This window comes from Vicugna pacos, chromosome 28, assembly GCF_048564905.1.
Source record: "Vicugna pacos chromosome 28, VicPac4, whole genome shotgun sequence".
Lineage (NCBI taxonomy): Eukaryota > Metazoa > Chordata > Mammalia > Artiodactyla > Camelidae > Vicugna > Vicugna pacos.
Genome location: NC_133014.1, coordinates 3267008 through 3327955, shown reverse-complemented (window position 1 = coordinate 3327955; position 60948 = coordinate 3267008). Strand labels below are relative to the sequence as shown.

The 60948-nt window shown below is 53.4% G+C and overlaps 2 protein-coding genes across 3 annotated transcripts; one reads left to right on the top strand and one right to left on the bottom strand.

The window, feature by feature from the left end:
• Positions 1-546: 546 nt before the first annotated feature.
• On the top strand, positions 547-9158 carry ECRG4 (ECRG4 augurin precursor). Its single transcript, XM_006215439.4, has 4 exons — positions 547-1105; positions 3565-3612; positions 6009-6166; positions 8814-9158. Exons 1-4 carry the CDS (start codon positions 1027-1029, stop codon positions 8970-8972), a joined length of 444 nt encoding a protein of 147 aa, XP_006215501.2. The 5' UTR covers positions 547-1026; the 3' UTR covers positions 8973-9158.
• Positions 9159-11862: 2704 nt separating this feature from the next.
• Positions 11863-43979, bottom strand: UXS1 (UDP-glucuronate decarboxylase 1). 2 transcript variants are annotated; one of them, XM_072951219.1, is made up of 15 exons: positions 43783-43979; positions 35687-35714; positions 34361-34409; positions 33495-33538; positions 30643-30703; positions 27689-27869; positions 24539-24643; positions 21854-21913; positions 19994-20115; positions 19333-19452; positions 18986-19029; positions 16156-16216; positions 14731-14788; positions 12956-13059; positions 11863-12695 (listed from the first exon to the last, which is right to left on the bottom strand). In XM_072951219.1, exons 1-15 carry the CDS (start codon positions 43874-43876, stop codon positions 12564-12566), a joined length of 1263 nt encoding a protein of 420 aa, XP_072807320.1. In that variant the 5' UTR covers positions 43877-43979; the 3' UTR covers positions 11863-12563. The 2 variants fall into 2 exon arrangements, with proteins under 2 accessions (XP_072807320.1, XP_072807321.1); XM_072951220.1 differs by lacking the exon at positions 43783-43979 and adding an exon at positions 43089-43602.
• Between the last annotated feature and the right edge of the window lie 16969 nt (positions 43980-60948).

Here is a 60948-nt window from a genome sequence, read left to right as displayed (position 1 = left end):
AGGATCCAGAGGAAGAGAGAGATGCTCAGCTGAGCTCGGACAGATCTCAGGGGGGAGTGGGGGGGGGCTGATTGTAATGCACGCGGCTTCCCGAGTGTAGACGGGGCCCAGTCAGTTCGGTGACCCTCTCAAGGTCTGTCTTCCTTCAGCGCACCGCCCTGTCTGTGATGGGCCGGTCCTGTGGGTCTGAACTCGCCCGGGGCTGGGAAGGCACGCTTGGTTCTCCCCGGGCCTCACGCGGGTACCGCTGCAGGGGGGCGCACGGTGGGGACGTTTGTCCTGCGAACACCCACGGGGCTCACCCACTCCCTGTTTCTCAAAGGCTTTTCTATCGGAGTAGTTTGGGGTGAGAGATTTTCCTGGAATGCAGTTCCGAACCCAGACTGTGAAGACTTTCAAAAGCAGCGCGGAACACTGTACTGCCAGAGGCATCGCTAAGTGCAGCGTCGGGGATCGAGGAAATTCCGAAGGCCTGCGCGGGAGGGAGCGGGCCGGGGAGGCTGGGGAGGCGGGGGGCGGAGAAAGTGCAGCGAAAACTGCGGAGGAGACCGGAGGCCTGAGCGGGGGTCGGGCAGAGCATCCCCAGCCCTTCCCGCGCCGAGGCCTCCCCTCTCTGGATGCCGCCCCTCTCCGGATGCCGCGGCCCATTCCGAGGCGGCCGGACCCCGCCTGCCCTTCCCCGGCGGTCCTTGGCGGCCCCAGCCCCCCGAGTCACGTGGCTTTGGAGGAGCCGCGGCCGCAGAGAGGGGGCGCGGTGGCTCCGAGACGACGCTTGGCCCGCAGCCCGTGGGCACAGCGCCCGCCTAGTGAGTCCCGCCCCGGCGGGGACGCAGGGACCGCCCGCCCGCCCAGTACCCCGTGGGCAGTCCTCCCGCGGCAGTTCCCCCGCGCCTCGTCCTCCCGCGCCTGGTCCTTCGACGCCCGATCCTCCCGCGCGCGGTCCTATTGCGCCCGATCCTGCCGCGCCTGTTTCTCTCGGCTCAGCGGCTGCCGCGCGCGCCTCCTTCCTGCCCACCCGGTGCAGCCATGTCCGCCTCCTCCGCGCCGCCCGCCGTCCTGGTCATGACCGCGCTGGCTCTACTCCTGCTGCTGTGCCTGGGGCCAGGTAAGGGAGAGATGCCAGGGCGCCCTGGGGAGGGGGTCTGTGAGGACGTGGAGGCCTAGGCACCCATCCTGAGCCCGGGCAAAGGCCAAGGGGTAAAAGGGGTCTTGCGATCTGCCCTTGCACCGTGAGAAGTGGCGTGCTGGGGCAGAGTCCAGAGTCCAGGGCAGGGTCTCAGATGTGTGCGGTAACCTTGTGAAAGGAGGCGGAACGCGAGGTGCAGGGCGCTGCGGGAGCTGGAGGCGGGTGGTGCGCCCAGGACTGAGCTCAGCCAAAGGACCACCCCTAGGGTCCCGTCCAGGCAATCTGTTCCTCTGGCTTCCACTCGGTCAAGTTCCAGGTCTGCAAAGCTGCTAGCAGGCCTTACCTCCCAGTTGGGGAAAAGTTCTTAAAGGAGAAAGGCTGAACCTTCTCTACTTCTCGGAGCCCTCTATGAATGGGTTGAAAAATCCCGGTTTTGTTCTTTACAAAATGGGCACATTCACACACAGGCTGCAAACGAAGTGGGTGGGTATGCAGGCTTTCGAACCCTGAGAGCCCACAGACCCCACCTGAGGACCACCCTTCATGGCTCACGGGTGGCCTCCTGCAGGCAAGAGCTCCTCTGATGCTCAGGATGAGAGGCCGTGTGGTGTGGTGACCCCAGATCTGCTGCGGAGGCGCCAGGGCTGGAAGGAGGGGGGTGACTTCCCAAGACCCCAGGCTGGTGCACTTCCCAGCTCAGAGCAGCCGCTGCCACACGGTGGTGGAAATGCTAGACTCCCTTGGCTGTTGGCTTCAGTACTTTGGGTCTTTGGCACAGGTAGGGGATGCCAAACAGCTGACAGGGAGGCGCAGTAGGAGGCCCCAGGCAGGTCGGCCCTGGGGGCGCAGGAACAGTAGGGAGGGGTGGAGTGGGGAGGGTGAGGCTGGTCTGATCTGGGACCGCAGGGGAGGCCAGGGGATCATTTCGCATCAGTGATTTAGCACCTCCCCCTTTGCTCTTCCCGGGTTTTGTTTTGTTTTGCTTTTTTTAAGAAGCACATCTGAATAAAGTGAGTATCGGCTATGAGCCACCCCTTTTCAGGAATTTTATTTCATTTCTACCAAGCATGTAATGATGGGAGTCAGTTAAAATACTATCATCATTGAGCAGACACGTGAGAGTTCTTAGGACCCAAAGTGAAGAATTTTTATCTCTGTGTAGAGTCCCCAAGGGGGCTGTCTCTGATGCCCAGAAGCATTTAATGGAAAAAGATCAATTTGTTAAGAACTTCAGAGGGGCATCCTGCCACTCTGATCCCACTCTGAGAGCTGGCACCAGGTAACTGTATTTGATCAACTCAGGAGTGCCTTTTATCACAGCCTAGAAATAGTGACTGGGGCTGTTGGGGTCAAAAAATCCACAGTACTACTGGGGGAAAAAATCACAGCTCTTCTTTTGTTGTTTATTCCTTTCTTCAGATACACGGGGCATGCTGTCCAATTCGATGCATTAATATTTACAACTCCATGTGTAGTAACTGGCACGGTGGCATCACCAATCCATAATTTAGGGCTTAGCCACGCTTTTCAGTTGTATGGCTGAATTTGGTGAGACGTTTATCTCTGGGGCCGTAGTGACACACATTTGCTGTGAGAAATGGCAGCTTCATCACAAATGCCTAAACCTAACGTCTGTCTCAGCATCAGGCCACGTTTCCTCTGTCAGCTGTAACGCGCTCTGATGGCAGGCAGACAGACCTGCCTACCTAACACTGCAGGTGCGATCAGATGCCCCCACAGGTCCTCAAACCAGCTCCCCGGGCGGAGGGGCTATCAGGTCAGACTCGTCATTTCCCATGAAATGATTGGGCAGGTTGGAAACACTTTCAGATCTGAATGAAAACAGCAGCAAACAGTATTAAGTGATGCCCGATTATAAGCCAATCAGGATAAGCTACAAAATGGGACTGAACTTTTAGAGCACTGAGGCGTTTTCCGGTCCCTGGATTTAGAGCCCACCCTGAATTCGGTGTCTTAGCCCCTCCAGATCCTTAACTCATTACATCTGCAAAGACCCTGCTTCCAAATAAGTTAACGTTAAGAGGTTCTGGATGGATATGCATTTGGGGGGACACAATTCAATCAGCTGGACCATGAAGTCATCTACAGGCAGGTATGTGTGACAGGTGGCTGCCCAAATATTGTGACCGAAGGGCTGAAAGGTCAGTGTCACTCTTTCTAGGGAAGAGCTCAGATTGGCTCAAGAGGCTCAGATGGCCCCGGTCAGCCGTGGTCCTGGTCAGCAGTTTGAGCCACGGGCAGCCCGAATTGCTTTTCCCACACAACAGGAAATGCCAACAAGCATTAACCATTGTAACACTACCAAGTCGCCAAAGCAAGCTCTTTTTTGTGATTTTTTTTGCACTTCTGAGTTTTGCATTTGAGAAATTTAAGGGCTCAGTGCAACCCAGAAACGGTTTCTATTTCCATCCCTTCAGGTGGCGTAAGTGGAAATAAGCTACAACTGATGCTTCAGAAACGGGAAGGTAAATATATAGCCCAAACGGGTAAGGGTTGCAGCCTTAACTGGGTTGCAGTGAAAATGGCGGTGTTGCGTGTGCTCTCTGGAGTCTTGGGTTTGGAAAATCCAAAGTGTGTACTCCTTAAAAGGCGAGCCGATCTGAAGGGCTCGTTCTGTGGGTCTGCGGTGTGGGGTTTCATCAGGTAAATATTATTGCCTGTGGATGGTTGCTTTTCTGAAAGCTGGCAGTGTGGACTCAGAAATCAAAGGAACAGAGCTGCAGTGTTAGCTGGGTGCTGTGGATTTTAGAGCACGTGCCTGAACTTGGAGCACTCACGAGTTCAGTTGCTGGGACAGCGCAGGGCAGTATTGGGGTGGTCCTTCAGATCCAGTTAGCTCTCAGGGGAGGACTGAACAGAAAGATCGTATTGTTACTGACACCTGTTGGGAAAGGCTCCCCAGATAAATGTGGAAGTTCAGCAAAATGTCATGGAAACCGTCTGGGAGCCACGCGGGCGGTTCTGGGCCAGCTGTAAGTGGCTCCATCAGTCGGACCCATTGTGGACTTGTGAACACTTTCTCCTCAGAACTTTCATCTTCACTTGTAAATTTAGAAGTAATTGATCTGCCCCTTAGATTGAAGACATGCGACTACATTTTTTAAGTGAACATTTAAGCACTTATTCTTTCCCCCAAGTTAACGGGGGGTTCCAGGAGGCTGAAGTCGGCTCCCTTTTTGGGGGTGAGGCCAGGCCCTCATGCACCTATTTCCCAGTTAGCCCCTGCAGGGACCCCCCCCCCCAACACGTGCTAAGCCCACATGGCCCCTCTGGGGGAAGGGGCTCCAAGCATCGTTCCCAGCACTTCCAGCCTCTCCCGAGGCCCTGGTCCATCCCCGGTCTGATCTAGGTGCCTCCCTGGGCTGGGCGGCGCCTCCCCTAGGACGAGGATGACACCGGGGGTGATGGAAGCTCTCACAGGGCCAGCCATTTGAAAACAGCCAAGATAATCACCACGCCTCTGTGTACATCCTCAGCTTTTTTTCATTCAAATCAAGCCAAGCAACACATATTGAGCACCTACTGCATACAGAACAGTGTCACAGGTCCCGAGGGAGATACATGGATGAGCAAGAGGTGAAAAAACAAATGCTCTGATACTTACCCATGTGACCCACGGACACTCAGGGCATTTGACTTCCTTTTCCTGCACAGCTTCCATAGCAACCCTGAGATGGGGACTGTCGGTCCAGGGTCGTAGATGAGGGGACAGAGGCTCACAGCTGGACAGCAGGACCAGCCCAGGGCACAGCAGCTTCCCCGAGCACGTCTGCACAAGTGGGGCCTTTTAGGCAGCTGAGCCTGGGATGGAAAGATGTGCAGGGAAGTCAGTCCCACCTTCAAGAGAAACCTAAATCGTCTGTGATCACAGTGAGGCCCAGAGACAGTGGCTCAAGGTGACACTTTGTGTCCCTGCAGCTCGATGCGAGGACTTGCTGTGCAAGGCTGACCTGGCCTGGCCCTCTCAGGGCCCTGGTTCCACCTCTTCCTCCCGCTGGTCTCCTAAGCAAGCACAGTACACTCTTGTTTGCACAGACAATGAACGCACCCCAGTGTGGCCCTGGATGCCCAACTGTTTCCCAAACGCCCCAGGGGAAGCACCAACCAGCTCCTATATGGGTCCTGGGGCCTTGGGACTGGGTGCTGTGGACTGAGGTCTGAGATCTGAGGTCTGGGGCCTGGGACCTAGGGGCTGGGGTCTGAGGTCTGGGGCCTGAGGCCTGAGGCCTGGGGTCTGGGGGCTGGGGTCTGAGGTCTGGGGCCTGGAACCTGGGGCTGGGGGCTGGGGCTTGGGGGCTGGGGCTTGGGTGCTGGGGTCTGAGGTCTGGGGCCTGGAGTCTGAGGTCTGGGGCCTGGGACCTGGGACTGGGGGCTGGGGCTTGGGGGCTGGGGTCTGGAGTCTGAGGGCTGGGGTCTGGGGGCTGGGGGCTGAGGTCTGGGACCTGGGGCCTAGGGGCTAGGGCCTAGGGTCTGGGGCCTGGGGTCTGGGGCCTGGAGGCTGGGGGCTGGGGTCATGGTTCTGGGGTCTGGGGTCTGGGGGCTAGGCCCTGGGGTCTGAGGTCTGGGGCCTGGAGCCTGAGGACTGGGGGCTGGGACCTGGGTGTGGTGAGGAACTGCAGACCAGGAGCTGAATTCTGTTCCTACCCGGCTCTCTGGCTGTGCCCAGAAGGGAGAGCTCACTGACGGAGCCTGGGGGCTGATGGCGTGAGCTGCGCTGTATCCCGCATCCTGTAGGAAGGAAGGTGCCAGTTACAGCATTGCCTGCGGGGTGGGGCTGGGGGAGGGAGAGAGAAAAGAGCGACACAGCCCTTAAGGAAAGAAATCATCTTTCCACTTCGGGGTGTGGGGAACGGTCTTCCAGCGCCCTCTCCCATGAAGACCCCGGTGACCGTGCCCGAGAGCAAAGCCAAGGAATTCCTGAGCAGCCTGAGGCGCCAGCGGCGGCAGCTGTGGGACCGCTCGCGGCCCGAGGTGCAGCAGTGGTACCAGCAGTTCCTGTACATGGGCTTCGACGAAGCGGTGGGTGTTCTGGGCGCCGCGGGGCTGGCTTCCAGCAGGGCAGTCAGGGGTGGGGGAGGCCTGGCTTGGAGAATCAGGCACAGAGAATTAAGTTTTATTATTTGCTCTGAAATCGGAGCCTCGTTCTGTGCCGCGTGCTGGCCAGGCATTGGATCACATGACCGTCAGTCCATCGCGTGAAGGCATCCCCTGGAATTTTCCATCCCAGGATGCCCAAGCGGGAATCTCTCCCATCAGGTTCTGGAAGCAGAATTCCAGAGAAGTCACCGTCCTTGGCTGGGACTTAAATTCATCAAGCATCTTATTTTCTTAGGAACATTTTGAGCATCTCTGTACAGTTTTGCCTCAGTGTCCTTAAAATAACTCACTGCCTCCCCCTTTTCAACTTCACCTCAAAAAAAAAAGTCAGAAACAAGATCAAAGCAAAGAAAGACCCATGAAGATAGTAGAAACAGATGGAAAAAAAAAGTGCCTTTTAAAAAGACAGGCCTTTGCAAATGTTTTGGGGAAAATTTGTCAATACATTTGCAGGAAACTATGGTTCAGTTCATGTGTCCAGGTAGCGTGAGTGGACATATTAACTAAATTAAGGGAAAAGAATACTTTTTCCTTTTAAGGAAAAAAATGAAAATGAGGATTGAGGAAAGATTACAGTAACTCAATGTGCACAGAAGAGACTAGAAGCAAACTCAGCAAAACATCAGTAGTGGTTACCTTTGGCAATGGAAATCGCTCCCTTCTTTGTCTCCCTCTCACATATACATTTTAAAATGTTATTTCTGTATTCATAAAATATTTTAAAAATTTACTGAAAAAATATTTTAAGCCCAAACCTCAAAAAGATTCTAAAATGAGAAAAACCAAGGAACAAGCCTACTTCACTCTGAGAAAAAAAAACTGCAGCATTGTGCAGAAAGCAAGCTGTCTCCTTTTCAAGGCCAAGGCTGGGGAGGCTCAAAAAATGCGGAGTCCCCGGCTGAGCTGACGGAGATGAAGGTAATATTGTTCTTGGCACAGCTCTCTCCAGCCCGCTGCTCACCCAGAGTGGAGGCCTGGGAGGAAGAAGGCCGTGGCAGGGAGGCTGGGGGCTTCCAGCCTTACCAAGGTGTCTGAGACAGTGTTCACCGGCAATCTTACTAAAATAAAAGTAGATTCCTGAGACCCAACCACCAGAAAATTTGATCCAGGACGAGTGGGTGGTGCCTGCCTGAGAATCTGCATTCCACAGCCTCCTGAGAGATTTGGCCGCACGTTGAGAAAAACTGGTCCTGAAGCCCAGACTTCCAGACACGCTCCAACCTCCCCAGGCAGTCTGCCTCTGCTCACCCATCTCTGCCCTCTTGCTAAATCTCCCCAAGTCCCGAGCGTGGACATGAGCGAGTCCCCATCTAGACCCATCTCCTGCCCTCTCCCCACAACCGTGCAAATTAGTCTGTTTGAATATACGGATTCATAGTTGGGATGGAGAGGGGCACCAAATGGTCCAGGGGGACAAAAGTACAAACTTCCAGTTATAAAATCCACAAGTCCCTGTATGCAGGGCACAGTAAGGTGACTAGAGCTAATAAACCTGTATTGCATGAAAGTTAAGAGAGTAAATCTTAAAAGCTCTCATCATAAGGAAAAAAAGTGTTGTAACTACCCGAGGTGATGGATGTTAAGTATACTTCTTGTGGTGATGGTTTCTAAACGGACACAAATACCGATTATGTTATATGTCGGTTCCACCCCAATAAAGACCTGGAGGAACGGTGGAGACCAGCTGCCCCAGCTGTAAACCTGAGGGCGCTCTGTGCTCCCCCATCCTCAGCCCCACTTCCCTCTGCAGTCCTGTGTGAAGGCAGCTGTTTCCCTGTGATCTTGCAGGAGCCGTGGACTCCGGGAAGGCAGGGATTCGGTCTGTTGTGGGCGGCCCTCCAGTGCCCGGCACAGGGCTGGACAGGCTGTGTTCTCGTGAGAAGTGTTGGTGGCATGAATCAGTGCCCCCAGGCCTGTCTGGGCAACACTACAGGTGTGAGAGCCACAAGCAGACGCGGCCACATCCCTGTGCCAAGGCTGCACTGATTCCATCCAGCAGCGAAGCCTCAGCCTGTGCCCTGGCCCCGGCAGGACACACAGGTCAGCGCCTGCCTCGTCCGATGTGCAGCGCTGGGGGTCAGGCCCAGGCATGACTGTACTGGGGAGATGTCTCTTTTATTTACCAAAAAGAGAAAAACGCCTGCATCTGGGGCGTCGGACGTGTTCAGGGGTGTGGATGCGCACCCCTCTCGGGGAAGGGCTCTCCAGTTGCTCGCGCTGACCTCTGGCCCAGGGATGCTGTAGCCAGGAGCTCCTCTTCTTTATTCAATTATTATTGATTATGTTTTAAATGGAAAGATGGTTGATTTACAACGTTGTGCTAGTTTCAGGTGTGCAAGGTGATTCAGTCACACGTATGTGTCTAATCGTTCAGATTCTTGTCCATGATAGGCTATTACCAGACACTGAGTAAGTCCCCCGAGCGGCTCAGCAGGACCTTGCTGCAGGAGTTGTTCTCAGCAGTAGGGTCATTCGTCTTTGACGGAAACCCACCCCAGAGCAACGCCGTGGGTAAGACGAGCTCCAGGGGACGGTGCCTTAAACCCCTCCTCCTTCTCGCTTCCTACAGAAGTTTGAGGACGACATCACCTACTGGCTTGACAGAGACCGGAACCGGCATGACTACGACGACTACTACCAGCGTCACCACGATGAGGACGCGGCCCTGGGTCCCCGGGCGCCCCAGAGCTTCAGGCACGGGGCCAGCGTCAACTATGACGACTACTGAGGTCCCGCCCGCGGCCGTGGCCACACCCCGCCGTCCACTGAGCCTTGTCCCGGCCGATCCCATCCACCCATGTCTGTGACCAGAGAGGAAGCATTAAATTGAAAAAGATCAACGCCTTTGGAGATTTCGTGCGAATACTTAACCATGTGTTTCATTTAAAGATAGAAATAAAAGCATTCTGTTAAAAAGAAAAGTCTCAGAATTCATTTCGACGAAAATTAAGTGGGTGACAGTCTTCCTGGAGGTTTCTGGACAGGAAGCAGCATCTCAGGGGCACCTGTCCTCGGCCATCCCACGCCCTCCCGAGAGTCCTCACCTCCGCCCCAGGCAGGCCGTGGCGTCCAGCAGGTGTCTTCAGTGTGTCGAGATCCATTCCATGCCAAATGCCAAGTAAACAAAAAACAGGCGAGAAAATTTAGTTGGAAATCACTGAAGGTTACAGAACAGGGTGGGAGGGTTCTGATCGCCCACAGGGATGTGCAGGTTTGCTGTTCCCCACCTGCCCTGAGCCGGGGCTGGACCATTAGTGATAGCAGGCAGGAAATAAAGGGTAATTAACAGAGAAAACACAGAAGTCTGGTTGATTTCAAAGCCTCACTTATCTCAAAAAAATTAAACCTTGTCCAATGAATTCAAGAAGGATCTAAGAATATACTTTGCATCATATTTAAACAACCTAAGTGGATAAAAGAGAAAAGTGCTGTGGGGGCGGTGGGGGAGGGGAGGAAGATGGGGTGGTGGGGGAAGGGCAGGGAGGTGGGCGGGATGGGGAGGTGAGCGGAGATTCTGGGCTGGTTCTGACAGGAGGTCTGTCGCAAGCCTGTGACACCTGCCGAGGGGAGGGGCCTTGTACTTTTGTGGGTCACAGACCCCTGGACAGCCTGATGGAAGCGTCTGTGTTCAGGATTTTTGCATCCTATGTCCATGAGGAAGATCGGTTTTCCTTGTGGTTTCATTTGTTTGGTGTCAAGCTTATGCTGGCCTCTTAAAATGAACTTTATTTTTTTCCAGTTTGTTCTTTTAAAAATACATATATATTTTTAAAAATTGAAGTATAGTTGATTTACAATGTTGTGTTAATTTCTGGTGTACAGCATAGTTATTCAGTTATATGTAAAATATATTCCTTCTCATATTTTTTCATTATAGGCCATTATAAGGTATCGAATATAGTTCCCTGTGCTGTACAGTCGGACCTTGCTCTTTCTCTAACATGAACTGTTTTCTGTTTCTCTGTGCAAAAATGTATCTTTTTGCTTTGTTGATCTGTTTTAGGCTTCTCTATTGTATAAATATCTCTTTTCTTAATTTCTTTCCTTCCATATCTGTGGGTCTTTGATTTATGTTAGATCTTAGCTCAATTTTTGAGCCTTTAAAAAAAAAAAAAGTCAAGCACTTAATGTTCTAAGTTTCCTTTCAAGGATTGTCTCCCATGAGTTTGATGTGAAAAGTGAGATGAAACCTTCTATTTTCAATTATAATTTCTCCTTTGACCCATGAGTTGATTACAAGTGTTATTAAATTTCCAAGTGAATGGATTTTTCTAATTATCTTATTGGCTTTGTTTTCTAACTTAATTGCGTGTGGTTTTAAAAAAATGTAGTCAGATTCCAGATCTCTTAAGTTTGCCAAGGCCAGCTTTACGTCTGAGCGCGAGTGTGCACGTGTCCCTGGAAGAAACATGTCTTTCCAGACATCACACGCCCATGAGCTCAAGCCCCACAGTTACGCTGTTCGCATTTTCTATTTTCTTACTAATTTTTTTGTCTGTTTGATCTACTGGCTACTGGTAAATGTGTTAAAATCTACTATGATGGATTTGACACATTTTTCCTTTAATTCTGTCAATCTGGCTTCATCGGAGGCTGCAGGCGAACTCCCGTGGGACACACACACTTAGAGTCGATACACGTCCCCACGGGGACGCTTGGGGTTCCTGTCCTCTGGGGCTCCCACCCAACTGGAAATTTCAAAGGAAGCATCCTCCCTGCTCATTCCGGGGAATGCGTTCATCTGTCCCTGGTCCCACATCAGGGTGGAGCCTTCTGGGTTCTAAGAAGTGTCACTGTCTTGTGACCTGTGAACCAGGTCACCGTTTCTAGTCCCCAAAGCGCTTCTGTTCACCCCTGCTCAGTAAGTGGGGTGGCACTTAGTTTAGGCCAAAATAATGACAACTAAAAATACGACACCATCCTGAGTCCTCTCCTTCTCACACCCGACCTGCCCAGCACTGACTCTCGGTTCCAGGATCTTCTGGGGAATTCAGCACAACAGATGAAACAAAACCACAGGGATTCTGTCCAGATCACAGGGATTCTCCCTGGAGAAACACATCCAATGAAGAACCGCCCCCCCCCCAGGTGACTGTGTAGGACAGGACATCCAGCTCACCCTGGCTCGTCAGAGACCAGCACGGCGCCCCTTCTCGGTGTCCCGGCGGGATCGGCCACGGCCACACGGAGCCAACTGACTCGAAAATGTGTTGCTCTAACTTGCTGTGTGTTACTTCCATTTGTGTAAAAGGAATAAAAGCCTCCTAACACCAAACCTTGGAAGAACTCTTACTGAAATGAAAGTCCTCTGAGCTCCGGGTCGACGAGCCTGGTTCACAGGTCACGAGACCAGTGACACTTCTTTTCTCCACCTGGTCCGTGCCTCCGGAGGAGGACACCGTGGTTCTGACCCTGTAAGACCTCACACTGCAGTGAGCACTGTGCATGGGTCCAGCCCAAGCAGCACAGAAATGTTCCCAACATCCACTCAGCAAGGCACGGGTAGCACCAACCTGGATGTTCACAGAGTTTTCCTTTAAGTGAAATTCTCCAATATTCTTCTAACCAACCCAACCATGCACCGTGCAAAGCAGGAAGTCAACCTTTAAAACTGCAAATGAGTTTCAATATTTTATTAAAATAGCATTTTTAACCACTGTTAACCAAGAATATGTTAACTTTGCCCTCCCACCCCCCCGATATGCAGCACAACACAGTAGTGATTTCAAATATCCTGGATCGACCGTGATAACCAACAGAAATATTTCAAAGTCAAGTTTGCAACTAAAAACTAGACCTTGGAAAAATTCTGAATTAGAAGAAACAAAGCTCTCAAACAGAATTCTTTAATCTGCCTGAGAATAAACTTGGTAATTACCACCTACCGGCCAACACTGCGGGGTCTGCTTGCCCCCCTTTATGCATAGTATAACGTCTCATTTGTAAGTACCCACTTCATAAATAAATCGGCATTTTTCACCCCATTTAATGTTCTTTTCTTCAGCTTCACAAAGAAACCAGTAAATAAAACTGTCGGCGACAGTCCCGACATGGGCTCTCACAGCGAGATAAAAACCTGGAAAACACGCACAGGTGCACTGACGCTATTTTACGTAAAAAGACAGATTTAAAAAGTGCAAGGCAGAATCTGCAGTTCTTGACGGGAGTCTTTAGGCACATCCATTTCGTAAAAAGCAAGCTTCAGGATGAATTCCAGTTTGTTCTTCACGACACCTGTTTAAGTCTTTCTTTAAAGAGAAAAAAGAAAAAAAAATTACACCCACTCAGGTGCGGCCCAGGCGCCCGTCCTGAGGGGCCCTCAGCTGTGGCGCATCCGCCCCTTCTTGATCCGCGCGGGCTTCGGCTTGGGGATGTACTGGTTGTTCGCCTGGTACTCCAGCTCCTTCCGGAAGTAGTGAATCGCCTTGTTGAGCCCCTCTTCCAGTGGGACCTGCGTGCAGAGGGCGAGGGTGGGGCGGGGCCGCCTCCGCGCTGTGGGCCCCACAGACCCCACCCCCACCAGTGCGCTCCGATCCCACGCCCCACGCTCCCTCCGGCCCGCCGGCTGAGGGTCTGCTCCGGGCTGAAGCCGGCACACAAAGGGCACTTCTGAAATACCGCCCGGGGCCACATGGGCCCCTCCCTGGAATGTCGCGAGGAGGAGGACACTCGGTGGGGCCACGTACCACGAGGCAGCGGGACCCCACTTACCACCGGCTCCCACCCCAGCATCAGCTTCGCTTTCTTGATGTCTGGTTTCCTTTTCTGGGGGTCATCCTGGGCTTCAGAGAGAAACTGAATTTCACTCCCGCTGCCTGAGTTGTTGGGAAAAGAGGGAAGAGCACCACGGATGTGACTTTTACCGTGCACATCAAAGTGAGGCCCCACCTGCGCAGGGGACACAGTGCTGAGGGCACAGCGCGCCTCCACGCCCCCTGCCCCGGGGGCTGTGCTCCCGGCCCCGCGGTGCTCAGTGAGGGCAGGCCTGTGGCCCCCACAGGTCTGGGCCACCCCGCGGGGGGGGATGAGGGGGCGGGCCCCACGCAGATCCCCACCCTCGGCCAATACAGCCCATGAAGTGGTCTGTGGTCCTGATGCCCTGATGGCCACTCCGGCACTCACACCCTGAGGGCATCAAGGCCGGCAGCCAGGCCATCCGCACCCTGTCTACCCGGCAGAGTGCAGGGGGGTGAGTGGGCTGGCTGCGGGCGGACGCCTTACAGAGGCCCGGCCACCCATGCCCTGCAGGAGCCACCCAGCGAGGTTCAGCCACCCTGCTGCACAGACCCCGCACAGAAGGCTGGCTTGTCCAGCATCCTAGCTGGGCCCACACCCCGCTGACCAGCAGAGCAAGGCAAGCGATCCTGGCCAGTCTTGCAGAGGAACCCCCAGCCCCGGTCACAGAATGTGGAGCAGACAGAACATCTGCTGTTTGAAGCCAGTGGTCTGGGGTGAGGTGTCACAGCCGCCCACGGGGTCACACCGCAGCTCCCCTGGGTTTCAGGCCACTAGTTCTCAAACGTCAGGACCACCTGAGGACCTGGTCAAAGTGCAGATTCTGATCTGGGAGATGCAGGTGGGGTGTGGGATCGCGCGTCTCTTAAGACCCGGCCTCCTGGGGTGGAGGGCTTTAGCTGGGACCCCAGACAGGCTTCCCCATTTAGAGGGGTGCAGATGGACCCTGCAGGAGATGCTAGGGAAGCGGGCCTGCACGGGGGCAGCTGTCACCAGTGTCTCAGGAAGGCCATCCACTGTCCCGTCCAACCGTCCAGGCTGGTGGCTGACAGCTCCGTGCTGGCAGGTGCACCCCGCAGAGCCGGCCAGCCAAGCGTGCGGTCCGGACAGGTGCTTGGGGATGCCCCACCCTACGAGGTCCAGCCAGCCACAGTCCAACCTGGCTGTGTCTGGACTCAAATGTCTGACACGCCCTGGGAAGCAGGTCTCCTGGTGCACTCTTCCACAGGGCCAGGGGCAAAGGTCACGGCCAGCGAGCACCCGCAGCCCAAGGCTGGTGGAAAATGCCTAGATGCCCGCGGCTCAGAGCATGCTGTCTCTCTGGGGCGATCCTGTGTCCACACCACCTCCAACACCCAATGGCCAGGCTGGTGAGAACTGCAAACAGAGCTTAAAACCCGTCCTGGATTCTGTCAGAAACACCCTCTCCTGCTCTGAGGGTCCACACGCACCGCGGCCAGTGTGTGGAATCTACCAGTGGTAGCTGTGGACCACGTGTCAGGCCCCGGGGACAGTGGGCCCTCCCGCTCCACTCAGACCTGCAGGGTGCCAACTGTGAACGGAGCCAGCCCCTCCCCATTGTCTTTCTGTCCCTTAATTAAAGAATCCCAAACAGTGACGTGCTCCGGTCAAGCTCTGCGCTTCCCCCAGTTCGCTGGCAGGTACTAATCACACGCTCTCCGGGTGAGGTGGTGTCCCTCAACAGGGTGAGCGCGGGCAGTGTCACTCAGGAAGGCATCTGTCCTACTTACCAACAAGGTTTTTAATTAACTGAGCGAATTCTAGGATTGTGTGTTCCTCGGGGTTCCCCTAAGGAAGAAGAGATCTCTGGTGAGACGCGCACTGGGGGCAGCTCCACCCCGCAGGCTGAGAGGCCCCGGACTCCGGCCTCGTCCGTTTCCCCGGGGCCTCGGCCGTGAAGGCAGCGGTGGCTCAGCCGGGTGGGGGCTCCCTCCGCCTTGTCCTCCAGGCTGCCTGCTGTCCGATGCCCTTGGGCCAGGTCAGGAGCATCCACTGGACACACATCCCCAGGCCCGGACACAGGACAACTTCCAGATGCAAGGTTATGGTAACTGTGGTGTCACTCTGGTGACAGTCTGGTTCTGCATGACCAGCTCTCCCAGGACTCTCTCCTGCGGACACCGAGCCACCATCTCAGTGACAAAGATGGTGAGCTGGGACGCTCCCCGACAGAAACAAAGTACACTCAGATGTGGCTCCGGGTGGCTGGAGGGAAAGACAGGGTGTGGTTACGAGGGAGCTGATGGGGGGCACGGGGGGGCTTTAATAAAACCGCCTTCCCCCTCACGCTCCTCCCCACCACACGCAGCAGCAGCCTCCGCCCTCCCTCCCCAATCCTGCTTCTCCCTGCGTGAGGCCACCGTGAAGTCTGGCAACTACACGTCCTCAGTACCCGCCTTCCCAGCTCCCAGTCTCGTCTGAAGCCGGGGGGGGGGGGGGAACGGGGCAGGAAGGGACTCGGGGCCCGACTGGGAGCACCGAGAAGGGGCGGACTGGCTGCGGTCTGAGGGGCTGGGAGGAGCGCCCTCTTTGCTGGGGTTACTGGCAGACACCCTCAGACTTTAGGGAAGACAGGTTCCTACAGGAGATGGAGGCTCCCACGTGTCCCTGTGCAAAAGCCCCCCACAAGGAGGCAAGAAGGACACAGCTTTCACAGCAGAGAGTGGTCAGGAGGCTGCTGACGAGACGCCCACTTGCAGGAGGGTGAAGAGGAAACACGGTTCAGGGTGGCCCGGCCCCCCAGGTGTCAGGAGGTGGGCGCTCGGGATGGGCGGAGGCTCACAAAACACGTCTTATGCTGTTTTACTTCCAGTTGCCCATTTCTTGCATGAAAACGGTGCTGGCTGGGTGCTTGCGGCCACCAACACCCACAGCTGGTCGCAGCCCCACCAGGAGTGGCCTCTCCGGGGCCCTCCCTTTGCCTTCGGCAGGGTCTCCTCCCAACCCAGTGGGAGGAGAATGTGTCTAAAGTGACCGGTTACGAAAAAAAGGACAAGGAAAGGTTTCCGAGGGAAGTGGGTTAAAGAAATGAGCCAAGGGTAGGGGGCACCCCCGTGAAGCGGAGCCCCTTGCAGTGGGGGTTGGTGGCTGAGGAGAGGACCCGGAACAGACCCCAGGGCTCCAGCAAGGACGGGGCCGGCTGGGGGCGGACTCACCAGGTTGACCGGGCTGCTGACATTGCTGTTCATGAGGGCCACCAGGCCGTTCACCAGGTCACTGGAAGAGAAGGGGCCGGGTCAGGCGCGTCCGACACGGGCCACCTCCCAGAAGGAAACCAAAGCCCACATGGGAGCCTGGGCGTCAAAAGAAAGTCCTGCAAACAAGAGGGTGGCGTGGAGGGTGCTCAGGGCTCGTGGGGGGACGGCGCGGCGTCTGCCCTTTGCCTTCCGTGGTGGGTGCAGTTACCGCGCCGGACGGCAGCTGGGTGGCGGGGCGGAGGTCCCACTTTGTGTGTTTCTGAAATCCTTCAGCAACTAAACAGTAAAAGTAAATTAAAGCAGACACCCCCCCCCCAAAGGTGGCATTTCTGCAAGTTTCTGATGAATGTCCATGTTGAATGTGAACCCAGAAGTTGGCCTGTAAGGAAGAGCAAACGATTTTTTTTTTCATGTAAGACTCCTCCCCTGAACTGAAGGAACTCCAGTATGGAATCCCCACACTGGTAAGTCACAGACAAAGCCAAGCGATCCTGAGAGAAACTCCCTGGACCCTCGGCTCACCAACCCCCAGACCCCGCCCCGCACCCTAGGGGACAGTCGGGGGCATCTGGATGTGGCGTGCACATCGTGAGAGCCCGGGCCATGACGGTGGCGGTGCGGAAGCAAACTTGCGCTTGCCAAGGTCTGGTTCTTATTCTCAGAAGCTTTAGAGTGTGGTTCTGTCAAGAAAAAGGTACTTCGTAAAAATGACACCTCCCCGCTGGGCCAGCGCCGTCTGCCTTCCCTGCCTGGGCTTCTGACGAGACTGAGGCCCCGCTCCCAGCGCAGTCGGCCCGGCACGCCTCCCTCCGCCTCCGCCGTCTCCAGCCAGGAGCGGGTTCCTAGGCTAACCCTCCAAAAGAAAACCTCGGTTTGGGCTTTCCTTGTCATTGAAAAAGAGAACTTTCTTGGTGGGCTGTTTAGCAAACAAACGAGCTTCTGGGATTTTGTTTACAACACGTGTGTTTTATATGAAGGCGCCTACGTTAATTCCGTCCTCACGGACCAAGCACAGATGCAAATAACCGCTGGCTCTGGATGACTCCTCTCTTCTAGAAACCAGCAAAAAGTCACTTCACACTAAGGCAGCAAGGCCCCCACAGTGGACGTCTCTGTGGATCTGGAAGAGACTTTAAAAGCTGCCGCTCAGTAGCATCCGTGTGGGTTTTAATCCTGAAATGGGGGGAGGGGTCTACCTTAAGCTGGAGGATGATGGACTCTCAGGCCACTGTCCTCGGGGGAGATTCATCATTGCCTCTTATGCAATAAACTGGCCACTTTTAAGGTCCAAACTGCACAAGTGGCTTTTTAAGACAACACGGCATGCCATCATTACAAGGGTGAGGGTGTAACCTGAGCACGGACACACCGAACACCGTCAGGCCATGTGTCGTGTGACGTGTCACCCAGGACCATGGCTGAGTCCCCCGGAGACCGTGAGATGCTGTTTCAGGGCAATTGTGGGTTTTGGAAGCAGGTCATTTAGTTCAGTAACTACAGACATTGTGCATTTTAACTGTGAAGTAAGAGTCTCAGTTTCTATAAAATGGCTTATTTAAAATAGCCAAACTCTGGTAAGTTAACTCTCTCAGCCAAGCCCCGAGTGACTGGAGTGGAGGCCGGGAAAGCTCTCTCCCCGAGCTGGGTGAAGTCAGGGGAGCCTGAGCTCACAACAGACATGAGGCCATCGGCCGGTGCAGCTTCGTGAAGGGAGGGTCATTGGCCACATTTCTAGTGACCCGACTGCGGTCCTTCCAGGTTGGACGCTGGCGTCTGCATTGGTGACAACGTGTGAACCGCATGGGCCAGGCAACAGGGCACATCCTGGCATCCAAGCTTAAAAGATTTTAATGACTAGCAAAAAAGTGGTTGTGGGTTTTTTGTTTTGTTTTGTTTTCTGAACCAGTAGCCCCACATCTCAAGGAGACGTCTTCCCGGGACCCTCCCCATGACCAGAAGCAGTCACTCGGGCCAAGGGGGCTGGGGGCCACCCTGACCTGCCACCACTTCACCCGACAGCCCCCCTGGGGTGGCTGCCAGGTGCCAGGAACAGTATTTTCTGAGTGACGGGGGTTCCAGGGCAGTTGCAGTGAAAAGTGAAAACCACTGGAGGCAAAACACAATTAGATTTTACAGAGATTCAGGAAACCACGAGCGTACCCAGAAGTCACACTAACCACGCCACGTGGGGAAGTGAGCTCGGCAGGTGTGCCTGCTTGTATAATAGCTCTTCCCCCAGAACCCAAACTGCACTTTACAACCAGCCGCCAACTGAACTGGCCGACCAAAAGCCAGGCTTACGAGGGCGACCAAGAGAACTGTAAGTGTCAGCACGTGACGCTGTTCAACTAAGTCCTTAAATCCACTTTTTTGTCTGCATCTGGTTTCAACACAAAACCCGACATTAGGACATTCGATCTCATCCCCCCTTTATGAGGACAACCTCATCACCCCAGAAAGCCGTGCAGGTGTAGGTGTGTTGCAGGTGGGGCCGTAGGTGTGCTGGGAGCCTGAGGCCTGGACTGAAGCCACCGGTGGCCTTCCGGCTGGCCAGTTTACCTGTGAGACGCCAGGTGGCAGCAGGGCCCAGCACATCTGACCTCCAACCACAAAGTCCAATGCAAAGTAACAGACGAGCCGGTCAAGTGTAACTTTTAAACAGAGAACTGAGGGGCTTCCTGTGTGACGACCTGCGTTAACCTTCAACCCAGCGGGGCGGCAAGCTCGGAGCTGGGAGGATAAGGAACAGGTGACCCACGTGGGGTCCATGCCGCCCTGAGCATCTTACCTGACGTATTGGAAGGCCCGCGTCTGCGACCCGGATCCGTATACCTGAGGGGAAACCGACAGTCAGGTCCCGAAACTGAGGATAGAGGCCTTTAAACCCTGGGGATGGGGGTGCCTGGCTACAGCCACGGGCCAGGAACATGTGCAGGTCTGTGCGGGCAGATTCTGATCCCCAGTGCCAGGGGAGTCTGTGGCCCAGGGAGCCAGGTGACCATCCATGGTCCCTGCCCTGTGTGCTCCCTCCACGTGCTGTCCCCTAGCTGGGCAGCGGGGAGGCAAGAGTTCAGGATTGACACCCCATCAGACACCCGCCCCTCCCTCGTCCCCGAGCAGAGTCCCAGCACCGACCGTGAGTGGCTCCCCCTGCAGTGCCTGCAGGATGAAGTTGCTGACGACCCGCCCGTCGTTCATGTGCATGCGGGGCCCGAAGGTGTTGAAGATCCGGGCCACGCGCACCTCCACGCCCTCCTGCAACAGAGATGGGGGTGACCCTGTGCCTCTGGGGCCGCGGCCCCCGGCTCGCACAGGTGCAGGTAGGAAAACTCTGCTCCTTGGTCCAAATGACAGAGCTCTTCTGTCCTGAGTGGAAAACTCCCAGGGAAGCCCCAGTGCGGCAAGGACTTAGGAAGCTGAGAACCAGAGCAGGTGGATACAGATAATCCCTGCAGAGGCCTGTGTTAAAGCAGAAGTGAACTCATTCTTATGCCCGTTAGGTAACTGAAAGGAAAGTAAAAGAAAAAAGTGCACAATTTGGAGGCACTGGGAAAAGGGAGGCACTTATGAACTTGCCAGTGGGCAACCAGGCAGGAACAGGTCACTGTCACAGCCATGCCTGGTGTCCACGCCTAGGAAGCCAGCCCGGAAGTCATCTTACAGACCCGGAGATGGGTGGGGAAAGTTACGGACGCATGGCTGACTCATGGTCCTGGGGCGCTGGGCTTCCCTCCCCGCCCCGGGTCCCCCGGAACAGCTGGGTCTACACTGCGAGCCTGGGCCCGCCCGCCAGTACCTGCTTCATGTAGGCGTAGCACATGGTCTCCGCCACCCGCTTGCCCTCGTCATAGCAGGCGCGGGGCCCTATTGGGTTCACGTGGCCCCAGTAGTCCTCGCTCTGGGGGTGCACCTCCGGATCTGCAGCGGGGGACAGGGAGGCGGCTTCAGGATTTCTCTGCTTTCAGGTCCACGTGCACAGCGGACAGTTCTTACGATGTGAGTAGGGGCCTGGGGAGGGCAAACGTCTGCCCGGGAGAGACCTCCCCGCTCCTGAGCGTGTCTCTAGTCCAGTGGGGCGTGGCTGTCTTACCTCTTGTATTAAGTGACGACAGCGTTTTTACAGGGAAAAAAATTTAACCAAGATATCAGTGTTAAGCCTCTCCTCTCTCACGTAAACTGTTCTGAACTTTCAGATCATTGTACAAACTAAAATAAGTATCTCTGTAAAAAGACATATGGTCCAAATTCACAGTGACAAAATAAGTAACTTGTAAGGCTGTATTTATTGAAAACACTTTAAGAGCCTCCCTCTGGATCACGACGGCTTTCCCCTGAGCTGCCCCCAGAGCAGACCTGAGGCCCGGGAGGCTGGCGGCCCTGGTCGTCCAAGGACCAGCGCCCGATGCACGTGACTTGTGCCTCCAGCCTGCACTCTGGGTTTCCCAGTCCCTGGTTTTCTGGTGTATAAATCAATCCCACTTTAAGATATACTGGAGGAACAGATTATTTAAGAAACCAAGTAATGGATTCTTTTCTAACCCAAGCAGATTTCTGGAACCTGAATTAGCACCTAATTTATCTGGTGCAGCAGGGATGGGATATGACTCGGCTCTAAAATGTGTAAATCTCTGCCGGGAAGTCTGGATAAAGGTCAGGAGCTCCACATCAGAGTTCACTTCTTGCTCAGGTTGCAGCAGAAGCCCAGGGGCACGGCAGGGAGTGTGGGGACGGACAGGACAGGACCGCGTGTGCCCGGGCCACCCCTCCCCGCAGGCGGCCGGCACCCCCTCCACCGCACACCCAGTCTCTGTGGCTTCCCACTTTGTTCCTCGTGCGGGAAGCTCTGGGACAGACGCTCCCCGAGAGGAGAAGCCAGTGACGGGGGTCCACACGGATGTGCGGATGAGGGGAGGCCTTTTCTGGGGATTTCTGGTGAGGCGGGGCAAGCTGGGCTCCAAGAGAGACGGCCATAGTGTAGGCAAGGACTGGGGGGGGGGCATCACCCCTCAACTGGCCCGTCTGGGCTAAAATGACAGGGTGTGACAGATTTCAAGTCCTCACAGAGTCACTCTGCTCTGACAGAGAGTAAAGGTGTGGAGGACACCCGACTTGGAGTGGAGTCAGCCCCTCCCCTGCAGCACAGGGGCAGTGCGGGGGGAGGTGTGGGGGAGGACCAGGTGTGGGATTGTGGACGGTGGGTTCCTGCAGCACTGCCGTCAGGCACACCCGACATGCGGGGCCCAGCAAGCCCCACCCTCGGGGCATCCACAGCTCCAAAGACCTCAGGCTGCGATCAGAGACGGGGTGATGAGTGAGGGAGGGGTGGATGTGGAAAAGACCAGGGGCCCCTGGGCCGGCCATGCGCCCACCTCGCCTGGGTCAGTTAAAGGATGCAGCCTGGGTGGCGCTGGCACCGCTGCTTCTGTGACACGGAGAAGCAAAGGGCCACCGGGGCCACTGGCCAAGCCTCTGCGGGGTCTGGTTACAGGAAGGACAGGGACGTGGGGCCCCCCGACCACCTGCTCCGAGAGCCGCGGGCGCACCTGCTGGGCTTTGGTTACAAGCGTGCAAAGCAGAGCAGAGTCCGGAGTGCGGGTCCCCTCCCCCCACGACAGGACGTGACCGTCCAGTGGGGCCACAGCGACGTCCCACTCACCTCCGTACACCTCCGAGGTGGAGGCCAGGAGCAGCCGCGCACCGACTCGTTTCGCCAGCCCTGCGGGGAGCAAAGACAGCACGGGACACCGTCAGTTAAGGGAACAGGGACACACGCTCGTTTCTGTGGCCAATTTAGGCAGTTTCTTAGTGTCGACGGCATCTGAGCACCCATGCGTCTCCACCTCTACTTTGGAGCCAACGTTACAACAGAAACAGTGAAGAAAACACAACCGAGCCCCAGAGCACTGTGCTTGGCTGTGCGCGTGTAACTCAGCGGGGCCCAGTGCGGTCCCAGGCCTGACCTGGGTCTGGTGAGGATTCCTTCGCCCAAACATACCACCTGGTACTCCATGGGGTAATTCCCCCCACAGGCAGAAGGCAAAGCCCTTCGAACCTTAACCCCACTGTCCCCACAGCGGCCAGCCTCCTGCTCCCGCCCCCCCCAACGCCCCCAGCACCTCCAAGTGCCCAACCCAGTGTCTCTGGGCACCTCCATCCCACCCACTCCCACTCCTTGGAGGTCCAGCTTCCGAGAACCTTCTCTAAAGCAACTGGCCACAGCCTCTGCCCGGTCCGGCCCCTCCCAGCCTGTGCCCCCAGCATGCAGAATGGAGCAGCAGCACCTGGGGTGCTCGGGCATCCCCATCACTGTCACAGTCCCAGTCACAGGAGGCCCTGCACCAGAGAAACCCACTGCCTCCAAGTGACCCCCGACAGGGCCTCTGTGCACAGAAGCCATCAGGTGAAGGGTCAGCTGCCATGCTGTCCACGCAGCTCTGCACAGGGTGCAGGTCCCACGCGGGCTGAGGAGGGAGAGCCAAGGGGCGCACAGGTTGGGTGGGGCTGAGGGGACCGGGTGTGCGTGTGCAGAGCACACGGGGGAGGGCGGGGAGGGGGGCGGGAAGATGCCTGGCGAGGAGAGCAGCGCGGAGGAGGGAAGCAGGTGGAGACACCCTGCAGACACCACCAGGAGCTTGGGGAAGAAAACGGCCAAAGGGACGCGGCCGGAGGTGGCAATCGTGGGCCCGTCCTCCTCGCGCGGCCTCTGCCCCACAGAAGCCGGCCAGGTGCATCTCCAGACCCCACTGCCGCACGGAGACCACGGGGCCAACGAAGAATCCCGAGGTCTTTCCTTAATTAACTTTTCATGTGAGAGAAGTGCGGATTCATGGGTGGTTGTGAGAAACTACCAGAGACCCCAGCACCCTTAGCCCACTTCCCCCAAAGGTGAAGACGTGCAGAACCACAGCCCGGCATTGCAGCCAGGATGCCAACAGGGGCACAGGCGCAGAAACCCCGTCACCACAAGGGTCCCTCCAGGGTGAGGCTGCGCCCAGGTGTTCGCAGTGAGACTGGACAAGTTTTCACCACGAAGCAGCCACACTCCAGACAGGGCTGGTGACACCGTAGATGGGGAGGGGCCCCACCAGGCTCAGAGCATCTGTCCAAGTGTGAGAGGCTAAGGACAGCTGCTCCTGGTCCCAGCAGTTCTCTTTCCAGCCGAGCCCTCAGCCGTGTTGTCCCTGAAGACTGGTTCCCGCTCTTCAACACCGCCAGACCCCACCTCACCCACGGGTGCAGTCCAGGCTCCCAGGCCCCTGCCCAGAGCTCTAATGGCATTTCAGGGCACCCACTCTGGGAACTTTCCACGCTCCTCGGTCGGTCACCAAGTCCCTGAGAGTAATCCTCCCTGACTCTCCCAGGTCGGACGGGGTGGAGCATCATCTAAGGGCTGGAACGAAGGTCGTCTTTCTAAACACCATTCGAGGGCTGCCTGCTCCTCCACCACGTCCAGCTCTGGCGGGGGACATGGGGTGGGGTGCAGAGAGCGGGGAGGGGACAGGTGCTCATGATGCCAGACACCGGGGTGTCCAGCCCCGCATACCTGGGTGAGGACTTGGGGCTCTGCTCTGTCTGGTGACCAGGCAGGGCCGTGACGGGGGGGACAGACGCCTCTCTGGACCAGAAGAACTGCCCTTCCTTCCTTCACACACATCTGGACCCCCACACGTGGAGTCTGAGACCGAACCCCCACCTCCACTGCCCTTTCAGATCCTGTTCCCTCTTCACTCCAGTTAAAACGCAGACCTGTGCTTTCCGAATCCATTTACAGACCCCGATTCAAATGCCGTATAATCAAATCCACTTTCACTTGACATTTAAAGAAGTGGCTCCTTCCTTCCACTTTGCAACTAATCAAAACCCTCAGTTTTTCTAAACCTGTGGGAACTTGAGCACGCCTCTAATTCAGTCCTCAGTACATGCGCACCCCCACACTCTGGATCTAAGGCATTGTTGTCAGTGGAGGCACGCATGTGGGCACCCCTGTCCTTCAGGGCCAGGGCGGGCCCTGCAGTCCGTACGGGGCTGGAGCCCAGCTCCCACAACCCCACGAGGTGGGCCCGCCCCGTGCCCCCGGGGGCACCCCGAAACCCCGTGTGCTTAGTTCCAGCCGCCAGGCACAAGCGCCACGTGTGGGGGGAAGGGCAGGGGGACAGGTGGTCACTTGGAAGCCAGGTGGCCACTCCCGGGGGGAGGAACTGAGGCCACCCCACCCCGTGACAAGTTCTGATGGCAAATCAAGTCACGAGAGCAGGGACAGGGATGAGCAAGGGTCTGAGGACCAAGGTCAGTGGAGTGGGACCATCGGCGGCAGCTGTGGGATGAGGCTTGGCCGACTCACCCAGCATGTTCAGGGTCCCGATGGTGTTGGTCTTCAGCGTCTTGATGGGGTTGTACATGTAGTTCGGGGGCGAGGCCGGGGACGCCAGGTGGTATATCTGGTCCACTGCAGGGGGCAAACGAGGCCTGTTAGCTCCGGGGACACTGAGAACTCTGAGCTCCGAGAATCGGGCCGCGTAACAATGGCGTCCCCGTATCTTTCCCTGAAATTCTAGTTTACATCTGCGATTGGAAGAACGTCGGACAAAAACAGAAAGTCTCATTATCTGGACAGACGCGCGCTGGGCGGGGAAGGGGCCAGTCCTCCTCCAATCAGAATGGGTCTGGTTAGTGAGCTAAGATAATCTGTTCCACGTAAAGAAAGCATTCAGGTCAGAAGAGGGACGCTGTTTCAGACAGAGTTAAATGTGAATATAAAACGACATTTTAAGTTTATAAAACAAATCTGACACAAAGGCACCAAGGAGCTGGAGGAGAGAGCCTTTTCTCTGGTCTGTGCACCACACAACACCCAGACAAAGGAGGGGACAGTCCAAGGGGGCTTTTAAATCCACGGATGGAGAAACAGCCTGGACTCCGCAAGACCCACCTCATGCAGAGGTAACTGCTTTAACATCCCAGCCCATGACCCTCGCTCCCAGGCTCAGGGGACCCCTGCCACCTGCTGCGAGCAGAGGCTGGGGGCCTATCTTCCTGGGAGGCAGCAGTGGCCACAGCAGGAATGGGGAGCCAGCCCTGTGACACACAAGTGCCGCCCACCTCACAGCGGCCGAGGAAAACCCCCACCATCGCAGGGCAGCCGGGACCAGGGTCCCAGATAGCTCTGCCAGTGTGATCGTCCCCCACATGGCCTTGCCCCCCACACCAGCACCAGCGGGACCTCCACCCTCACCTCCCAACCACCTCCCACCAGGACCACTGCCCTCCGTTGAGGTAACGGCCCCTTTGGGGAGACGTTCCAGAAATGATGGCAGAACAGGAGAACTCGGAAACAAAGAGGATGAATTCCCCAGGAGAGCTTCCTCAGGAAACAGCCCCTCAGCAGAGGGCCCAACCTCCCACCCACACCACACTCCGCCGTCCCCCTCAAAGTCTTCTGTCACCCCTGGGGTGGCATGGGGATCCCCGTGGTGCCCCCGAGATCTGGACTGTTTCCGGGCTCACCCTAGTCAGGGTGGGTGGTGGTGGAACCGTCTCTTCCTCAGACGAGGAGAGCCCGGACACTGGGCGGCGGGCTTGGTCCCCACTTACCCACCCTAACGATCGGTTCTTTCAAGCCCGAGGACGTCAAGGGGGCAGAGGACACGTGAGCCACCAGGACCGGGGAGGGGCACTGATGGTTCCATGGGGGCAGTGGCTTCGGGCAGGGGTTCGAGGCGCTGACAGCTCGCGGAGTAACTGGTAACTACCCGCCCCAGGGCTGCAGCAGGGCGGCCGCAGGCCCGTGTCCTGGGTGTTTAGGAGGCTTCCTGCCTCGCGAAGGCTATTCCCACAGGCTCCTCATGTGACTTCTTTTTTCAAATATTCTTAGTTTAAAAAAACAGTACTTCTGTAACACCATCTCTATCACAATCTCAATTTTTTGCAGAAACAGAACACATTTCATCCCCAAATTCATAGGGAATCTCAAGGGAGTCCGAACAGCCAAAACAATTTTGAAAAAGAACAAAGCTGGGGGGCTCACATTTCCTGATTTCAGAACATACCACACAGCTCACAGTGATCAAAACAGCGCGGTGCAGGCGCAGAGACAGAGAGACCGCAGGGAGAGAAGAGAGCCCACAACTGCAGCCTCTGTGTCCAACCGCAGGGTCTCCGACAGGCAAGGTGCCGAACCACTCAGCAGAGGAAGGATGGTCTCCCTAACAAATGGTGCTGGGAGAACGGGGCGTCCACGTGCTACCAGGCGGAGCTGGGCCCTTTCTTACACACACACGAGCCCAAAATGGACTAAGAACCAAAATGTGAGCCCTAAAATGGTAACACTCCGGGAAGCCAACGGGGAAACCCTGCATGACGCTGAACTTGGCACTGATTTCTTGGATCTGACACCAGAAGCAAAGGTACCAGAAGCAAAAGCGGGCACATGGGACCACATCAAACTTAACTTTTCTGCCAGTGCCAAAGGGCATACTCCACAGGATAAAAAGGCGGCAGATGGCACAGGAAAACACCTGCAAACCACACATCGCACCCGTGTATCCAGAACACACTCACAGCTCCTACAGACGAGCAGAAATGCATCAAGCAGCCCAGTCAAAACCGCCACTCCTCTCCCAGGAGGACGCGTGCTGCCTGGGACCGGAACTCCAGGCCCCGTCCTCACAAGGACACAGGGCCAGTCGCTGACGGAGTCTCCTGTAAGGGACTTCCCAGGGGAGAGTGGCGGAAACTTCGGAACAAGCGCGCATCACTGCCGAGACGGGCTGAGCGAGACGAGGAGCCATTAGTAACAGCGCCTGAGCGACCCTCCCAGCCCGACGCTGGCACCACAAACTGCACCAGAAACGAGCAGGACGGTCAAAAATCTAAGCTGGGGGCAGGGAGATGAGGAGCCGAGCAGAAACGAAAGGATGGGATGCCCGTGCGTGTGGCCCTCCCATGACCCCGGCCCCGCCCGAGGCCGGGCAGCATGGGAGCCGCAGCTGGAGAGCCGGCAGCCTCGGCAAATGAGGCAGAAAGACCTCAGATCGGTGATCGAGGAGGGATGACTTGGGGACGTGAACCAGTGTCTTCCTTTTCCATGTAACTGGCAGAAGGCAGGCCGGTTATTTTTATGTTGGGAAGAGGGCAGGCGGAGGTAGCTGGGACACGCCGGCCCCCCCAGGAACTCTCAAAACCCAGTGGTCGAACCTCAAACCAACTTCCTACAGGTGCTTAAGATGAGTCCACACACACAATGTATAAACACAGAAGGGAAAATGGTCAGGCCTGACCAGCGTGACATCGTCCACAGTGACTGCTCAGGATCCGTCAGGAAGTTGAGCGGTACCTCCCGCCAGACGGGAAGTCTGAGTAAAAGCACACAGCGTGTTTACACCTTCCTGCTGATTTTTTGTCACGTCCGCAGTGGAGCCGGGGTCAAAGCGCTTCGCCAGTCGGGAAGGAGGCGCCCCGGCCCCACCGGCCCGCCCGCCAGCCCCGGGCTCACCCTCAATGTACAGTGGCTCCACCACGTCGTGGTTGATGAGCTCAAAGTTCTCGTGGCCAATCCAGTGCTCCACGTTCCTCTTTCTGCCCGTGAAGAAGTTGTCCACCACGGTCACCTCGTGGCCGTCCATCATCAGCTTGTCCGCGAGGTGGGAGCCCACGAAGCCTGCGCCCCCGGTGATCTGCGTGAGGACAGAGCGTGAGATGCGCCCCGATGGCTGGGGCAGTGTGGGGGCCACCGACCACGGGGACACACCCCCGCACGGCCACCTCGGGGCAAAGGGGATGGGCAGGAGGCGGGCAGAGGTCCAGGGAGCGTCTTATCTGACTCCAGGGCAGGGAGTCGTGCCATCGGAAATGTCCAAGCAGCCTAAAAACCTAAACTATTGCTCAGGAAGGAACACAGGGAAGAAACAGCAGTTACAGGTTTCAACATGTGTTCTCTGCTGGAGAATTTTACTACAAAAAGGTCCTGGTTTTACAGCGGACGGGATGCTGAGCACCATGTACATGGTTCTAAAGCGACTCCTGCAAGTGTGAGGATCACTTTTCCAAAAGGTGATTCACGACATGCATCGATCTGGCGAGCTACTAAAAAAAGTCTGTGACAATTAAATTAGACTCAAAAACCCAATTAATAAAAACACTAGTTATCTTTCAAATTGTCTATGAGAACAAGTTAATATGCAGTAGATGCTGTCCGCAGACCAAAGCCCAAAAGAGTAAGTCCCACAGCTCGGTCACATGGTGTCGCCGCCCCAGCCAGAGAAAGGGGGCAGCTCCGAGGGCCCACGAGGGGCAGGAGTTCAGCAATGACGTGCTTCTAAAACTTAAACCACAGCAAACGTGTAAAGGCAACTATGATTGAAGAAAAACATTAAACGAATAAAAAGACTTCATTCAAACTAAATCGTGTCAGTGGAGAGAACCAGGTAAAATGGATTTCATTTTTGGAGGGTGGGCAGGAAAAGAGTAAGCCCAGAAGACACACGTGCAACTACGTTCTCTGCCCTGTCCTGTCCTCTGTCTTCGCCTCCATCCACTCCCTCATCCACGGCATCCTCCTGTTTCAAACCAAAAGGATTAACAGTAGGAAAAACACCCATTTTTTTTATCTAAGTAAAAAGTACATTAACCTCGAGGTCTATGGCTTTAAAACACTGAATCTGCCATGAAGCCCTCTGTTCACACACAATCTGACCCGTAATCCCCGGGTGTGAGCTGGTGAGGTCAGAGCTGCTGGGGTGGGGAAGGCAGATCTGGGGCGGGGGTGTGACACCAGCCCGAGAGGAACCACCACCCACCACCAGCCAGAAACGTGTGCTCTGATGACCGCACGAATGCAGAGGCTCAGAACTGGCTTGGCTGTAAAGCCCGGGGCCCCAGTGCCCTCCATTGGGTCCGCGCTGCACCAAGAGCACGGTCTTCTAGGTCCCCTGGGCGTGAGAGGTGAGAACGCACACCCGAGGGGGTGGGTGCTGGGCCAACAGCCCAGATCCCTGGGATGGCAGAGTCAGCCCAGGCTGCTAATTTCACCTTCTCCCCGCCACCCATCCCGTCCACCTGTCCGGTGCCTGTTTCATCGTCAGCACGCCTGCTGTTTATCTGTGCACCTCGACAACGATTTGAAAAAATACCTTTCTGGAAAGAGAAATGGATTTCCAGATCTGGGCTTCACACATGGGGTGAAATTTCATTTTATCTTACCTACCTTTTATTGTATTTTCCCACAGATTTTAAATCAGAAAAATGACACCTTTTTAAAAGAAATTTAACCCCTTTTAATGTAATTCTACACCCAGAGGCAAATGTTTCCTAAAATAAGACGTTCTGTCCACACTAACGTTATCTCTGCACCTAAAATAACTAGGGGACGGCCGGGACACCCAGCCGAAATGTAGGGCGTTAAATTACACACGAAGCTGCAACACTCCTCTAAGTCTTAGGAGAGACGCAGAATTGCTCGAAGCACCTTTGCCTTTTTAAAAAATAGACTAAAACTTTTTTTCTTGATCATTGCTTTCTATCTAAAATACTTCAGATTTCTGTCACAAAGCTGGGTGGTTATACAGTGTGTCTCCTACTCAGGTTCATCCCTTGATGCAAGCATTTCGAACAGAACCACAAAGGTTAAGTCATCGCCAGGCCCAGGCCAACCCCTCAGTGACCGGAGAGACACCCAGAGGACGGCGGGGTGAGGGGACGCGGGGCGAGGGGACGCGGGGCAAGGGGATGTGGGGCGAGGGGGTGCGGGCCTCGTGCACGAATGGATCAGGCCTTGCCCGGCTCAGGTCTGCAGTCCCCGCCCTCACCCCAGGCGCTGCTTCCTTGTGCAGGCGAACAGGCAGCTGACCTGCTGGGGTCTGGCTCAGGCCACTGTGCAGACCTGTGCTGCTCAGCCAATCAGGGGGGGAAAAAAAAGGATGTCTTTTGGAAAAAACTTTCTCTTTGTGCTAAGTCTTCAACAATTCCTGAAAAGGCTTTAAGTTTTAGCAACAATAAGCCAGCCTTGGGCACCAGATGACTCTGAAATGTGGCTTAACCTTTGAGACGAAGGATGCGTGAAAACGCTGAGCCCATGCGTCGTGGGTACGTGTGATGGGGACTAAGCTCAGCAGGAAGACCATCCCACGTGGGTTCAAGCGCAGTACCTCCATTAAAAAGATTTTTTTTAAAAAAACCATGCTAGGTGGCAAGTGCCTCAAGACAGACAGTAAATTCGTGGCCGCGTAGGGGCAGAGGGGCTGGGGGACAGCAGAGTGACTGCTCCTGGGCTCAGGGTCTCCTTTGGAGGGTGATGAACTGTTCTGGAATCTGGATGTGCTGCCGTTGCAGGACTCGGTGGCATTGAGCCGTACGCTTTGTAAGGGTGACTTTTATGGGTTGTGAATTATACCTATACTTAAAAAGCAAATTTCTTGACATTACAAACATGAATCAGATGTGCAAACTTACCAAAATTCTTTTGCGGTCCTTTTCTGATAAAAACTTGACTGGCGGGTATTTCTGGGTGAAGCTGTGCAAGAAAGAGATTAGAGGAGAAAGAATCAAACATCTCCCAGGCTGTCCATTTAAAGACGTGGACAGGGAATTAAAGAAACAGCATTTAATCAAAAAATGGAGAAACGGGGGTGTGGTTTGGAAGAGACAAAGGCAGAGCGTTCACGACCCAGGCTTCTAGGGCAGCCCTGTCCCCGCTGACCCCTCCGTGTACACTAATCCTGACCTCCCCAAGTGTCCTCATTTCCTGGGGGCCCCTCTGCCCCCAGGTGAGGAGCACGTGTCTCCGGTGACATCCTCATGCTGCCAGGGTCAGGATGGCTGCTGGACCCTTCTCACCAAACAGAGTCAGGAGAAAGAAAAGTAGACAGAGGGGCTCTGGGAACTGCCACCGCCAAGCCCACATCTAACGTTCTGCCTGAAACAACACTGGGGGCCCAGCTCTCCCAGTGGGCTCGCCGACCCGAGGGACAGACCATGTCGGCCAGAGTCCCGGGCAAGGCACCGAGTTCACAGGTCCCCACGGCTGGACAAGAACGAGCTACTGGTAAACTCTGTATGATTACAGTCACATGTGTGCATCTCCTTCTGAGTCAAAAAGCACAAAGGACATCACAGAAGCCTCAAAGGGAAACACGTAATTCTCCTATTTCAGGAGCTCTTCTGGGTAAAGCCGGGGCATTAGCAGAGCTCTCCAGCTGAGTCACTTTCTTTTCATTAAGAAGTCAGTATTATTCTCTACAGAAAGTGATCCTCAGTGGGCAGATTTGTTTTTCCTTTTTGGGGGCAACGTAAAACTTGCGGGGGTTTATTTCTTACCGTTGACAATTTATTTTTTTGTAAAGCTTCAATTAAAGTTCCTCAAATCACACCAGTCTTATCAAAGGCAGAATTTCTAGTTCCCTTCTAGTGAAATGTCACAGGCATTATCATTTCAGGACCAAATCGTGGCAAGAAAGATTTAAAGCACAAGTAACAGCCTTATCTTGCTGATGGAATCAGTTAAAAACCATCACCAACTCTGACTCAGTTTGCTGACTGCATACAACACTCAACTGCGGCCAAGAAGAAAGTGAATGAACACTTTTTGTTTCATGAATTTTCTCCATCCTCATTTCTCTTTGATCAGTTACTGAAAACACCAAAATCAAAGGAAAAATTGTTCTCCATTTCTTCCTTTTTACTCTGGACTTGAGAGAAAGCTCTGACAATGACGCACACATCCAAACACATCCCAAGGGGGAAAAATAGATATAAGCTTTAATGAATGAAAATATTCATTTTTCTTTTTTAAACCTCAAGACCCCACTGTCACTCCAACACCCAGCGTTTCCCTCACACACTCGAGGGAAATGCTTGGCCCCGCCTTTGCAGGAACCGAGGCACCCACGTGGTTTGGGAAAGGAAGGTTTCAACACACTTGGAATCCTCTTCTCACTCACTGTTCACACCACATGGGGATTTTATTCAGGGAGGTTTGGGGAGGGGGACAGATAACTGATGAGGACATTTGTCTGAATCGTCAGTTTGTTGGATTTGAACTGACAGAGGGCATCAGAAGAAGGACCTTCACGACCTAAACAAGCAATTCTCCAAGGAAGAAATACAAATGATCAATAGGCACATGAAAAAATGCTCCGTATCACTAATTATCAGAGAAATGCAAATCAAAACTACAAACTACAAAACTTCACCTCACACCAGTCAGAATGGCCATCATTCAAAAGTCCACAAATGACAAATGCTGGAGAGGCTGTGGAGAAAAGGGAACCCTCCTGCACTGCTGGTGGGAATGCAGTTTGGTGCAGTCACTGTGGAAAACAGTATGGAGATTCCTCAAAAGACTAGGAATAGACTTACCATATGACCCAGGAATCCCACTCCTGGGCATATATCCAGAAGGAACCCTACTTCAAAAAGACACCTGCACCCCAACGTTCATAGCAGCACTGTTTACAATAGCCAAGACATGGAAACAGCCTAAATGTCCATCAACAGATGGCTGGATAAAGAAGAAGTGGTATGTTTATATAATGGAATACTATTTAGCTATAAAAACTGACAACATAATGCCATTTACAGCAACATGGATTTTCCTGGAGAATGTCATTCTAAGTGAAATAAGCCAGAAAGAGAAAGAAAAATATCATATGAGATCACTCATAAGCGGAATCTAAAATAAATAAATAAATAAATGTAAAACAGAAACAGAGTCACAGACATAGAATACAAACTTGTGGTTGCCAAGGGGGCGGAGGTGGGAAGGGACAGACCGGGATTTCAAAATGTAGAATAGATAAGCAAGATTGTACTGTGTAGCACAGGGAAATATATACGAGATCTTGTGGTAGCTCACAGCGGAAAAAAAAATGTGACAAATATGAATGTTCATGTATAACTGAAAAATTGTGCTCTACACTGGAATTTGACACAACATTGTAAACTGACTATAATTCAAAAAAAATGTAAAAAAAAAAAAAGAAGGACTTTCACAAAGGATCTGGGGTTGGGCTTCAGGGAGATTCCCCCCAAAATTAATTAACTTAGATATTTTGGGGGGAGAAAATCCACAGCTTTCATCAGAAAAAGTTTTTAATGACAAAAGGAAAAAAAAGGGTGTAAAAACACTGCATCCACATTTTAGAGTAAAAACTGACTTTCTCGTGGAAAAGTTCCTGTCTTGAAAGTGCTTCTATCTTTGGAATAAGAGAATCACTCAGTTGAGATGAACTTACATGAGATACTGACCTTCTAAGGTCCGTTAGATAGAAGCCTTTTCTTAGGCACAAAACAAAGAGTGCACATACCTTTTTTCCAAGTCTCTGATCTTCTCTCTGAGCGGTTCAACAATCTGAAACGAAAGTAACCAGAATCCGTTTTAAGGCAGAAACGCCGCCCTCCGCCACCCTCACCCGACTCTGACGTGCAGGACATGACACAGCAGGGACGTCGGTTCCCCTGCAGGGCATGTCCAGTGTGACATTAAGTCAGACTGCGGGAACCCAATTCTGGAGTCCAGGTGATAAACTGTGTGTTGGAACCTCTTCAAAGACGCCCAAGGGCTTCCCCACGACTGGTGTTTGGCTTCAAATCAGAGTGAGCAACCCTCTACGCCTCTCCCCGCCCACCTTACAACAGCTTATCTGTCCCTACATTTGACCAAAACACAAGCAGTTATTTTAAAACAGAAGGTGTGAAATGGACAAGGCACTGGCTTTCTGTGAGACAGGCGCAGCCCCCTCAGCCATGCACCTGCCGGCCCTTCGTGTTCTGGGTCCTAGCATCCGAGATGGGCCAATCTTCCCCTCGGTACCTACTCAGGTGAGTGGGGGCGGGGCCCGCCTCCAACCCTGATGCAGGCACTCGCTTCCTTTCTCTAAGAAATCCTGGAAAGGCTCACCTGAAAGGTCACATAAAAGTTTAAATCCAGTTTGCCTTTAAGGCAGAATTTGTTTCAATACATCACACCTTCATAAACGGATAAATGCTGGCCCCAAGGTGCGTCCACAGCCTAACAATCAGAACATCTCCTCCCGAACCAGGGAACGACTCAGGGAGAGCTGGGGTCTCCGTCGCAGGTCAGCGACCACAATAGAGCTGCCAGCCCGAGCAGGGGAAGGGAAGTGGGCAGATACGAGACACAGCAGAAGCAAAATGCGGGAGAGAGGCTGACCTCTTCAATCTTGCTCTCAATCCTGAGTTCCCCGTTCTCCTGGATGGACCTGGTGAGCAGAAAACCACAAAACTGAGATCCGCCAAAAGGCTCCGCGGCTTCCAGGTTTGTTTCTGGACAAATGACCACAACACAGACCACAGGCTGCAGCCCCTCCCTCTCCTCCTGGAAAGGCCGCCCCAGGCCCCCAGCCCCTCCAGGAGGGGAGGCCAGCGGACAAGACTCCTGGGGGGGGCCCGCCCCCCACCCATCTCTCAGGCGCACCACCATCTTCTGGGGTGTTTCTGTTAAACTAAGAGGGTCCCACTTTCACGTGATGCCCAACGTAGGGTTTTAAATTAGAGGCAAGAAGTGTGTCTATGGAGGACACGTTTCTTTGCTGGGCTTCCCTGGGATTTAATGCAAAATGGAGTTTTTCCAAGTGAAAAGACAGCGCTCCTTTAATGGGACTGAGTGGCCCTCCCAGCCACACACAGAAGCCTCTGTCCAGACACACAGCAGCCCTGGTGGAAGGAGTCGGGTCAACACGGCCCTCCCGGCTGCAAACCTTGCTGGCCCTGGAGAGCCTGGGGTGGGGGTAGGGGGTGCAGGGCCACCCTCCCAGGCCTCCTGCGGCCGCACCGCCCACAACCTGCCCGGCACCGCCCTGGCTGCTGCTCTTCTACCCCTCCGCCCAGACACACAAAGTGGAGGGAATTCTTCAAATGCAAAACTGTGTGCGCAGCATCAAATCTGTTTTCACAGTGACTGCCTATTACTTCTGGATGATTTTTTTTTTTAAGAATCCCAGCACAAGGATTTTACTAGTGACCCCGATGCTCTGTTCAGCAGACAAATGAGGCTCCCTCAGGCCTGAAGCTCCCCAGGCCGCCCCGCCCCTAAGACAGACGGGTGGTCTCCGCACCCACTGGTCTGCTCCCCTGGAGGGGGCTGGGGCCCGGGGCAAGGGCAGACAGCTTCCCCAGGACGGGCCCTTCTTGAAAGGCCTTGGAAAAGCCTCCCCGAGTGCACATTTCAGTAGCCTGAAAGCTGGGGTCCACCCGCCTCCGCCTACCGGGGAGGGCAGGGCTGAGGTGGGCGGCTCAGGGGGCCTCCACTCTCCACACCCGGGCTGGACTCGGGTCAACATCAAAACCAGCTGCGCGCCTCAAGAACAACCACGGGAGAGAAGACCCAGCCCAGATGCGTGAACAGCAAAAAGACCCAGCTTCACTTTCCCACATTCCTCAGTTAGTCCCGAGACATCAATGGTGTGTATGTAGCAACTGAAATGTCTCATTAAAAACAACTCAAGTTACTATTATTAAAGTTATTAAAAATGATTACCTCATATTAACCAAGTTGCCCCAAACAGCTGTAAGGGAAAGAGAAAGGAAAAGTCAACATTTACATTCACGACACTCAAGGACTCCAACTAGTACAATATTAATATTTAACCAACATCTTACAGTTCACTGAGAAAACTGTAGCTTAGGAAGACAACAAAATACACATTTTTAACATAAAAAGTCCTACTAAAAATAAGCGAAACGATGACCCTATAAATCCCCTGATTTGGGGATAACCTTTTGGGGTTTGGAGTGCAACTGTGCACGTGTTTTTGTTTGTTTTTTTTTTTAACTGAAGTCTAGTCAGTTTATAATATCGTGTCAATTTCTGGTGCACAGCATCATGTCTCAGTCATACATGAACACATATACAGTCATTTTCATAGTCTTTTTCATTATAGATTACTGCAAGATATTGAATATAGTTCCCTGTGCTGTACAGTATGAACTTTTTGTTTATTTATTTTGTATATTGCAGTTAGTTTCTGCACATCCTGAACCCCTGATTTCAGCCACAGAAGATGGAAATCCTGCCCTCTGTAGTAACATGGGGGGACCCTCAGGACATTACATCTGGTAAAATAAGTCACAGAAAGACAAAATCGTACAATTTCACAGTAACAACCACCCTAGCCCACAGACGCAGAGACCAGATTAGTGGCTGCCAGAGGCGGGGTGTGGGGGAAAGACGTGGGGGAAAGAAATAGGGGAACGGGGTTAATATAAGTCCTGGGGATGCTGGACGTTGTCTGCGGGTGGTGACTACAGTTAACAACACTGCACTGTATGCAACATTGTAAATCAACTATACTTCAGTTTTGAAAGTGGGGGAAAAACAACACTGCATCGGATACTTGAGGAAAATTGCTAAGAGAGTAAATCTTGAAATCTCATCACACACAATAAAAAATACGACTCCGAAGCTACGTTGGAAAGTGGTAATGCAGGCAGGACAGTTCCAGAGGGGAAAACAGATCTGCAGTGTGACTTCTGCTACTAAAACATACATAGGAAAAAAAAAAAAGCTGTCTGAAGATGCCAAACACCGAGTTCACACGGGGACGTAACTGTGTTCCTTGCATTTATGTGCCTACTTTGCTTTTGAAAAAGGAGGGGAAAGATTTTTAAATGCCTGCTAAGGTGCGCGGCCCATTCGAGGTCTCTTCCCAGACAACTCATGAGCATCCCCGTCTGGCTGGTCCTTACCCGGATGCCAGCGTCCACAAACCAGGAGCTGTCAAACCCCGTGGACAACCGTCCTCACCGTGTATCTCAAATAAATAACACACTGTCTCACTCTCTGGCTTCAGGACCTGCTCCTTGTCAAACCACACCAGGAAGCCTTGGTCTTCCTGTGCTATGGAACCGGCCCAGAGGATGACCCACTCCTGAAGGTGCCTTCTGAGTGTGGAGAGCCCTCTGGCAATCTTCTCAAGTCCTGCCATCTTAGCAGTTCACCCAGCGTTTTCCTCCTTCACCTTTTCTTGAACCCGTTTACAGCCGTCTGTTTGGAGACATTTCTCCGTCCCTCTGTGCTCACTTAGACCATCTGAGAGCAGGTGAGGCTGCCTTCCCCCCGGAAGCTGCAGACATCTGGCCTCCCAAGTCCTGCCCACCCCAGCACTGGTCTGGCTTTAGCACCTCTCCCTTGGGGAGCACGTGCAGCCCGGGCGCCACCCCCCCTTTGCAGACGGATAACGGCAGTGCACTGACCGACAATGCCCAAATCTGCTCCACTGTCCCTCCAGCACCTGGACCCTCCCTCCCAGCTGCTCTTCCTCACTACCCCCACAGCTTCATAACCCCTGCCCCTCTCCTCACCAACCAGATCCTTGAGCCCCGCCTTGAACCCCCACAGGACTCTGCACCCCCAAACCACTCCAGCTCCGTCTGCGGATACTGGCACAGCCTCCCGCGGGGTTTGTCTCCCTCCCTGGCTCCCACGCACCTGCCCCAGGAAGAGGCCCTCCTGACCTGGCCGTGCTCCTGGGCAGAGCCCTACTCATCCCTCCAGCCTCATCTTTCCCCACCACCTCCACTGCCTCCCCCACCACAACACCGAACCCCACTCTAAATCACCCCCGGGCAAAAACACGGGGTGGCCAAAAAGGGCTTCTTCTGAACAACAGAAGGCGCGTCTATAGCCCAAGGGTCTTAGGAGTTCCATGCCCAGGATGGGACCAAGACCAAACAGACATGCGCTCCATATTATCCAAGGCGTGAGCAAACAGTTACAATTTACTCCATAAAGGACAGTAACATCCCCAATGTGTTGAAAGCATTTATAATACCAGGGGGATTATAATACCACACACAGCAGAAAAACGGGAAACTCTGAGCGGTTCTCAGCAGTGGATGCAGTAACGGTCCTTTAACACTGCCACTGAGAGATGTGCACAGAGAAGTAGGGGAGACCCTTTCTGGCCAGTGAGTTGTCACATGCTCTGTCAGGGAGGACACGGTGTCCTGGGGCATCGCAGGTGGGACCACGCGCACAAGCCCACTCACTGTGGCACGAGACACCACAGAGCGTGGAGACACACACACGGCAGTGACACGCAGCTGTGAGGCCAGGCACAAGTGAGTCCAGACACTGATTTGAGAACGTTCCAGGAGATGCCACGCAGCGAAGGGAAAAAGCAAACTGGCCGCCGTGGTCCGCTGCCTTCTGGGTCACAGGGAGCAGCAGGGACGTGCGCACAAGCAGACCCCAGTCCACGCCCGCAGGAGACCGAGGACAGAGACAGCCACTGAGGACAACGTGACTAGGAAGAGACGCGGCTCTGCGTTCAGTCTGACTTCTGAACCAGCAAACAGCTTACCCCGGCAACAATGACAAAGGAGAAAGCAAACCCTAAAATGGAACATCAAACAGAAAACAAATAAACTCACTTGTATCCGTATCCGGCAGAGAAAAAAGTGTTTCACGGAGCTTTGGAACACAGTCTCTGTGCCCCGCAGCGAGGTAACAGTCCAAGGACAAAAAGAACTACAAAGAAATTCTGAACTTTCTTAAATTTGCTGTTGGTAATGGAATTTTTTTTTTCCTTTTTTTCTTTTCCAGTGGAAGTACTGGGGATTGAGCCCAGCACCTCGTGCATGCTAAGCATTTGCTCTATCACTGAGTGGCACTGATGCAGTGATTCTGACACTGTCTTGTCTGGGAGGACAGAGCAAAGGAGTTTTTACTGCTGTCAGAACCCAGCCTTTCACTATGGGAAGAAGGAAAGAGCCTGGTGGAAAGGGGGCAGGTAGGGAAGAACTCGGGTGTGATTTAAACAGGGGGTGTTAGCGTCAACTCGTGATTGGTAAAAAGGGGCCCTGTCCTGGCTCTGTCCACCGCAAGGGCTGGAGGCAATGACACCCCCACCAGTGCTCGGACCCTGATTTCTAGTCCACGTTCTCCATGGACAGGAGCCAGGGCTCGCTGGAGAGACGGCTGAGTCCAGGTTTGGGGTAATGGAAAAACTAGATGGGCATGAAGGAAGTGCTCAAAGGCTCAAAGAACCCACGAGTCCTCAGTGACTTAAATAAAAAGGGCGTAAACTAATGGTGACCCCCCCCAATATGTCCACATGCCAATTCCAAGAACCTGGGGATATGACCTGACCTGGAAGAAGGGTTGTAGCAGATGTAATTAAAGATCCTGAGACCAAAAGGTCATCCTAGATCACACAGCGGGGCCCTCAATCCCATGACAAGTGTCCTTAAAAGGGACGGGGGAGATGTGACAGACAGGAGAGGAGGGGCCACGTGACCACCACAGGGCCGTGAAGCATCCCAGAGTCCGAGGACGCCTTCAGAGGGAGCGGGCCAGCCAAGACCTCGACTTCTGACTCTGGCCTTGAGAACTGTGAGAAAATACGTGTCCCTTGTTTAAAACCCGCCCAGTTTGTAGCAGTTTGTGACAGCAGCTGCAGGAAGTGAACAGAGAGAGAGAGGAGACAGAGCGAGGCCAAGATCGCCAATTAATAGGCAGAAAGGAGTTACAGGATTAGGAGATGACCATTCTGTGATTTCAAAGTAAAAACTGATCTAGGCGAGGACTGCTGATGGATGCTGAGTGCGTGGCCTACAGGATCAGACCTTGGTGGGCCTCTGAGAGTCCCTATGTCCAGGGAAAACAGAGATGCCCGGTCCCATCTCTGAAGAGGGTGGAACAGGGGTTCTGGGGCTGGGGAGGCCCTCATCAGCTGGGAAGACCCTCAAGGCACCGTGTCCTCGCCCAGGGCCCCCAGGACGCCCGGGAGAGCTGGCAACACAGCTGGGAGGGTGCTGACCACTCCGCCCACAAGGAGGGCGGCTGACGGCCAGAGGGCAGCTAGGGTACCCCCACCCAGTCCTCCACTCAGACAGAGCAGCTGGCCCAGGGTCCCGGGAAAGCCTCACAGGAGAAAGGAAGCCACCAGGGGAAAGAGACTCTTCAGAGGAAGGAGACTGAGCAAATGAACCATCGTGAGAAGACCCTGCAACCAACAAAGACCACTTGTCTTAGTTTCTTAATTCAGAGGGAAAAAAGAAAAAGAACTCTCAAATGAAAACTGATAGCAAAAACAAATGTTTCACATCACTAGAAGAGTTAGCTTATGAAGATGATGAAATTGAAAAAGTAGAGCAAAAGTCTAAAATGACAGAGAGGAGAAATGAAAAGCGCTAGACCAGCAAGTCCACACCCGCGGGATAATGGCAACTCCACACCCGAGAGATAACGCTCCAGAAGTGGAGAAAACAGAAGGGAGGGAGCTGACAAAGGATGGCTCAGGGTATTCCCAGAGCTGCAGTGAGGGTCCTCGATGGCGGGGCTGCGCCTCCCTGGGTGGGTGGACGGGCGGGGCGGGCACTGGGCTGCGGCCACACCAGCCCAACCTCAGGCCCCAAGGGCAGAAGAGGGGTCTGGGATCCCAGGAGAAACCAAGTGCCCAGAGAAAGGCTTAGGAAGGATGGAGCCACACATGAGTGGTTCTGAGGGAGACTTTTCTAGAATTCTGCTCCATCCGTCTGTCAATTACCTGTGAAGACAGAGAAGACATTTGCAGCTAATGCCTCAAAACTCGCCTCCCATGACACCCAAGGGAAATAAATAAGAGAAAGTCGGGGGACTGGAGATCTCCAGGCCGAAGGGTCTGGGGAGCCGCGGTCAGCAGCATGAAGTCCGAAGGCTCTCGGCGCCCTTCCTTCCTCAGGGAGGCGGGGATGCTGATGCTCTTGGGGGAGACAGACACGGGAGACAACGATTTGAATCCAACAAGGAATCATGCGTGGAAAGTGGAGAAATGAGCTCCAAGAAAAACACCAGGTAACGCACAGCATGGCTCCCTGTAACACTGAGTCAACCGCAAGAATAGTAAATGTCAATCTCGAAATTACACATCCACATGGGGGCAGGCCGGTGAGCATGGGTGGGAGGAAGGGAGGCAGAACAAATAATCATCTTCTAAAGCAGGTCGCTAGTAGTCTCCACAAATGAAAAATCAAGAAGCATGTGATTCTGCATCACAAAGACAAATACCGAAATCACCAGCTCAGAGAAGTGAAGTGCTGGCCCCTGGATCAGGGAAACAATGCCCGGGGGACACCAACACATCTTGCAAAGGCGACTGTGCATGTCACAGACACTACAGGTAGCTCAAGCAGGTCTCCACCTAGCAGGCTGGCATGACTTTCAGACGGTCAGACCTCCGAGGCATCCAAGGAGCTACAGCTCTGATCTAAGTGCTCCAGGGACTGAAATCCCTGCTACCGAGAAGACAACACACACACGAAAAAGAGCCCCAGTGCAGGGCAAGGCGGCCTGTGCCTGGAGCCCTGGGTCAGATGGGTGTCAGCAAGCAGGAGGCCGGGCCCGCACAGGCACAAGAGATGGAGAAAGATGTGAGAAATGGAGCGGACCGGGGAGAGCACTCTCAGGAGGGGGCTGTGTGTCTTCTGGGAGCTCGGATGGCTTCCACAAACAGCCAGGTAAGAGTATGAACAAGGAGAGTGGAGACCTGACATCACAGGCATCGCTGCTCACTTCTACCTTCGTGTCCTCGGACTCCGCCCATCAGGAGCCACCTTCCCTGCCAAGTGCCTCAAATCTACCACCCTGCTCACTGCTACGGCCACCCGAGTCTCCGACCCTCCCAGCTCAGTTCCCCCACTTCCTGAGCTGGTACAAGGCCCCTCCCAGGCCTGCCTGCTCCGCCAGTCTGCCAGGCAGCCTCATCACTACCCCGTTTTCACACCCGACCACCGCAACTTGTCGGCACTCCTAGAATACTCCCTGCTCTTGCAGCCCCAGGACTGCCGCACGTGCTGTTCCTTTAGAACACATCCCTCCTATGTCCCCGACTAACTCCCATACATCCGTCCCTTCTCCACTCAAGACTCCCTTCCCGGGGAAACGTACATCCCAGATCGTGCCTGTCACAAGCCCTCCTGCTCTCCTTTCCTTCCTTTGTAACTGTGTGCAATTTAACCTTCGTCTGGGTGCTTATCTAAGTCACGGCCACTTCACCTCCTAAGCCAGTCATTCTAAAAGTGGGGCTCCAGACCACACCAACAGCATCTGAGGTGAAACTATTAGACACTCAACGGTCAGGCCACACCCAGACCTACAGAATCAGAAACTTGAGGTGGGAGGCAGCGACCTGTGTTCTGAAAACCCTCCAGGTGATTCGGACAAACACGCCAGTTTGAAAACCACCACCCAGGTGTTCTGCTCCCAGGGGCTCCCAGGACTAAGCACAGGGACAGACAGCAGTAAGGGCTTGACAGACAGCGGTGAGGACTTGATAAGATTTCCTGGTCTACAGAATGGTGGAGAACTCTCCATTGCTCCCTAGACCCCTACTTTTAGAAAAGCCCAAATCAACACTGGGCCTGCCCCAGACCCAAGTTCTCACCCTGGCCTCCAGGCCTTTCTGTATTCAAATCCTGGTCTCTATAGCTTATTATCATCTATGTGACCATCCGTAAATCTGCCTCATTTCTCTTGGCCTTAATTTACTCACCTCTAGAATGGGAACAGTCAAAGTACCTAGCTCCTAGGATTGTTGAGACAATTAAATGAGACAAGGAAACGGACTCACGCACACGTGGGGAAGCGCACAGCATATTCAGGTCTTGTTATCACAGTCCTAACAACAGTTACACAGCTTCGAAGTGATCTTTTCCCTGGAGTCTGTCTTCCGGGCTCAAGACAGGCTCACACTTCAGACTGGCTCTTCCTCCCTTGCAAACTACTCCCACGTAACATGCATCACGGCCTGAAGCCTCGCCTAGCAGCCTAGCAACCAGGGGCCGCTGGAGCTTCCCGGGCTCCACCTCCTAGGACAGCTGGGCTGCACCCGAAAGGCCGCCTCTCAGTCTAGGTGTCTTCCTAGAGCTCAGCCCAAGTCACTTTCCCGAGGCACCCTCACCTCAGCAATCAGATCTTGGGAACTCAACCGGTGAGCGGGTGTTTGGTTTCAGCGTGTAACAGTCTCATGACTAGGAGTCAAACGGAGCTCACACTTGGTCCAATTTTGGTACTTGGTGAAGTATTAATAGTAGCAAGGAAAATACATTCCCACCGAATAGATTTTTTTTTTTAAGGAATAGCTTCTGCCTCTAAGAAGACACAGGGTCCACCACATGCCTGCCAAGTGCCCCTCCTGCCCGTCGCCCCGTAGCTGCCGTGAGTGATGACACGAGAAGCGCACCAGCCTAACGGGGCTGGGATCCCCCAAGCTGCGCCTCCGCGCTGGGCCGACCCGCGTCCCTGGGCTCCTGGACCCCCAGGAGTCCGGATCCCTGGGCGCGGGGACCCCCGGGCGTCCGGACACCTGGGCGCGGCCGCGGGCCGGCGGGGTCCGGGGACGCCGGGCTCTCCAGCAGTTAAACGCTGAGTAATTTCCCCGGGAGGTAGGCAGCCAGAGCGGGGGCGCCGCCGGGCGACAGCATTCCTGTCCCCCTCGAGCCGCCGGCGGCGCGGCACCACCAGGAACGCGGCGGGGGCGGCGGGGCCCGAGGGCCGAGGGTCCGCGCCCGCTGTCCGGCCGGCCGCGGCGCGCGAGGAACGGGCAGGCCGGGAGCAGGCCGCCGGCGGGAATGAATGGCTCCGCGCGCACTCACAGGCCACGTAGGCGAGCAGCGCGACGCCCAGCAGCAGCTTCATCCTCCTGCGGCTGACGGCGGACGCGAGGCGCAGCAGCGCCTGGCTTAGCATCCCGGGCCGCGCGCTGCGGCCGCTGGGCTCCGTGCGCGGCGGCGGCGGGGGCGGCCCCGAGGCCCCGCCCCGCGCCCGCTTCCTGCCGGCGGGGCCCGCGCGCATGCGCCGCGCCCGCCCCGCCCCGCCCCGCAGGCGCAGTGGCGCGGCCCGGCCGGGGGCGCGGGCGGCGAGTGCGCATGCGCCCGCCGGGCGCCGGTCCCGGGCGGAGGGAGGGAGCGGGGTATGCTCCTGCGGGGCTGAGCGTGCGGCGGGGCTTGTCCGGCACCTGAACAGGCTGGATTCTAGACGCCGGGCGTTTTCCCCGCTTCTGCAATCGGCTGAGACGTCTTTCTTTTAAAATAAGGAGTTATTATTATCCTAAGATAGCAATGCTGGTGGTGTAAGATGAGGACAGGCCAGGAAGGGAGGCGTGGACCGCACCGCCCTACCCGGGGAGGAGCGCGCTCCGCGTCCAGCCCCTGCCGGGCGTGCACGTTTATTCGGCCGTAGTTGTGCGCCGAGGGTGTGCTCACGGCAAAGGCGGGCCCTGAGCTTAGTCTTCCAGGAGCACCTACTGCGCGCCTGCTCCCAGCAAGGAGCTGCGTCGGAGGACGCACGGATGCGGACGGCATCGTGGATCCACCGAGGGCTGTCCCCTGGAGGGGAAGGAAGGTGTGCGCGGATCTGGGCGCTGCCGGGCCAGGGGATGCCCGGAGAGAGACCCTGAGCGCGTGGAGCTGCGGACCCATCTGCAGACCTTCAGCCTGGGGAGGAACAGCGCGCCTGGTCGCGGGAACGACCCCTGGGAACGCCAGGCTCTTTTGCTAAACTTAACAATCGAATACCTATCTTCAACTTTATTGTAAACCTCCAAGAAAATGAACACCATAGCTAGCAATAAATCAAAGCAGTAATAGGTTACGCCTTTCAAACCGCACAGCACCAATGCGGTGATCCCGTGATTCCAGTACAGCCTTCCCCCAGGTCTCCCCACTAACTGCGGAGAGTCACTGAACGAGAGGAAACTTGCAGAGCCCCTTCCCTGAAGTGCCCCTTCCCTGAGGTGGATGCCGCTGCCGCACCTGGGGTGGCCCCATGCCAGGAAGCCGAGGCCCTCCCCCAGCCCACCCCCTCTGCAGTGTCCAGGGAGGCTGCCAGGTGACGTTTGGAAGCAGAGAGACCCCTGGCGTGAGCTTCCAGAGCACACCAGCCAGGGACAAACCGCTTTTTGTCTGAGGGTCTTAACTTCCACATCATCAACCTTTTGAGTTGGGGTTAAATCTGTCCAATTTTTGCAAAGAAGCGTCTGGAGCAGGTAGGGCCCTGGGCTCCTCTGCTTCTTCGATTCCTTGATTTGTAGATAAAAGGCGAGGCTCAGTGAGAAAAGACTTTGTTGACACTTGCCCTCAGGCAAAATCAGATTGAAGCTGTAAACAGATTCCAAGCTTATGGGGTTGTAGGTGGGATTTAGTTGATAGGTATTTATCAGTTCTAGCAGGCCAGAAATTGTGAAATACACTCTATGTCTGGTGTCTGGTCAAAACTCCCTCAACGTGGCATTCCTGTTGAGTGTCTTCTGCCACCATCCACCGTGGCCACCTTCTCCTGCCCCCTGGGATGAAGTGCATGGAAATACCATCAGTCGCTGCAGTCAGAGTAGGTGCTGCTGTCATGAGCACCTGGAAGCTGTCGGAGGCCCAACACCCTGATTTCAGCTCAGCCAAAGCCAGAATCCAGGAGTAAGCAATAGCAAGTGTGCACCCGGGGGTAGGCGGGAAAGGAGGCCTCGTGGACATCCTCCAACATTAGTAGAAACCATGAGTCAGCCATGCTGTCTTCAAGAGTTAATACCTTTTTTCTTTTTTAAGGGTCATTTTTTAACCATTTTTAAAAAATTGAAGTATAGTCAGTTTACAATGTTGTGTCAATTTCTGGTGCACAGCATCATGTTTCAGTCACCCATCTACATACATATATTCCTTTTCATATTCTTTTCCATTATAGGTTACTACAAGATATTGAATATAGTTCCCTGTGCTAGACAATAGGAACCTATTGTTTATCTGTTTTATATACAGTAGTTTGTATCTGCAAATCTCGAACTCCCAATTTATCTCTTACCCCTGTTTTCCCACCCCCAGCAACAGAAAGTTTGTTTTCTATGTCTGTGAGTCTGTTTCTGTTTTGTAAAAAAGTTCATTTGTGTCTTTTTTTTTTTTAAGATTCCACGTATGAGTGATCTGGTATTTTTCATTCTCTATCTGACTTACTTCACCTAAAATGATGATCTCCAGGTCCATCCATGTTGCTGCAAATGGCATTATTTTATTCTTTTTAAGGGTTAATATCTCTGCTGCCTGTTTGTCAGTGGTCTCAGTCTTTGTCTGCTCCTCTGGGCTCTGTTCTATCTGCTGGGCTGGGGGCGGTGGGGATGGAGGTCCACACTGCATCTTCCAGATCGCCCAGCTCCCTGGCAGGACCTGCAGGGTCAGCCTTGGTGGAAGATGAGCGGGAAGAAGAGGGACCTTCTGCTTTGGGCTCTCCCACTGTGGCTGTAGCTAGTAGTTGCTGGAAGTTGTGAGCACTGCCAATTTGGTATCGAGGGTAGGGGATTCTGGGCCCCAGCAGCCCAGAGTGGGGAGATATCTTTTCAGGGATCCACCCCGCCTAGAATCAAGCTTCTCTTCTGAGCTGACCTGGAGCTGACCGCCATGGGTATCCCAGCTTCTGGTTGCTGGGCATTGCCCATCCTTTCCTGCCCTCCAGGATCCCTCTGCTTTATGTTCTTCTTAACCCTCCCAGCCCTGGACCCAGACTCCTATATTAAATGCCATCTTTTTGAAATCCTTCAGGTAGTTTTCCTGACTAGACCTTGGCGGACACATCTTCCGGGTGGGTCTCAGGTCCACTTCTGAGCTGCCTATGGTGAAGCGGGTCCTCCCTGCGCCATGGTGGGTCCCTGCTGTGTCCCACCGCCCCTGGCCGTCACGCCTGCACTGGAGTCCTGTCCTAGGGGGTCTGACTGCCCTGGGTGTCAGCGGAAGGATGGCCTGGAGGTGGCCTCACTGCCCAGCTGCTTTGTATCCCACTTGCACTGGGGGAGTGAGTGCACTTGACGACCTGCAGCTTCGGACACAGGAGGGTTTTTTTTTTTTAGAACAGTTGTAGATTTGCAGAAACTTTGAGACGATGGTAGGGAGCATTCCTCCCCAGCCCCCACTGGTCTCTGCTCTGGCTAGCATCTCACTGGCGTTTAGGGTTTATGTCGCTTCACATCAAGGTGTCACACTCCTGACCTGTTTCAGCTGCTGTCGACCTTGACCCCCTGGCTGAGGTCATGTCCATCAGGTGTTCCTCTTTCCCCCTTTCCATTCTGTACCCTTCGGAAGGAAGTCACCGAGCACAGCCACACATAAGGAGTGGGCGGTTCTGCTCGCCTCCTCCACGCTGTAGGATCTACAGAGATCACTTGGAATTCTTCATAAAGGGAGGTTCGTCTCCTCTCCATTTATTCAGTGATTCACGCATTTATTTATAGCCTAGGGACTCGCGGAGACTTATTTTATACTGTCAATTATAATGCAATACTCATACTTAGGTAGTGTCTTGCTCGAATTGTTTCAGCTTGAGTCATTGGCAGCTCCTGTGCCCCAATGATACAGCCTCATCTTGTAGTTGTGGTTTTTTTTTTTTTTTAAGCATTTCCTTACTTTCTGGTGCTGTAAGATACTCCGGGCCCATCTTGTGTATTTCCTGCCTCAGTCCTACAGCCCCTGTTTCTCCAAGGAGTCCTGCTAACTATGTTTCATATGACAGAGACCTCCACCTCCCCTGCCCGAGGCCGGCCACCGCTGCAGAGGGACAGGCCTGATACTCAGGACTATGTGTCCAGTGACTCCGGATCCCAGCTCTGGCCAAGTTCCCTTACCTCCTTGAGCCCCCATCTGTGAAATGGGTTGAAAAATGCACACTTTTCAGGGTTGCCGTGGGGATTAGAAATAATGTACATAAAACAGGACAGGGCCTGTTTTGGCTCAGAATAGCTGACTCTCACGACAATAAGTCAGCACTAGCAAACAGTGTGCTTTTTCAAAACGCTGAGTTTAACACTGGAGGGAGCGCATTGGTAACTAGCAATTAGTGTTACTGGTTGATTTCAATACATCCCTTCACCTCTGGGTTTGTTAACCCTTTGAACTTTTCTGATAATTTTCTTTTTTTTTTTGCATTTTGCAAAATATCATACAGAAAATGTTACTTGAAGGCATGCTGACCATCCTCACTAGTGAAGAAAAAGGGAATTTCAATTTTGAAATGTGTTACCTCACTTTGTAAGGACCGTCACAGAAGTACAGGTTGTGCTGTCGTAGTCGGTCCCCGAGAAAGTCAGTCACCAAGACAAACGTGATGCTGGCACTCTCATCTTCCGTCAGCTCTCCATCAGATTGGTGCTGGAAGCGCTCTGGTGCGGTGTCGCCAAGACACACCAGCCTGAGGTTGCTGGCAACTGATGAACTCAGTTTACTGTTAGGACCATTACGGTTGCAAATGATGAAAATCAATGTAGTCTGCCCCCAAAAGAAGGATGCTGGAGCGAGTCACAAAATCAAAGGGAGGACCAAAGAAACCAGGGCCCTGGGGCTTAGAACCACAGCCTCCGTGGCTGTCTTGACCGCACGCACACGTGCACACACCTGCCCTAATGCTCTCTTACCTGGTTGTGATTCTCTCTGAAGGTGGGCAGCGCGGTCCTGGGATGTCCAGGATTACCAGACAGGTTCACCCCGCTACACAGCCTGCTGACCCGCTCTTGTGTGGCCGACAAGTGGAGAATGTTTGTACATGTTAAACGGTTAAAAGAAAATGGAAAGGAGAATTGTATCTTGTGACATGAACATGGTATGAAACGCTCGCTCCACGCCATCCAGTTTTACTGCTACAGAAACACACTCACTCGCGGGGCTGCAGAGACTGCCTGTGACACTCATCACCCCACTGCCACCCAGCACCCTGGGAGTCGTGGTGACGCAGCTGTAACTCCACCGTGTTTCAATTGCCACTGGCATCTACAGATCACGACACTGTTTCTTATTACCATTATGCCAAAATAAGGAAAGAAAAGTGGACTTTGTCTACTATGAAAGCACAGTAGGATGTAGATTATTCTATCAGGTTGGATGACAAATCACCATGCTTACCACGCAGTGACACACATCTGTGCTACAGGAATACTACGCAGTCTTACGTTTCCAGACTGAGCGCTTACAGCAGTATCCCCAGTTCACAGAAAAGCAAAGGTCAGAAGAATCAGAACATGCAAACTAGAACATCTCATCAAGCAGAATTTCTGCACAAAAAGGAAATAAGGCTGCAAACTAAGTTACCGAAGGGCTCATTTGTTAGCTAACCAAGGATAACTATTTATCAGTGGTGAGTTAACGAAATCATACTTTATTGCAGCAGCTAAAGCAAGACAATGGGGTTCACCAATACCCCAGGGATTATGCAGGGCTCAGAGTCTCAGAGCAGAGCAGAGCTGGGAGCCCCACAAGCCAGACAAGGATCCAGGGGACAGTCCCAACCACAGGGGATGAGTGGGGAGGCTGATGACAGGCCCCGGGGGCCAGAGAGGGCCAGCCCCGTGAGTGGGTCTCAGGGGGTGTGGGAGCGAGTTTTGAGGCGCTTGCCTCTTTCCCTGCGGGTGTTTGAGGTTTGCTTTGCTAGCCAAGCGGGGTCACTGGAGAGTGTGGGCAGAGGGCGACCAGCGGAGGGGCTGAGCACCTGGAGGGCTCCGCAGATCTCACGTGACAGACGGTTTCACTGGCGATCGGCTGAAGCCAGGTTTAGAAGGAGATCGCCCCTTCTGGGACTAGTAATATTTGTAGTGCTTAATTCCAAGCTTCTGTAGAACTTGAAGGATCTTTGAGGAGAAGATACAAGGGCCTGTGTGCTGAGCGATTGTTGGTGAGGAGCCGAGGGGAGGGAAAGAAGCTGCCTTCAGTTACGCCTTAAGGCTCTTCCTCTGCGGAAGCATAAACCGTGATTTGTGCATCTGACTGGTAGCAGTCGCTCTGCTGGGGCCAGGCTTCCGATGAGCAGGCTGTAAATTCCGGTTGTTACAGCGAGTGCCAGCCGGAGTGCGGGTGCCCAGCGACTACTCATCGACCAGCTGACTCCGGGGAAGGGTGACATACTGGCAAATCATGGTTTCAATTTGGGATTTTGTGAAATTTGCATTAGCCATCAAAGACAATGATTTCTCTGGGGTGGGTTGAGTAATCAGCGTCCCATCAGCGAAGAAAAGAAAGGCAGCCGTCAGACGTGCACCATCACGATTCACCAAGTTCACTTTCTAAAACGGTTATCATCATCGGGCTCAGAGGTGGACTCCTTGCTTTGTAAATAGTCACCTCCAACTACTATGAATCTGTTCAGTAGAAGTCCGATTAATGTGTGAGCACTCTAAGTACACGGTTACATAGTAATAACAGATGGTTTTAAGAGTGAAAATGCAAAAGCCTTGCAAAAAAAAAAAGTGTTCATATTCCGTCTTTGATTCTTCCTTTCCCAGGAGGGGAGGCAAAGCCTGTTTGAAATGGAAAGGAGGTCTTGGTAGCTGTTTGGATAGATGTTCCGTTACCCAGCCACTTAATTAGTGTTTAATTGCAAATCAGTGTTAATATATCACCCCTGACGGGGGAGGACAGCCTTGTGAAATGTGCTTGGTTCAGTGGGATTGCGACACTCCCTCCTCCTTTCTTTCCTTGAGCCAAATACGTTCAGAGTGGGCTCCTGAAAATGTGCTTCAAAACTTAACTTTGGCTCATCCAGAAGCAATTTTGCTTTTTAAATTAAAAAAAGTTCTGGGGGTGGGGGCTATAGTTCAGGGTAGAACGTGTGCTTAGCATGCGCAAGGTCCTGGTTTCAATCCCCAGTACCTCCATTAAATAAATAATTAAACCTAATTACCTCCCTCCCCCCAAAAAGAAAAGAAAAATAAAGCTGTTTGGAGAATGACCGTGCACAGTGCAGTACTTCCAGTACTTTCCTCAGGGTCAGGTAGAAAGGACGCTGTTTTCTTTAAGGAAAGTCTAATCGTTGTGAAGCAACACTTAGCACTTTGATGAGCAATCAGAAATCCTGCATCCGTCGCTGGACTGTTTTCAGCGGCAGGTGAATGTCCCCACCTGCCCATGATCCTGCTGGAACCGGCATCAGACTTGCCCTCCGGTCACGTCCGGCTTGGTCTGCCCTCCTTGCCGACGGCTCCTGGTCCAGACTCAGCTGGGAAAAGCACAAGGCCTCAACGTGGAAATTCATTTCCCGGAAACTAGGCATTTGAGGACTGGAGGGGGCTGTCCTGAGTCAGCCTGGCGAGGACCTCTCGTAAGAGGTTTCTTTAGGAGATTAAAAAAAAAACTACATTCCAGGCCCCACTATGGGAGAAGGAGAAGGGGAAGAAGGTGGAGGCGCTCTAGAGCGGGGCGCAGAGCCGTGCAGAGCAGGCAAGACCTGTGGCCTCTGATGTATAAATAGAGAAATTCGGGTGTGGAGAGGTTGTGGGGCCAGTGTCAGCTCCCACAGGCCCGCCTGGCTTCCAGTTCCGCTCCTGCTCCGGCATCAGAGCTGCTCCCCCCACCCCCGGCAGGTCCCGTTCCTCCCCCGGCAGGTCCTGGACCCGTGTCTGTCTTCCCGGGGTGGGGATCCTGGCCATCCGCACAGGAGGAACTCACGGGAGGCATATTCAGTTTTAAACAATCCTACTGAAGGCATTGCCATCGTTTTAGCCAACAGAGCTGTCATTTTTGCTACCATTTTCCTTGGTTTTGAAAATCGAATCAAATGAGGCTGTATTTTTTGGATGGTCAGGAAGTGGACCCGTGTTCTGCTCCCTAGAGGACCTCAGAAATGCCTGAAGTGGAACTCTAGCCCGAGACCACTGTGGACCTCTGACACTCACTTTGAATGAAACATTTAATAGACGTGTAGATTTTAGAGCTGGAAACGTCAAGGTTATCTGGACAAAGAGGAAACAGAAACAGTGGTGAGTGGTGACAGCTGGACAGCAGAGAAGGGGACAGCAAAGCTAATGGCCAGACGCGGGACTGGCCGTGCCTCACAGCCGGGGTTGCTTTGTGGAAGGACAGACAGCCCCACGGTCCCTGAAACTCTCAAGTCATCCCTGCACTCACGGCTCAAGTAAATGATTCATGATCATGATGACATCTGGCCATTCAGTTCGGTGTGCATTATTCCATTAGTAAACACACAACTATCACACAATTATAAAAAATTAGTACAAAAGGATGACTTACTGTGGGTCTTCCTGGCTTGAGATTTCCTCCTTTGTTTCTCACAGGATCACACTTGGAGGCAGACGTTCAATCTGTCACTTCTTTTGTCTCAGCTGGTAGGATGCTTTGCACATGGTACAAATAGCTTTTTACAGTGTTTTTAAGCTTACATTCTGGCAGAAGACAGACAATACAGAAGTAAACAAAAGAGTGCATCCTCAAGAGAAAGAGCCCCTCCTCTGGAAAGATGTCTGGCACCACCGAGGACAGTAGACACAGACCGCCTGGGGCAGAGCAGCGAACAGCAGGAGACCATCACCCCCACGCGGACCCCCTACCCCAAGTCCCGTGGGGTGCGGCTCAGGTGGAGACCACACAGGCAGTGGGTTGACAGGCACTCAGTACCCGGTGTGCCCGGCAGCTGCAGGCCACTCCCCTCCCCGAGGGAGGGGCCGTGACACCAGCCCTTCTGTGGTCAACTCGACCTACTTATCGAATGCCTTTGAAGGAGCAGAGGTGGAAGACAGATGGGTGGACGTTATGAAGACTGAAATGCAGAAAGCAGAGTAGAAGAGCAGGACAGAGACCCCAGTGGCTGTGGGACAGTGTCAGCAGGTCGGAGGTGCATGTTACTGGAGTCCCAAAAGGAGAAAACCGAGACGGGGTAGGTGTGGGAGTGGGGAAGAAATATTTGAAGAAGCGATTGCTGAGAATTTTCTAAAGTTACGGGCAGACACCAAACTGCATTAACCAAAGAGCTCAGAAAACACCAAGCAAAACAAGTACAAAATAAAACAGAAAACCAAGGGTAGTCTCTCCAATGAATGGTGCTGGAAAAACTGGGTATCCACATGCAAAAGGGGGAAACTGGACCCTAACCTTAACCCATACACAAGAGTCAACTTCAGGTGGATTAAGCTCTTAAACAGAAGACCCGAAACTATACAACTCTCGCCTCGGGCTGTCTGCAGCCGTGACCAGGGCAGCAGGATGACCAGCAGCGGGTTTGCTAGAGCAAAGAGACGGGCTCCTTTGCTGGCCGATGGCCGCTCAAGGTCTCAAGGTCGCCCCAACCGTTTCCTGAAATGTCTCACGTGGGGGTCTCAGGTGTCCCACCCAGTCTTCCCCTCTTTCTCCTCAGGTGGGGTCAGACGCACCTGTTCTGCAGGGTCTTCCAGGCTGTCCTGCCTTACTTCCTATTTCTTTTTCAAAAAGGCTCTTTCTTGATGACATCCTTGTCCACTGAGTCCCAGCTCGAACTGCTTTCCAGAAGATCCGACCTTCGCTGTGTTAGAGGCTGGAGCTAGTTTGGAACGGAGGGTCTGAGCTTGGTGATGCTTTCCAAGGGGCCAGTGGGGAAGATTTTCACCAGGGAGTTTAAGCTGTCATCTTCAGATGTAAAATCAGAAGGGCCAGGCAGTGGGAGAGTGTGAACAGAGGGGCTCCCTGTGTGCCCACGGGAGGGTTCCTCGCCGGGTACCAGGCTCGGTCCTGCCGTCCTGGAGTCGGCGGTCACCCTGGGACCAGTGCGGCAGGGCTGACGGTCGCAGGTGAAGTGGTGGTGGCGGGGAGGTGGTGGCGAGTTTGTTCGGGAGGCAGGGGAAGGGTTTGAAAAGCGCCCTTGTCCAGGTGGTGTTTGAGAACCGTGTCCACCCGCAGAGTCGTCCTGCTGGACACTCAGCTGCGGACACAGCCATCCCATGCCCCCATCCTCTGCACCCTCATCCCGGGCCCCTGACCTCCATGGGCTGCACAGGCCCAGGGCCTCGGTTCATGGCCGCAGCTCCTGCAGACAAGCACCCTCCTGGCTATCACTGCTCCCCTCTCACCCCTTCAGGCCCGGGGCGGGGGGGCAACTTCCTACTGGACCTCCCCATCCCTTCTGAGTGCCTGTCACCCAGGTGCCATCTCAGCAAACAGCCACTTGAGTAAACTCAGCTTCGTCCTGCTGCGCCTGGACCAGGCAGTGGTTGAGGAGGTCGGCTAGGGATGTAAAACAGCACGGCGAGGAGGGGGGCCCAGCCGGGGAGGGGCTGCCCGGCCGGGGAGGGGCTGCTGGATCGTCCGCTCTCTGAATCACGCTTCATGGTCTGTCTCACCTGCAGCCATGACGTGTCTCCAGGTAGGTCACGGAAGGCGTAAAACAGGGGCCTGCCCTGGGTCCCGGAGATGGAGGGCATGTGAAAGCCCAGTTTTCGCTCCACATCCAGTGCTGTCCTCAGCACAGCCGCCACTTGAGAGAGCAGAACATGAGAAGAACACCTGTGTGGAAAAGTCTGTGAACAGAAATAAAGGATCTAATTTCTGGTCGCCTCGTAGGGATGGCGTCTGACTGACGGTCCACTCACTGCAGACTTCCCTCTAAAGCTCTTGGCTTCAACTCCTGACCTCTTGTAGATTTTCTTTTATCCTGTTTAAAAAATGTTTCCTGCAGTCCCATTGTCTCCTGTGGGGCTGTGTTTGAGCCACTGTGCATGGCTGTATGCTCTTACTGGGGCAGCATCAGAATGTTTGTACCAGCAGGGTCCTGCCGGGTGACTTCCCCTGGAAAACACTGCCTTTGTTGTTTTTTGCTGTAAAGGATGGGTTTGGTGGCAGCTACTGGACTCAGTTCACTGGGACTGCACTTTGTCCAGGCTGAGCATTTCAAAGAAAAGGGAATGGTAAATAAATTAAGGAATACTTGGAGCAGTCAGATGAAGGACATCAGCTCTGCTTGTGAACCAATAAATCAAGTCAGTTTTAAAAAAGCTCTTAAAGATTGATTGCTTAAGAAAAAAAACCCCCAAACTTCCAACAGTTAAAAACGTTAAAATGCAAGGAAATTTGTTTACTCTTTGGCTGGAAATCTCTAATTTAGTCATCAACAGGTAATTATTAGGTGTGGTAGCATGATTACGAATGTGTGTCAATTTGCTTGGTTAATCATTAAGCCATCCTATAATCCTAATGAGTTTTTAAGGGTAAAGCAATTGATCTTAAAACTGTTTGCTACGTGTAACCTTTCAGTGAATTCTTAACAACACCTGTGAAGGGGAACAGGGAGGACACCTCAGAATATGCCACCTTGGCATATTGGTTATTTTGGAGTAAAGTTACTTAGGAAATAGCTGGCACAAGAGGAATGCTCTGATCCACCTTGCCCTCCTGAAAACAGAAGCAACTCCGTCTCTGTGTGGAGGTGCCCTCCCTGCACCAGGAGGTAGAGAGACATCCTCCTCCCCAGAGACAGGGTGTTTAGGGCTGAGAAGTTCCTATAAACAGAGCTTGTTCCTTCCGCACTAGTTAACTATCCCAACCCCAGATCCCTTTTGTTTTGTCAATTCTCCACAAGTGTATTGCCTCTTGGCGGTGGGGAGGGATAAATTAGGCATTTGGGATTAGCAGACACACACTCCTGTATATAAAACAGATAAACAACAAGGTCCTACTGTGTAGCACAGGGAGCTACTTTCACTTTCTTGCAGTAACCTATCATGGGAAGGAACGTGAAAGAGATTAAATAAATACGTATACGTGTAACTGAAAAACATGCTCTGATAAATCTGCCATTAACGTCGTAATAAATGGCAATTGCAACTGCAGGAAAGTTTCCGTCAGTCATAAACACCATCGCTAGAGAAAGAAAAAAGTTACTGTTTCTTTGTCTGAAAGGTGTAAAAGCTGCCCGCTTTGGTCACGTCTTTAATCTCATACTTTTATGAGCTCCTGTGTGCACAGAACTGAATTTGTTTTTCTCCTGCTGATCTGTATGATGTCAATTTAATTATTAGATCAACCAAAGAACCGGGAAGGGAAGAGGGCAGATTTTCCTTTCCTGCAGCTGTAACTAGGGGAACATGTTCTCAATCTTTAAAGCCTTCAGTAGTGAAGTAAGCCTTTTCATTTGAAAGGCTTCAGTTTTCCCCAGAAAAGATGTCAGAGCAGCTGCTTCTGGATGGGTGTGCAGCGGGCAGCAGGGGGGAAGGGCAGGTCTTGTGGGTCCAGTGGTGCCCTGAGTGTCTCCTGAAGTTCTGGCTCAGTCCACCTGGGACAGTGATGCTCTTGTACCACTGACGACAGCCGACTCTTGGGAAGCTCAGCCCTCAACTCTTCAGAGTGATTGATAAAGGTCAGTGTGTCTCCCCCAGGGAACATCTGGCAGTGGCTGGGGACAGCTTTGATAGGCAGACACAGGAGGGGGCTGCTGGCATCTGTGAGCCAGCACCAGGACGCTGCTAAATATTCTGCGGAGCCCAGAATCCACCTCCCTCTACCTGCTGCCAAGACAAAGAATTTTCTGGTCCTCATGTGTCCCTGAGAGTGACTGAGGGCTCTTTGCCTCCTTGAAGGCTGCTCAGTCCTCTCCATCAATGCTCCCAGCCTCCCAGGGGAATGTCAGAACCAGGTTACGACAGGACAGCAGCTGATGTGCAGAAACGGCAGTTGCTTTTCCACCTCACACCTCCAAGCAGCCCCCACCTGGAGAGCCCTACTGATCTGTGGTCCAGCCTCGGGAAAACCCAGTGGTTTATCAGGTCAGGAAGCTCAGCGTTAGGCTTTTTTTCCTTCTAACTTGTTCTGAAAGGTCAAAAATATATATATATGTTTCAGCTGATTAAAGTCAAGGAAGTATTTCCTCTGGGAGTTCTGAAAGATTTCCTGTCCTCTTTTTCTTTCTTTCTTTCTTTTTTTTTTTAAAATGTCTCATTCATTTCAGTGTCTGCCAATGTCTGTTGTGTTCCAGACACAAGAAAGCATGCTGAACGGTGGGAAACTCTTTTCCCTGGTGGAGACATCCTTCACCAGGATGCCCTCCAAGGGAAGTACCAGCCGCTTAAAAGTGTGTTTGAGGACAGAACCAACTGAAGGCGAATAGAAGCCCTGCTCCGTGTAAGGAGGCCGAGCCCCTCACTTGCAAAGCCTCTTCTCGTTTGGAGGAGGACGTGGTGAAGGCAGGTGCACGGCCAGGGAGGAGCCCGTCTGCCCTTGGCCGTGTAAGTCGAGCGGGGTCTCTCACTGACTGAATAGCCTTGGCTGCACCACTTCCCTCTGGGGCCTTCAACTCCCGCCCCCATCAGAGCATGAAAATCAATAAGAGGGCATTTGCGAAGCACTTTGGGCTCCTTGGAGGAAGAGTCTCGGGGCGGAAGCTATACCATTATCCACATCATCATCGATGCAGCCGCCAACCAGAGAGGGATGCTGAGTGCTCTGGGATGACCTCATCTTTTTCAGAGTAATCGCTCCTCGCAGCTACCGTGGATGCGTATGGAGAGACTGTCCCAGGGCTCACGTTACCAGCCTGACGGCTTGTCGAGGTCCTGCTTTTTGCAGCTCTAACAGAAAAGACAGGCAAATAAATGCTGAAAAGTCACAGACGAGCCCTCCGTAAATGCCCAGCACATTGTTCCCAAGAACTTTGAGCTTATTATCTCATCACCTTTGACAACGCCTGGTTGCCTCAGACATCACCACCACAGAGGTGGAAACAGAGGTGGGAACCATGGATGGAAGTTGGGACACACCATCCAGGTGCAGAGCGAGACTGGTCCCCGCTCTGAGCTCTGCCTCTGTCTTCCCTAACTCAGGCAGATAAACTATGGGTTTGGTTAGTATCTGAGAGTGTCTCCTGCCGTCTGATGGTTTTTCCCACCCAGGAGAATTGATATTTAATTATCACCGTATAGAACTGCCCCTACCGTGCGGTCAACCCCACAAGTCTCTTTACAATTTCACACAGTAGAGGGAGGTGGGCTTAAGCCACATCTGCTAAAGACCCCAACCCCCTGCTACATATTTACAACCCGTTACCCACCTACTTTCCGTTTTCTTTCAGATGTTCTGTAGATTATTATACTGAGGACGTCCACGCTAATGCGGTGGCAGGAAAAAGTAGAATCACAGCCTTTCCCTTCTTTGATAGCTGATGGAAGAAGTAAACAAGCCATATCAACCAAAAATAACTAGCTGCAATCACACAAAGGAAAAATAAAACCAAAACAAAACCAGACCTACTGTCATAAGAGTCAAGGAAGGAGGGTAGACTCTGGTGTCATGAGCAACGCAAGCTGGTCCCTAGCCCACAACGCATGTGAGATGCCCGGGGAGGTTGGGGGGGTGCTCACCCCGTCCCGTCGCGGGGCGTTGGCCACCGGGGTCACCGTGCTCTGGGATGCTGTGCCGAGGGGAGAAACCGCCCTCCGTGGGTGCACAGGGTCTGACAGAGGACAGGGACGGGGTTCTAGAAGGAGCAAAACTGAAGTTTAGTAGGACAGTGCTGAGCCCAGGAAAGCTCCCTCCACTTTCCCAGCATGTGTGTCCTCGGGGTTCAGAGGAGCAGTTTGAAAACAGCTCCCAGCACCTACTCACACTGCAGGCAGCCGAGAGCGAAGATGGACAGACTTTGAGAAGAAGTGCAGGAGATCCTGCCTGCCTGCTGCAGGGCAGATGGAAGGTCAGCCTGAGCTAAGCCTCAAAACGGTGCAAATAAGTGGTTCATATGTGCATCTGCGTGAAAGAAAGGAAGGTAAGAAAATAGTGGGTGAAAGGACGGACTAAAATCTAGTCTAGAAGAAAACACAGCTGCTCACCCAGAGGCAGTTCATCCACAGAGGCTCCCACCTGTCCTGGACCCAAACAATGAACTCTGTGACCCAGAGCTCACAGCGAAACAAGACCACAGAACAGGAAGAAAAGGGGATCATGGCTCAGAAAGCAACATAGCGTCATGACAGATGAAACGAGGAGGACGGATTGGAAAACAATTAGGGAAAAGAGGACAGGGGTAGAGGACAAAGAATGAGAAACAAGACAGGGTGATGGTCCCCAGAGATGAGAGAGAAATGAACTGAGCAGGGGAAGTTGTTTGGGTTATAACAAATGAGAACGTCTCTGAAACTTAGGAATAACAGATTCTGCCGTTCAGGGGAAAACCCCAGAAAGTTTACCATGAAAAACTTAATACAGAGTTATGAATACCAAGTGCCAACTAATAGCTGGCGCTGGCCACCTGCCTGGATGAGGCCTGGACCACGTTGGCGCTGGGATCGGATCAGTGGCTGCTGCAGCCGCTGACCTCCCGGTCCCCGGACGGAGTCCAGGGTGGAGCTCCAGGGTGCAGAGCTCTGCGCGCCGGGAAACCTGGCAGAACAGGCCCCAGACAGTTAGACGTCTTCGGGAGAAGACTTTATGAGCCCACATTCTTGCGTCTCCTCCTATCTAGAAAAGCACGAAAATCATTAACAGCATTAACGGTGACATCCGCTCCTCCGTCTAAACGTGTGCTTGACTGCACACACCCCCTTCATTGAAATCACACATAACACTGTCCAGTCAGGGTCCAAATTACCCCCATTGTCTCATAACCGTCATTTTACAATTGGGGTTTTGTAATCAAGATCCAAGGAAAACCCACAGCCGACATCTGGTTGATTTATCCCTTTTTATTCTTTCCTTGTCAGTTATTTGTCGGAGGAAGGTGGTCAGTGATTTTTGGCAGATGTACTTAGACCATGGCAGACATAAACTGAATACTTTATATACTTTTTATCACTGTAAATAACTTCTGACCTCTGTGTATTTCATGACTTTTGTCCTGTCTCTTGGCGCCTCAAACCCTGACGCTTCCCTCGTCTGGTTCTGTTTTCCACCTGGAGTGGGTGAGACCGTGTGCACCCTGCGGTTCCCTGCCTCCTGCATCATCGGTGATCTCTTCCCCAAGGTCTCAAGTCCGGGGATGGGGCGTCCTCGGAGGAGCCTTCCCCAGCTCCGCGAGAACCTCAGTCCGCCCTGGGGCAGTCGCACAGCACCACGTGCCTTCCTTCCCCATCGTTGATCGGAGTCATAGTTCGCCCCTGGGTCTTGTGTGCGCTGGTGCGAGCGTGGGGCATCTTCTCGATGTGTGTTCCCAGGGTCAGTGAGCCTGCGTGTGGTGAGGGCTCAGGAAAGTGTGAAAATGAAGAAACAACTCTTTCTGGGCTTTCCAAAGAATCTGCGCAATCCTGTAAACACAAGGTAAGGAACTAAGCAGTATTACCCCCCCTGTGACCCCCCCAGAGGTTTTTGCATTTATATTACGTGAACAATGTTCTTGGATAATGTGTACATATGGAAGGAACCATAATCACCCCTGTTTGGATTTTGGGTCTTTCTTGGTGGGGGATGGTTCAGGCTCCCCATGGGTCCCTCTGTCTTATCCCCATTCCGCCCTGAGTTGCCAGTTTTAGTGCCCCAGATGGTTCTTCGGGGCTGGTGGATGGTCCACGACGCATCTGGGAAGGACAGAATGTCATCTTTCTACTTGCATGACAGCTTGACCGGATTTCACGTTTTGCTTTGTATCAAAAAACACAATATCGTTCAATCAATTTCCAGTAGAAATTTACAAGTCAAAGGATTTCTAATCTCATGTTTCCTCATGTGGAATCAAGAATGGGCAACCTCTATAATGAATTAAATACCCTGTTGAATTAAACTTTAAAAAAAAACTGTTCCGTAACAATTTTTGATTGATATACTGGCCAATTGAGAGAATGATTATAAGGAGAGGATTGAAAAATTAGGTTGTTATTCAACTCGGAAATTCCAGTCCTACTTTTGTGCCCTGGAGAAACGCTCACACAGATGTTAAAGGAACTCTGTCAAAGAATGTTTATTGCAACAGTGTTTACAAGAGCTTCAAACGTGGAAACAACCCAAATGGCCATCCGGGGGAAGATGGATACATAACTGTGGTTCATCTGCTTAACATAATGCCGCACCCCAGTGAAAACGGTGAGCCGCAGCCAGAACGAGTCATAAGTGAACCCCAGTTAT

Coding starts and splice junctions, on each gene's coding strand:
- ECRG4 (XM_006215439.4), top strand. CDS start 1,027: ATGTCCGCCTCCTCCGCGCCGCCCGCCGTCCTGGTCATGACCGCGCTG. Junction 3,613..6,008: donor GATGCTTCAGAAACGGGAAG/GTAAATATATAG, acceptor ACGGTCTTCCAG/CGCCCTCTCCCATGAAGACC. Junction 6,167..8,813: donor ACATGGGCTTCGACGAAGCG/GTGGGTGTTCTG, acceptor CGCTTCCTACAG/AAGTTTGAGGACGACATCAC.
- UXS1 (XM_072951219.1), bottom strand. CDS start 43,876: ATGCTAAGCCAGGCGCTGCTGCGCCTCGCGTCCGCCGTCAGCCGCAGG. Junction 24,644..27,688: donor GGAGCCACTGTACATTGAGG/GTGAGCCCGGGG, acceptor TGCCCCCTGCAG/TGGACCAGATATACCACCTG. Junction 20,116..21,853: donor CACCTCGGAGGTGTACGGAG/GTGAGTGGGACG, acceptor CCCCCGCTGCAG/ATCCGGAGGTGCACCCCCAG.